This window comes from Gymnoscopelus microlampas (genome assembly GCF_963454915.1).
Source record: "Gymnoscopelus microlampas genome assembly, chromosome: 10".
NCBI lineage: Eukaryota > Metazoa > Chordata > Actinopteri > Myctophiformes > Myctophidae > Gymnoscopelus > Gymnoscopelus microlampas.
The window spans coordinates 4,479,069-4,548,607 of NC_139947.1; the positions used below are offsets into that span (position 1 = coordinate 4,479,069).

General features: G+C 40.4%; 2 protein-coding genes across 5 annotated transcripts; one reads left to right on the forward strand and one right to left on the reverse strand.

The window, feature by feature from the left end:
* The first annotated feature begins 11,900 nt into the window (after window positions 1–11,900).
* LOC311054007 (uncharacterized protein) lies at window positions 11,901–40,074 on the forward strand. Of its 3 annotated transcripts, none has more exons than XM_084069854.1 (7): window positions 11,901–11,947; window positions 12,069–12,240; window positions 13,115–13,213; window positions 13,606–13,773; window positions 14,089–14,222; window positions 37,428–37,531; window positions 39,454–40,074. In XM_084069854.1, the coding sequence occupies exons 2-7, from the start codon at window positions 12,069–12,071 to the stop codon at window positions 39,623–39,625; spliced, it is 849 nt and encodes a 282-aa protein (XP_083925980.1). In that variant the 5' UTR covers window positions 11,901–11,947; the 3' UTR covers window positions 39,626–40,074. The 3 variants fall into 3 exon arrangements, with proteins under 3 accessions (XP_083925980.1, XP_083925982.1, XP_083925981.1); XM_084069856.1 differs by lacking the exons at window positions 37,428–37,531; window positions 39,454–40,074 and adding exons at window positions 14,387–14,490; window positions 14,726–14,981; XM_084069855.1 differs by lacking the exons at window positions 11,901–11,947; window positions 12,069–12,240; window positions 13,115–13,213; window positions 13,606–13,773; window positions 14,089–14,222 and adding exons at window positions 29,575–29,743; window positions 29,879–29,968; window positions 36,752–36,946; window positions 37,069–37,199.
* Window positions 40,075–45,674: 5,600 nt separating this feature from the next.
* LOC311053102 (complement receptor type 1) lies at window positions 45,675–59,981 on the reverse strand. Of its 2 annotated transcripts, XM_084068504.1 has the most exons (12): window positions 59,825–59,981; window positions 59,191–59,403; window positions 53,115–53,342; window positions 52,594–52,785; window positions 51,662–51,832; window positions 50,118–50,438; window positions 49,588–49,791; window positions 48,858–48,954; window positions 48,553–48,629; window positions 47,498–47,674; window positions 46,354–46,536; window positions 45,675–46,018 (listed from the first exon to the last, which is right to left on the reverse strand). In XM_084068504.1, the coding sequence occupies exons 1-12, from the start codon at window positions 59,877–59,879 to the stop codon at window positions 45,984–45,986; spliced, it is 1,953 nt and encodes a 650-aa protein (XP_083924630.1). In that variant the 5' UTR covers window positions 59,880–59,981; the 3' UTR covers window positions 45,675–45,983. The 2 variants fall into 2 exon arrangements, with proteins under 2 accessions (XP_083924630.1, XP_083924631.1); XM_084068505.1 differs by lacking the exon at window positions 51,662–51,832.
* Window positions 59,982–69,539: the final 9,558 nt, after the last annotated feature.

Below are 69,539 nucleotides of genomic sequence, written 5' to 3' on the forward strand. Positions count from 1 at the left end.
AAGATGTCAGAAAGTGGACCCAAGCCCGAAGTCTCCGCTAGGCCGAAGGCATGGTGGAGAGTATGTTTTCACTTTATCCGTCCGTGTGTGTGTGTGTGTGTCCGTCCTGTGAACACATAACATTGGTCAAGCTTCACGTGACATCACAATATGTACTATAAATAGGTAAGACAGAATTAATCAGGAACAGTTTTTCCACCTCGCCTGGCGGAGACCTGTGCTCCGAGGAGCACATTTTCTAGTTAAAAACGGGTTTGAACCAACTATTAATTTGAAAATAAACTGGCTTAATAGTTTTTCGGATATTTGTTTACTGGAGCGCTCTACTGCCAGAATAGACCGGTGGGATTTCTGAAATATGTGATTGTTAGAGGCATTTGGGGGTAAAAGTTGGGAACAAGGCCATTTTACATAATTCAAGGGTGCTGAATCAGAAAAACACTGTTCCCAAGCAAAATTCTTAGTGCTTATCCTCCTAATTTGCATATCAAAATGGCTGCCGATTTTGAAGTATTTCTTAAACAACTCTATAACAAAGCAAGCAAATCTGACAAATAAAGTGTATATATTTATGTTCTGAGGGTCATACAATGTGTGAAAGATATTTGTAATGTAATAAATGTAAATAAATGTAAATAAATGTAAATAAATGTAAATAATGTAAATAAATATGCAAATTAGAGGCCACCATTACATAAAATGATGTACCGTAGTACTCAAACGGTGCAAAAGGTGCATCCCCCTTATTTTGTTTCTAATTATCTGTATTTTTGCCGTCCTTAGGACATCTAAAATACATACTTTTTCCCCATGCTAAATGTTTAGTTTTTGACCTTCTAATCTGCATATCTGAATGGCTGCCAAATTGGCAAATTCGCACCTTTATCTTCAATAACTCTGTGGCCAGGCAAGCAAAATTGACAAATGAAGTGTCTATATACAGTTTCTACAATGTGAGTAAAGAATTTGTAAGTACTATAATATGATAATATAATAATATAATAATCAGCCTTCTCCGAAATATGCAAAATAGCGGCCCCCATAACAGATAACGGTTTAGTACTCTAAAGATACTGTATTGGCCATTGTTGAACGAAAGTCTAGACACTAGACCACATTCATACAAGGAGGTTGATCATCACTCCGTTGCTGACATGCACACATGGCTGTGCATCGTAACCCAGATTTCTGGCATTTGCAACGACGTGTTGTGCATTGCTTATGGCATGCACATGAAATCATTTCTATAGGCTATACTAGCATGGAACAGGTTGGACTAGGCTATTGTAGGTTGTACTAGGTTGTACCAGACTCTAATACTCTCTATTAGGCTTTACTAGTCCCTTGTCAGCCTTGTAGATACTCAGACCATAGGGACTAACCACTGTGTACACAGGCCATAGCTTGTGTGTGCACGAGCAATAGTTTTGCATGAACCTTTGTAGACCATAGTACAGATCTGCCTTGTACAGCCTAATATAGCCTAGTACAGCCTAGCAAAGCCTACTAGAGATTAAAAAAATCACACCCTGCGTGAAGGTAGCGGCGCCTTTGATACATTTTGTCATCGATATGTGTTTATAATGTGTTTATAGCCATGTGTCACGTGAAGCTTGACCAATCACTTTGTTGACGCACCTGACCAATCAGAACGTTGAAGCACACGGACAAAGTCAGGTATAGAGTGGCTAGCACCACTAAAAAGCCTATTAGAGACCAGTAGAGTCTAGTACAGTACAGCCTAGTACATCCAAGACTAGTCCAGCCTTTTGGGAGAACAGACTAGGGGAGGGTGGAATAGGCTATACTAGCATAGAACAGGCTGGACTACGCTAGACTAGGTTGTACTAGGCTGTACTAGACTCTAATAGGCTCTATTAGGCTGTACTAGGCTCTTGTCCGCCCTGTAGATCGATGATGAACATTTGTAGGCCAAAGTAAAGTACTGCCTTCTATAGCCTAATAGAGCCCAGTAAAGCCTAGCAAAGGCTGCTAGAGCTGAAAGCAGACTATTAGAGCCCAGCAGAGACTAGTACAGTAAAACCTAGTACACCCAGGTCTAGCCTAGTCCAGCCTGATGGGAGAACATAATAGGGGAGGGGGTACCAGGCTATGCAAGGACTGATAAGGCTGGACTAGGATAGATGAGGCTGTACTAGGCTGTACTAGACTCTAATAGGCTATATTAGGCTGTACTATGCTCTTGTCAGCCCTGCAGATCCTCAACCCATAGGGGCTAACCACTGTGTACACGGGCAATAGCTTGTGTGTGCACGAGAAATAGTTTTGCATGAACCTTTGTAGACCATAGTACAGATCTGCCTTGCACAGCCTAATAGAGCCTAGTACAGCCTACTAGAGCTTAAAACAGCTTATAGACCAGTAGAGTCTAGTATAGTACAACCTAGTACACCCATGACTAGTCCAGCCTTTTGGGAGAACAGAATAGGGGAGGGGGTACAAGGCTATGCTAGGACTGATAAGGCTGGACTAGGATAGATTAGGCGGTACTAGGCTGTACTAGACTATAATAGGCTCTATTAGGCTGTGCTAGGCTCTTGTCAGCCCTGTAGATACTCAGACCATTGGGACTAACCACTGTGTACACGGGCAATAGCTTGTGTGTGCACGAGCAATAGTTTTGCATGAACCTTTGTAGACCATAGTACAGATCTGCCTTGTACAGCCTAATATATAGCCTGGAATTTAAAACAGACTATTAGAGACCAGTAGAGTCTACAACAGTAAAGCCTAGTACACCCAGGTCTAGCCTAGTCCAGCCTTTTGATGGAACAGACTAGGGGACGGCGATATAGGCTATACTAGCATGGAACATACTGGACTAGTTAAGACTAGGTTGTACTAGGCTCTATTAGGTTGTACTAGGCTGTGCTAGTCCCTTGTCAGCCCTGTAGATACTCAGACCATTGGGATTAACCACTGTGTACACGGGCAATAGTTTGTGTGTGCACCACCAATAGTTTTGCATGAGCGAAGCCTAGCGAAGCCTGCTAGAGCTGAAAACAGACTATTAGAGCCCAGCAGAGTCTAGTACAGTAAAGCCTAGTACACCCAGGTCTAGCCTAGTCCTAGGACTAGGCAGTAATAGTCTGGACTAGGCTGTACTAGGCAAGGCCCATCGGGGGTGGGGGGGGGGGACACAAGCCTGTATGGCAACCAACTGAAAAGTTAGGCTACATAGCTTAAACAATTTCAGCCTTTCCCTGTTGGCCGTCTAAGTGCATCTAGGAAGTTTCATAGGTTTTCGATGCTGGGAATTGGAGTTATGGCTGTTTAAAGCCCAGCCAATAGGAACACAGAGGGGCTTAATACATTTCAGCTAGTCCCTGTTGGCCGTCTAAGTGTACCTATAGCCATCCCCATCCCACTCTATATAGTTGTGTTGAAAGTAGTTTGTGTTCAGTTATCAGTACCAGTTCTGTGGCTGGGGGTGAGTTATACATGGGGGCAATTTATTTTTTGGTCATCAGGGGCCAAATGTACCAGGATTTTTTACATGATCTAAATATGTATTTTAGATGTCTTAAGGATGGTAAAAATACAGATAAGTAGAAATAAAATAAAATAAGGGGGATGCGGATGGATCACTTTAAGTACGAAACCGTTTTCTGTAATAGTGGCCTCTAATTTGCATATTTATTTACATTATTTACATTTATTTACATATATTACATTATAAATACCTTCCACACATTGTCTGACCCTCAGAATATAAATATATACACTTTATTTGTCAGATTTGATTGCTTTGTTATAGAGTTATTTAAGAAATACTTCAACATCGGCAGCCATTTTGATATGCAAATTAGGAGGTTAAGCACTAAGAATTTTGCTTGGGAACAGTGTTTTTCTGATTCAGCACCCTTGAATTATGTAAAATGGCCTTGTTCCCAATTTTTACCCCCAAATGCCTCTAACCTCCTTATAGGAGGCCTTTTTTCTGAAATCCCACCGGTCTAAAACCGAGGGAGAGCGAGTGCATTCTCCGGCAGCGGCAGCAGCCGCGGCATCGCCGGTAACTGCCGACTACGGCCACGGCAGTGCTTCCTCTGCTGCGGCAGGCCGCGGCAGTGTTTCCTCTGCCGCGGCAGTGGCTCCTATTCCGCGGGACCTCCGCACGCCACCCCGCCCCCCCCCACGGCTCCGACCGGCAGAGAACCCGCCCCACCCACCCCCACCCACCCCCCACATGTCCGCCCCTCCCACGCCACCCACCACCACCCGGTTGTGTTGTGAGCTTGTAGATCGGCTATTACCAAATAGCTTACACCTAATAATGTATAAATAAATAATCAAAATATACTTATAGCAGATGTACAGGCTCACATGTTGTGAGCTTGTAGATCGGCTGTTTTCAAAAAGCCTCTGTAGGCCTATATAAAAGTAAAAGTACTAACATTGCGTCAGCTTGTTGATCGGCTATTTTCAAATAGCCTACGCCTAATAATGTATAAATAAATAATCAAAATATACTTATAGCAGATGTACAGGCTCATATGTTGGGAGCTTGTAGATCGGCTGTTTTCAAAAAGCCTCTGTATAGGCCTATATAAAAGTAAAAGTACTAACATCGTGTCAGCTTGTAGATCCACTATTTTCAAATAGCCTACGCCTAATAATGTATAAATAAATAATCAAAAATATACTTATAGCAGATGTACAGGCTCATATGTTGTGAGCTTGTAGATCGGCTATAAGACCAGCAGGTGTCGGCAGCTCCGGTGCTCTCCGGTAGCTGCCGCGGTGGGACCGGCAGCTGCCGGTGAGACCGGCAGGTGTCGGCAGCTCCGGTGCTCTCCGGTAGCTGCCGCGGTGAGACCGGCAGCTGCCGGTAAGTCTGCCGGTAAGACCGGCAGCTCCGGTGCGCTCTGGCAGCTGCTGCGGCTCCAGATGGCGCTTGCCGACAACGGCCGCCACCGGGGCACCTATAGTTCGAATTAACTATTACATTTATGAATTGGACTCTGCATTGACAATGTAGTGGTTTCGTATTGTAATGTATCCTGAATCTTGCGTTCAATTCTGTCTTTATTATTATCATCATCATCATCATCATCATTATATAGCCTACTGACAGACAGTGAATGATTGGACTCAGGCCTATATATAGCTCTTATATCGGTCGTAAGTCATATTCAGATAATGTCCTCATAAACAAATGCAAAGTGTAAATTAATCTGGGTAACACTTTACTTAAAGGTCGGGTCTAAAACAAGGGCGTATTCTCATTGGGGCCAACAAGGCCATGGCCCGGCCTGTAAACCCCTACTCCTAAAAAATCAACATAACATTAGCATCCCCTCACCCTATTCTATATGTAGCCAACCACAGAAAGTCTCCTTTGTTTTCAAATCGGGCTTATTTGCATTCGGACGAATTATTAAAGGGCAAGACCACTTTGGTAGAGGTTTGGGTTGTGTAGTTACCTTGCCATGATGTAACTTCAAAGGTGGGCAAGAATTAAAAAAGAATTGCTCCATTGATTAGAAATTGATAATTCAAAATATGCTCCTCATTGACTTACATTGTACGGTAAAACTGCTCTCAAAGTCACTCTTTTAGCACAAAAACGAACGCAAACAAAGTTGATTCAGACAATATAGAACATCACCAAACCCAACGGTGCAGTTGCGCCAACAGACCTCTCTTATTTGAGCACAGTGTTATTAGAACTTCGCTGGGAAAGCGAACAAGAGTCAGGTGTGACAATGATTTACGCATCATTTTAAACCAGATTATAGACTGTCAACTTGGTGAGTTGAATGCCAGGTTCCAAGAAGACTCTTATGGTTTCATGACATCTGCTAGTGTGTTCCTAACAAGTCCCCATGCTGATGTAACTGAAATGGTAAAAACTCTCAATGTCTCTGGCAGTGTTTTTAGTGTAACAGTTAAAGAACAGCAGCTTCATTCATTTTGTTGTAAATACACTTTTGAAAATAAAAAAACATACACTGATTATACTTGCATACTTGGTTTAAGAATCTGGCCCGGTCAACGTTAGAACCCACCATACGCTACTGGTCTAAAATGCATTACAATCATGTTTATAGTGCATTATAATGTGGATTATTATAATAGGCATTATAACACTCATTATAAATGTTTATAATTATGCATAACAACTTATAACAACGTTTATAACGTATTATAAGTGCTGGACATAATGCAATATTATGCTCAATAGAACAAGCATTATAACTACCATAACTTAGTTATTTATAAAATATCTATATGCATACTTATATGCATACTTATAAACGTTTATAACGAGTGTTATGAAGCATCATAAGTCTGTATGTCTGCCTAAGTCTGTCTGATCTTTTGAAATAAAAAGTGTGCTCTGAAAGAAAAGGTGGGGAAACACTGATTTAAGCCAAACGTCCTCTCAGGCTATGGTATCACTTCACATCACATTGATTTATTGGTTGAATATGGGTTGGCAACTGCAACAAAGAGGGAAATGTGCATCAGTTGGTTCAATAATCTAAACATGTTTAGTAAACAGCACCCCTCCCTGTATTGCTGGAATTGAATACACAGGACAACAATGGAAACAAGCCCTAAGGGCTTTCTGTGCTATCCTTCTAGCACCATTGTATAATGTACCACTGTACTATAAGTAAACTGTTAATAAAGTATTCAATCAATAAATCCCCCTGATCTGACAACAGTGATCTAGTTGTCGGCAAGCGCCATCTGGAGCCGCAGCAGCTGCCAGAGCGCACCGGAGCTGCCGGCACCTGCCGGCACCTGCCGGTCTTACCGGCAGACTTACCGGCAGCTGCCGGTCTTACCGGCAGACTTACCGGCAGCTGCCGGTCTCACCGCGGCAGCTACCGGAGAGCACCGGAGCTGCCGGCACCTGCCGGTCTTACCGGCAGACTTACCGGCAGCTGCCGGTCTCACCACGGCAGCTACCGGAGAGCACCGGAGCTGCCGGCACCTGCCGGTCTCACCGCGGCAGCTACCGGAGAGCACCGGAGCTGCCGGCACCTGCCGGTCTTACCGGCAGACTTACCGGCAGCTGCCGGTCTCACCACGGCAGCTACCGGAGAGCACCGGAGCTGCCGGCACCTGCCGGTCTCACCGCGGCAGCTACCGGAGAGCACCGGAGCTGCCGACACCTGCCGGTCTCACCGGCAGCTGCCGGTCTCACCGCGGCAGCTACCGGAGAGCACCGGAGCTGCCGACACCTGCTGGTCTTATAGCCGATCTACAAGTTCACAACATGTGAGCCTGTACATCTGCTATAAGTATATTTTGATTATTTATTTATACATTATTAGGCGTAGGCTATTTGAAAATAGCCGATCTACTTTTACTTTTATATAGGCCTACAGAGGCTATTTGAAAACAGCCGATCTACAAGCTCCCAACATGTGAGCCTGTACATCTGCTATAAGTATATTTTGATTATTTATTTATACATTATTAGGCGTAGGTTATTTGAAGGCACAATGCCAGAAAAGTATTCCACCAAACATGACGCGCAAGGCGGGGCTGCTGTTAGTTGGGTTCAGCACCAAGGACAGCGCCGTATAGGCCTATATATATATATATAGAGAGAGAGAGAGAGAGAGAGAGAGAGAGAGAGAGAGAGAGAGAGAGAGAGAGAGAGAGAGAGAGAGAGAGAGAGAGAGAGAGAGAGAGACCCTGCTCGGGAGATTAATTTATACTTTGCATTTGTTTATGAGGACATTATCTGAATATGACTTACGACCGATATAAGAGCTATATATAGGCCTATAGCTTATAAGAGCAAAGAGCTGAGTCCAATCATTCACTGTCTGTCAGTAGGCTATATAATGATGATGATGATGATGATGATAATAAAGACAGAATTGAACACAAGATTCAGGATACATTACAATACGAAACCACTACATTGTCAATGCAGAGTCCAATTCATAAATGTAATAGTTAATTCGAACTATAGGTGCCCCGGTGGCGGCCGTTGTCGGCAAGCGCCATCTGGAGCCGCAGCAGCTGCCAGAGCGCACCGGAGCTGCCGGCACCTGCCGGTCTTACCGGCAGACTTACCGGCAGCTGCCGGTCTCACCGCGGCAGCTACCGGAGAGCACCGGAGCTGCCGACACCTGCTGGTCTTATAGCCGATCTACAAGCTCACAACATATGAGCCTGTACATCTGCTATAAGTATATTTTTGATTATTTATTTATACATTATTAGGCGTAGGCTATTTGAAAATAGCCGATCTACAAGCTGACACAATGTTAGTACTTTTACTTTTATATAGGCCTATACAGAGGCTTTTTGAAAACAGCCGATCTACAAGCTCCCAACATATGAGCCTGTACATCTGCTATTTATTTATACATTATTAGGTGTAGGCTATTTGGAAATAGCCGATCTACAAGCTCACAACAAGGCCTACAGAGGCTATTTGAAAACAGCCGATCTACAAGCTCACAACACAACCGGGTGGTGGTGGGTGGCGTGGGAGGGGCGGGTTCTCTGCCGGTCGGAGCCGTGGGGGGGGGGGGGCGGGGTGGCGTGCGGAGGTCCCGCGGAATAGGAGCCACTGCCGCGGCAGAGGAAACACTGCCGCGGAGGTCCCGCGGAATAGGAGCCACTGCCGCGGCAGAGGAAACACTGTTGAGGATAACACGGTATTGTTTTTTTACGATTATAATGTTATTATTTTTATGATTTCTGTATGACTTGTTTGTAAACAGGGCACCACTGCAAGTGAGATGTCGCTCTCAATATGTTTTCTCTCTTTAAATAAAGGTGAATTAAAAATATTTTGCAGGGAGCCACACATCTCTCTTCAGTGATTCATGGATGAATGATAAGAGTGTTCCTATACAAGGTGTTACACATAAGAGTGTTCCTATAGAAAGTGTTACAGATTGTTCCTATACATTTGATTTAATAATAAAGAAACCTGAATAGAAACTCTATTTACTGCTCAGTGATCCAATCCTGTGTAGAGCCTGCCTACTGTATCCGGAAATATTTACACACATAAGTAAGCACGCACAAAGGCCGTTTCCGTGTCCGGTCTAAACTGGATTTGCAACCTGTAACGTGAACTGATCGTGATAGTTGCGGGCGAATGCGCAGTTGCGTACCACAGTGAACCAAACCTCTTTGTGGAGTAAATATTAAATAAACACAGACAAACAGCATACGTTGATACAAACACACTGGAACGATTCAGAAGCACTTTATAAAAAACTAACACTTATGTTGATTTAGTACATGTGTTTTATTGGTGGACATGCACTCATGGCAGGTTATAATATGGGCTTTTGACAGTATTGCTTTCCCCTCCCCTCTTCTTCCCGGTACGGCGTACCGGTGCTGAATGTGCGAGGGTCGCTTCACTGAATGGACTCTGTGCGATGGTGATTGGCTGTGTGTCCGTGACGGACGATGAGCCGGCAGTGGCAGCCCACGTATCTGTTGTTTTGCTTTTGCATAACTAGATATAGTTGCTCTCTCTCTCTCTCTCTCTCTCTCTCTCTCTCTCTCTCTCTCTCTCTCTCTCTCTCTCTCTCTCTCTCTCTCTCTCTCTCTCTCTCTCTCTCTCGGAAATCAAATGTGTTGCATCACACAGGTTAGTGACATCACAGTTTTGAGACAGACTGGTTGCATATTATTGGTTTTATTTCATTTAAAGGGACTTCATACCTTTGCTAAGACACATTCAGAAGAACATGTATATGTGTCACTGTATTTGTCACATGTATTCATATGAACTTCTGAATTAGGTTCTCAAAGTGGGGTCCAGGAAACCCCTGGGGGTTCACAATCATTTTAATCACTTATATGTTGGCTATTCAAAAAAAGCAGATCTACAAGCTCACAGCGTGTCACTTTGTGTCACGCTGTGAGCTTGTAGATCTGCTATCTGGGAAAAACTGTGAAAATGTGTGCAAATCTTTAAATATATATATATATTTTAAAGCAAATCATTTTTTAACTCAAATCTTTGCCTCCGGGGGTCCCTGGCACAAAATATATTTGAGAACGGAGGAATTGTGGGGGTCCTTGACTTGAAACCACTGATGTAGAGAGTTTAACCCATTGATACCGGGAACGCATCTGTGTGTGTGTAACCACTTTTATTCTCTTCCTCCTCCCAGATGTTCTTACATCAGTGTAAAAAACATTGGCTTCACCTTAGATGCCAATTTCAAATTCTATAAATAGGTTATAGCACCGTGGTCAGAACCAGCTGTTTCCAGATGTGGATATTGGCTGAGGCCTGTCTCTCTCCCAGAGATCTAGAGAGGGTTATACATGTCTTCTTTCTATACTCCACTATTGGAACTCCCTGTACGTTGGCATAGATCAGTGGGTGCTTAGGCGCTTGCAGCTCATACAGAACGCCGCTGCCCGCCTCCTTACCGGCACAAAGAGACGGGGGCATGTCTGACCTTCTTTGTCAGGTCTGTCACAGCATACACGTCCTCAGACATTCTACCGTAGCTCATTTTACAGTCATCGTACAGCTTTTTTTGGAAAACAGAAGTCACAAAAGAGGAAGATTAACGATAAATGAGAATTGTGAAGTAATTGCGCCAATCACTTCCCATCAACCTCTTGATTGGTAAATTACGTGACGCTCTCTCTATCCTTGTTTTGAGGAGGTTCGAGATAAAAAGTACTCAGATATTTTACTTAAGTAAAAGTATCAATACTGCTATGTAGAAATGCTTCATTACAAGTAAAAGTCCGGAATTCAAAATTTACTTGAGTAAAAGTGCAAAAGTATTGGTATCAAAATGTACTTAATACAGTACATTCGTGCCAGAGTTTTATCAAAAAAGTGACGTTGAGTGCCAGATATCTCACCGTTTGTAACGCTACGCTGTTTACAGCTGCAGACTCCACGACGAGCACACGATTGTAAACAATATATGCGTGCACGATGGTGGATGGTCCTGGCTAACGCCTGGAACAATAACATCTCTCACGCGAGTCACCATGGCGACAACCCACAGAGCCTAGTCCCTCCACGTGCCAAAGCCTCCCCGAGTCCCGGCAGAGTAGTTCCGGAGAAGCGGACTGAGTGGCCCTGTCTTTCCCTAAGAGGACTGACCGTGGGTAGCTACTGGGATGTAAGTCGGGGCTTGATCAAACCCGGCTGGGTCACCTGGGCGAGGGTGTATGTTTTTGCGAAACCGGAAACACCCTATGACCCCAGGCTATAACACTGATGATACGTCCCAGGTGCATCCATGCGATGTTTTCTTTATAGCCTCTGAGATGCAGTGGAGTAGGAGTAGAAGTAAAAGAAAATTGGAAATACTCCAGTAAAGTAAAATATACCTCAAAATTGAACTTAAGTACAGTACTTGAGTACACGTAGGCCTATAGTTACTTTACACCACTGGCTAAAGACCTGAGCTTTTGCTGCAGCAGCCCGCAGGCTATGGAACAGCATGCCCTTTCACAGTTTTTCTACAGCTATTTTTGAATATCTGAAGTATAAAAAAGTATAATGTATAAGTAATGAAGTATAACAAATATAGTGTTCAAGTGGTTCAACTGTTCCTCCTTTTTGCTGGGGACCCCCTGGAACCCCTCAAGGACCCCTGGGGGTCCCCAAGCCCCACTTTGAGAACCAGTGCTCTACATACTGTAGGAGGTCATAGGAGGTCAGTGACCACTTCTTGAGAAGTTTGTCACTTCTTCAATTCTGACGTACATCCTGTGGTAAAGAACTTATTAACCAATAGGCTCTTTACTACAGGATGTACGTCAGAATTGAAAAAGTGACAAACTTTTCAAGAAGTGCCACACATGTGGTCAGCTGACCTGCAGTACGTATGTTTTTGTGCCTCATGAATATTCATACGTGTACACAGTATAAATGTGGACACAACTACAGACTAGAACAGACAGCAGCTCAGAGAACACCAATTTAGTTTGACACAGCTATTGGACAAAAGTGAGTAACATGATTGTATCATTATTTTGAAAAATATTCTTAAATAATACAATTATTAACATAACTTGAAGTAATTAACTTGAGTTTCTTTTTTTTTGGGGGGGGGGGGTCGTTCCTTAAGATGTCTACGGACATTTCTGGCAAGCCAGCCAGAACAAAGAGAGAGACGGACGATGGACGGGTCCATGAGGTGAATGAAGAGGAGGATGAACATGACTACGTTAATGAAAGACCACGCCGTCTCAGACGCTCCGGCTCACAGGAGACTCAACAGGAGACTCAACGAGATCTAGGTACACAGTAAAATACTTACTCTCTCTGCTCACAACATTACCGATTACATGATAGACATTAAAGAATATACAGTAGGATCCTTCATCAATGTACAGGGAGGTGTGTACTGATTACATCAGTGGTTCTCAAAGCTTTTCATGTCAAAGACCCCCACATTAATATGCATTTGGTTGTAGATTCCCATCTGAAAATATTGATTTATCTATACAAGATTTATGTTGTTGAAATGCTTTAAAAAGTATTCCAGAATGTTTTAATTTTTTCAAGATTTTTTGAAAATAGCCGATGTGCTATATTCACTTATTTTGCTGGTCGCCCCCGGGAACCCCATCAAGGACCACTGGCGGTCCCCGGACCCCACTTTGAGAACCACTGCATTTTTGAGAAAGCCACAATTACATGTTGTAAATTGAAGACATGTTCATTCAACCACGTTATTGTACATCAGACATATAAACCTTTCTGCAGAAATGACCTATATAATATTATTCACTCTGTGTTGTTTGAAATGAAACATGGAAGCTGACAGTAGTGGAAAAAGTACTGAAATGTTTTACTTAAGTAAAAATATCAATACTGCAATGTAGAAGTACTCGGTTACAAGTTAAAGTCCGGATTTCAAAATGTACTTGAGTAAAAGTACAAAAGTATTGGTATCAAAATGTACCTAAAGAACCAAAAGAGTAGTGGAGTAAAAGTACAATGTTTTCCTCTGAGATGTAGTGGAGTAGAAGTAAGAGTAGACAATTGGAAATACTCCAGTAAAGTAAAAAATACCTCAAAATTGAACTTAAGTACAGTACTTAGTTACTTTACACCACTGAAGCTGATCATATTAAAGTTATAAAGTGTATTGTACTAATTATCCTGCAGTTATCCAGAGAGCCATCGTCAGAGCGTGCGCAGTTTGCCTTACGCTGCTGTTTCTCCTAATGGCAGTGAGAACCGTTGACAAGGCCATGGACTGTGACTGTGAGTATCAGGAGGTCTAATTCAGGCTCTTATAACAGTTACAACTGTGTTTATCTTCAGCGTTTGGTCTTCTGTTTGCAGGATAAATATTAAATTGTGTATTACTATTGATATTGGGTAAATAGAGGAAGAAAATCTGTGGAAACTCAGTGCTGGTGTATGACAACTATCATATAACAACAATGTAAAAAAAAAACTCTTAGGATCCCAGTGCAATTTAGCAGTTATATCTCAACATAATTAATAATGCCCTACAGTACTTGATCACTGTCTGCACTGTGCTTCACGCCAGTTCACAAGTTTCCCCAAAATAGTTATTGTCAAATAAAGATTTACTATCAGAACAAAGTTGTATGTTAAGCTCATCAGTTTGTTGATTCTTCGTCTTGCAGATATGACTGAAGACGAAGACCAGTTGCAGATCAGCTTTGAGCAGTTAGAGATCAGTCATAGCAACCTGACTGTAGAAAACGTCCAGTTGCAGATCAGATTTGAGCAGTTAAAGATCAGATATAAGAACGTTACTGAAGAACGAGATGCCCTGAAGAGGAAGTTGTGTGGTTAGTGGAACATCACTGTTTTTCTACATTGTTATATCATTGTTTGTCATTAATCTGAGCTACACGCGCGCGCACACACACACGCACGCACGCACGCACGCACGCACGCACGCACGCACACACACACACACACACACACACACACACACAAAACACACACACACACACACACACACACACACACACACACACACACACACACACACACACACACACACACACACACACACACACACACACACACACACACACACACACACACACACACACACACCAAATGGATTATCTCAACTAACATGATTTTATTGTTGTTAGAACCCCATGGCTTTACATTTGCTGGTGGTCTGTGTTACTACCTCTCTACTGAGACGAAAGACTGGGAGCAGAGCAGACAATGGTGTATCGACAAGCAATCAGACCTGATGGTCATAAAGAGCAAAGAAAAACAGGTATAAAGTGTGCGTGCGTGCGTGCGTGCGTGCGTGCGTGCGTGTGTGCGTGCGTGCGTGCGCCACATATTCCACTTCAGAAACTTGGAGAAACAAATCTATTCATGGAGAAACAAATCTATGGTATAGTTTGTACTTCAATAACAAAAAGCTTTTCTATCCAGGACTTTGTTGTCAGTTTAAAGCAGATTGTGTGGCTGGGCCTGACTGACAGAGACCAGGAAGGAGTCTGGAAATGGGTGGATGGAACAAACCTGACCACACCAACGTAAGACTTATCCTCTTGTTTATTTCAACAAACATTTAAGCACACTTCACATATTTACTCTTTTTCTGCATTTTTCTAAATGGTGTTAAATACTTTAATAATATGATAACGTAGCACACACTGTCACTGAGACAATGTTGTCTATTTCACTATCCAGATGTTTAATGTAATGATTAGAAACCAAAATATTTAGAGTGAAAAAAACATTGTTGTAAAGTTATTCCTACTTCTTCAGGTTCTGGTACCCTGGTGAGCCTAATGACCCTGATGGTAACGAAGACTGTGCTGAGACATATCCTAACGGATGGAATGACAGATCATGTGGTTATGCAACTCGGTTTTTTATCTGTGAACGAGTTATCTAGTGAAAACATCACTTTCACAATGTATTAGCTTGTGTGTTGGTACAACTACATGATGACAGTTTGTCTATTTGATTTGGTTTGTCTGCCTTGCAATTCTACCCAATATACACTGTATGCATTAAATTACAATATATTCATCTTTTCATTATTAAGTTAAGAGAAGCACATACTGTATAATGGGAATATCATTCATCTAAAAGCCATCTGTTGCATTTTAATAACATGTTCATATTAATAAAGTGTTTTGGAACTGGGTTTGGTCCAAATCAGTCTGTTAAAACAGTGAGCATTGACACACACAACAGTAAAAGAATACATGACCTCAAATGATTGATCGCAGTGCAATTTAGCAGTTATATCTCAAAATAATTAATGCCCTACAGTACTTGATCATACTACAGCGTCACAATAAAGCATCAAAAGTAGCAGATCCACAAGCTTGAAACGCAAAGCAATGCGACCGTTTTGAGCTTGTAGATCTGCTACTTTTGATATTTTTTCGTTTGAATCCTGTAAAGTAACAGTTTTGAACATATGAGGTTTCCACCCGACAGAGATGATATTTAACAGCCTGATCATCATCATCCCTTCAATGGTTTTAAATGGCCATATGAAAGTCTATTCTACATGTGTGTTCATTGGAGCACCGAGACAAGCCTGCATCGCTGACAGGAATGGAACCCTGGTCTCTGAAGAGTACTGTACCTCACTATCTGATGTTATGGTGCAATTTGGTGGTCAAAAGGTCAAGGATCCTGAGGTCATCCTTATTAGCAATAGTGGGAAAATTACTAAAATTTTTTACTAAGTAAAAGTATCAATACTGCAATGTAGAAATACTCTGTTACAAGTAAAAGTCCAGAATTCAAAATTGACTTGAGTAAATGAACAAAAGTATTGGTATCAAAATGTACTTAAAAGTATATAAATGTATATTTCAAATGGCCGAAATGTATATGTATATAATGTATAGGGGTGAAGTGGGTAATGTATCTTCTTTAATAATAATCAAAATCTAACAAAGTAACTAAAGTTTTCAAATAATTGTAATGGAGTAAAAGTGAAATATTTGTATCCGAGATGTAGTGGAGAAGTTGAAGTAAAAGTATTGAAAATTGGAAATACTCCATTAAAGTAAGCATGCCTCAACATTGTACTTAAGTACAGTACTTGAGTAAATGTACTTAGTTACTTTACACCACTGATTGTGACTGACATCTACTCGATTAAATAGGCCAGAAGTGTTTCAGTAATAATCTTTATTATTTTTATATATCATAATAACACATATGATGGCTGTCTGTCTGTCTGTCTGTGTCTGTCTGTCTGTCTGTCTGTCTGTCTGTCTGTCTGTCTGTCTGGCTGTGTCTGTCTCTCTCTCTCTCTCTCTCTCTCTCTCTCTCTCTCTCTCTCTCTCTCTCTCTCTCTCTCTGTGTGTGTGTGTGTGTGTGTGTGTGTGTGTGTGTGTGTGTGTGTGTGTGTGTGTGTGTGTGTGTGTGTGTGTGTGTGTGTGTGTGTGTGTGTGTGTGTGTGTGTGTGTGTGTGTGTGTGTGTGTGTGTGTGTGTGTGTTTGAGTGAGTGAGTGAGGTCAAATCTACACTAGTTGTTGAGGGAGGTGGAGAGAACTTTTCATTCTCTTCCTCCTCCCAGATGTTCTTTACATCAGTGTAAAAAACATTGGCGTCACCTTAGATTCCAATTTCAAATTCTATAAACAGGTTATAGCACCGTGGTCAGAACCAGCTGTTTGGTTAATGTCCTAAGGCCTATCTCTCTCCCCATAGATCTAGAGAGGGTTCTACATGCCTTCATCTCTTCTAGACTCCACTATTGGAACTCCCTGTACGTTGGTATAGATCAGTCGTTGCTTAGGTGCCTGCAGCTCATCCAGAACGCCGCTGCTCGCCTCCATACCGGCACAAAGAGGCGGGATAACATAACTGGCCTCGCCACATTGGCTCCCCGTGCGCTTTAGAATCGATTTGAAGCTTTTGATGTTTTTTTTTTTAAGTTAAAAAGGGTCTGGCTCCCCCTTCCTTGCAGATCTTATACTAGATCAAGGGTCTTCAACCTTTTCAGGCCAAGGACCCCTTAGCTGAGACAGAGATGAAGCGGGGACCCCCTCTACATATTGTATAAAATTGTGTTTCAGATTAAACTTTTTTTTGTTTACGTGGTCTGCTCTCTTTTCCCTCTAAACCTATATCTCTTTGCCAAAAATAGCAGATCTACAAGCTCACAACGCCTCGCAGCGCGAGGCGTTGTGAGCTTGTAGATCGGCTATTTTTGGCTAAAGTTCTCCTCAGAAAAGGGATGCTAGGATTCAAGTGTTTAAGGTAAAAAAAAAAACACAAAGATTTGGCGGACCCCCTGTAGTAACTCTGAGGACCCCCTAGGGGTCCCGGACCCCCTTTTGGAGACCCCTGTACTAGATGATAACCCACCCAGAGCTCTAAGGTCAGTGACCAGTTGCTTGCGACTATCTTCTCTTCCCATTCTCCCCTGTCCTCCTCATTCTCTCCTCTCTCCTCCATCTCTACCTCCCTCTCTCCTTGGCCATGTCTGACCTTCTTCTTGGTCAGGTCTGGCACAGCGTACACGTCCTCAGACATTCTACCGTAGCTCATTTTACAACTAAGCCGTCGTGCAGCTTTTTATGGAAAACAGAAGTCACAAAAGAGGAAGATTAACGATGAATGAGAAAAGTGAAGTCGTTGAGCCTATCACTTCCCATCAACCTGTCATATTGGTAAATAACGTGACGCTCTCTCTATCCTTTACTGTTTTAAGGAGGTTAGAGATAATGGCAGTGGTGGAAAAAGTACTCAGATATTTTACTTAAATAAAAGTATCATTACTGCTATGTAGAAATAAAGTGAAAGTCCAGAATTTAAATTTGACTTGAGTAAAGGTACAAAAGTATTGGTACTCATTATGCAGGAGGTCCCATTTGAGAAGTTTTCAAATGTATAAAACTCTTTTGAAAATAGCAGATCTACAAGCTCACAACGCATCACGTTGTGAGCTTGTAGATCGGCCTTTTCAAATGGCCGAAGTATAGGTCTGAAGTGGTTTTATAATAATAATCAAAATCTAGTTATAACTAAAGTTTTCAAATAATTGTAGGGTAAAAGTACAATATTTGCCTCTGAGATGTAGTGGAGTATAAGTCTGAGTACAGAAAATTAGAAATACTCCAGTAAAGTAAAAATACCTCATAATTGTACTTAAGTACAGTACTTTATGCCACTGGGTTATGCAATGTTGACCAGCCCCCAAGCTGATATGCAAAGGTAACTTGCAGCAACAGCGTGCCACATGCTGTAATAACCACAAAGTTACACCATGTTTTGTTTCTTACGTAGATAAAGATAAGCAGAAGTTGCTGTCACAACAAACAGGGGAAGTGTAGCTGCAGGAAGACAGGGAGAGCCTGACAGACAGTTGCGATAGGCACCGCACTAATATGAATTATATGTAATAATATTTGTTAGTTACTTTACACCACTGGCTAAGAGGCGACAGAGCTTTTGCTGCAGCCGCCCCCATGCTATGGAACAGCCTGCTCTTTCACATTAGAGCTGCTCAGTTTATAAATATATATTTAAATCATTATTGAAGACATACTTCTTTTCTTTGGCCTTCGAGCACAGCTGAGACTAGCCAGCACTCTAGGACCTTAGACCTGTCCTAGCTCATTGCTACTGTTGTGTGCTGTTTATGTTTTTCTTTTAATTGCATTCCATTTTGTTTTCTACCTTGTACTGTACTTTATTGTGTTTTGTTTGTTGACCTTTTGTTTGTTAGTGTACAGTAGCACAGGGGTCAATTCAACTATAGACACAGGGAGCCAAAATTGTTAAATGAATTGAGGTCGGGGCCACAGGCCTATGTAAACAAAAAAAATAACCAAATCTTCATGGTTAACCGTTTAACCGGTAACTGTTAAGAAATCTGTAACCAAACGGTTAAATGGTTATTAATATTTATTGTCTCCGCCAGGACAAAAGGCCGCGAGAGTATTATGTTTTGCCCGTCCATCCGTCCTTTTTCATTTAATTGTTAGTGCAAATGCACTTTCCCCCCCAACCTAAAGTGGTGCCTGGAGGCAGATGCACAGCCACCACGTACGACTGCAATTCTGCCTTAAATTAAACACAGGGAAATAAAGTAACATGCGCACTTCAAGAAGTTGACAAGTTGACATTGACCTGAAGGCTGTGGGATTTCCTTTTCAAAATGTTGTTTCACAGAATAACACCATGTTTTGCAGTAAAACTGAAAAAAATCTGAATTCATATTTTTCTTGCACAACCGCACTATCGACTGTATTTTTTTTTAAAGCCAGTCAATAGGTGGTTTCAAAGAGGTATTAAGTAAATGCATTATCAATACAGCAATTCATTGACACTAAAACTATTACTTTTGAATACCTAAATATTTGAAGTGAGTACTCCAGTACTATTACTTGGAGATAATTAATATTTGACCCGGAGTATCTAGTGGCTCTAGACGTTATTTGGGGCGTGCTATAAAACCTCTCCTACAGTAATTCATAGCTGTGTTATGTACATGGTCCAGATGAAAAAGCTCAGAACACACACAAGTTTCAAATTATAACCACTTTTAGGCATTTGCTGTTGGTTTACATGGAATAAAAAAGCATATATAGGTATGAGACCAAATTATAATCTTTCATTGTACAGTCTCTTACCTCCTATAGTTACAACTTAATAAAGGGTTAGGGTTAGGGTCAGCATTAAAGGAGGAAATGGACTACAGTAACTCTCTGTTCAACAGCAGAACGGTAAACACCTCATGTTCTTTGACAGCAAAGCAACAGACAATATGCAAGCATAGTGCTACTGTATTCTGGAAGGAAAACAAGGAACCATTCATTAAAAACACTCTCAGACCTCTGCATAGGACCTCATAATAATCACTAGCTTTCCTTTCCAAGCCTCACTGTGTCAATCTTTTCCAGTGAAACTAGTAGAATGCGAAAAATAAATAAATAAATACATAAAATAAGATAAGATGAAATAAACAATAGTGTGAATGCTAAGTTGCATGGGATTCTGTTTTAGGTTATGTTTCACTTTGGACACAAGGGGGCAGCGTTCACCATTTGTTTGCTTATAGCCATGCAGGGTTTTTGCTGTAAATGCAAATTGAACTAATTCGATCCTGAGCAAATATCAGAGTACCTACAGGCTTAATGATTACGTACATTATTTATTTTGAGGACAATATCAACCTAAAAGTAGGCCTATAGAGTGTTGTTTGATTAATCTCTTGCTAATAACAGTAGAGGTCCTTGAAAATGACTATGACATGAAAAGTATTGGAGCACATCTTATTATTAATATAATGTATTAGGTCAAATGTTTTACGATCAGTGTGATTCAGTACATTCCTCTTTTACTTGTATCTTGAGGCTTGTTTAAGCTCACATTCAAACTGCCAAAAACTACTGTATATTGATGCTGTTATGCAGAAAACCAATTTCAAACATATTTAACTTAAAAGGATTTTGTTCATAAAATAATGCCCTACTTTGTGGTGTGACTGACATGGTTACACTGTTGTAAGGAAAATATTTGTTTTTGTAAAAAAAAAAAAAAAAATCACTTAAACATTATTTATTCATTTATTATGTTATCAATCATATTCAAGTGATTTCAGGGAGGGACAGAAACTAACTCCAGTCACTTTCAGTTCAGGGGTTCTCATTGTATTGTTGGTAGAAATGCCATGAATCACAATGTTATTGTATGACTTGGTAAACTGGGTTCAGTGTTGAATGTTTCATATTCAATGTGTTCTGGGCTTTGAAGAGACAATGCTGCACATTTTCAAAAATAGTAGAAATAGCAGATACACACACACACACACACACACACACACACACACACACACACACACACACACACACACACACACACACACACACACACACACACACACACACACACACACACACACACAATGAATTAATCAGATATAGGGCATCGCAGTTCCCGCCCACCTCCTGGTGCCACTGCAAAATACTCAATGCATTTTTCCCATTGACTTTTCCAAAAATATTTATATCAATTAATTTGAGCCTCGAATCAAGCTATCCAGGCTCCTGGTGAATCATGGCCATAAAACGTTTGATTCTGTGAAAAAAAAGAATGAAAACGGCAAAACAAAGGGTATTTATTAAATATAGTATATCATATAAATAAATATAAAATAAAAAAAAATCACAGAAAAAAATGTTTAATGGTCATGATTCACCAGGAGCCTGGATGGCTTGTTTCTAGGCTTAAATTAATTGATATAAATATTTTTGGAAAAGTCAATGGGAAAAATGCATTGAGTGTTTTGCAGTGGAACCCGGAAGTGGCCGCAACTGCGATGCCCTATTGGTCTTGTCCTCTCAGTCCTCAGACTGTTTTAACATCTACCGTATCTTCACATCCTGTATAAAACGTCATCTAAACATGGAGACAACTTTCACAGAGACAGAAACATTCTTCAAATCAGACTAAAACACTGTTAGAGGTTGCAGACAAGAAAAAAACAAGTCAGTGTAAATGAAGTAAAGTTAATGAAAACATAATGATTACCTGATGGTCTGAAACTCCTTTATATGAATTGAAACATAATTTTGTCATTTTGCCAGATAAGTCGTAAGCTTGTAGAAATTACAGAAGCTTTTCCCCCCTCTTTTGTTTTAACATGGCTTCATAAGTGTGTAACTGTTTGAAGGACTCCGAGGTTTCTACTGTATTTACAAAATGGGGTAAAAACATTGTTCATCACATTAAAATATGTTTTTATAATCAATTAACTGTTGACACACAATACCCTATTGACACATTGAGGAGGACGACATTACACCAGTGGTTCTCAAACTTTTCAGGCAGAGACTCCCCAAAATAATAATATTTGAACTGGGGACCCTCCAAAATAATCATATTTGAACTGGGGACCCCCTGAGAATAATCATATTTGAACTGGGGACCCCCTGAAAATAATCATATTTGAACTGGGGACCCTCCAAAATAATCGTATTTGAACTGGGGACCCCCTGAAAAGAATCATATTTGAACTGGGGACCCTCCAAAATAATCGTATTTGAACTGGGGACCCCCTGAAAAGAATCATATTTGAACTGGGGACCCTCCAAAATAATCGTATTCATGGGGACCCCCTGAAAAGAATCATATTTGACCTGGGGACCCTCCAAAATAATCGTATTTGAACTGGGGACCCCCTGAAAATAATTGTATTTGAACTGGGGACCCCCTGAAAAGAATCATATTTGAACTGGGGACCCTCCAAAATAATCATATTTGAACTGGGGACCCTCCAAAATATTCATATTTGAACTGGGGACCCTCCAAAATAATCATATTTGAACTGGGGACCAGCCACCCTGACAAGCACTTGGAATTGCAGGAGTTGAGGCATTACATTTAGTTTGACTTCATCAATATTGTGAAAACAGCAGATCTACAAGCTCACAGTGAGCTTGTAGATCGGCTGTTTTCACAAATTCTCTCTTTGTCAGGCCAATGTTTGACCATTTTCTATAGTATAGTTTGTTAATTACTTTTGACGCAGTAATGTCTCCTTTTATTTTTCATTTATTATTCAATAGGTCTTAAAAAGTCCTTAAATTGTCACTTTAGAAATGTACTGTACTCTGTATACATTATACATACACTATACATGTATGTACGGTATGTTTGTGCTTGTAGGTTTGTTTACTGTTGTGTGAGAAAACAATGTTGCACATTAAGCAAAATATCATTTGGGGACCTCCTGGGGGTCCCTACCCACAGTTTGAGAACCACTACATTCAGTATAACTAATCTACACTGACTGACAGAGGGCTCTGTAGTAATATCAACAAGAGAACAGGGCATACTGTATAATGATTGTCTGCAGCAGGCTTATTAAAGAAATGCAATGAGGGGAACACAATGGATTGATTGATCATGATGGTGTAGTATACTGTACACATCATTCTTACACATGCTTTATCTAGAAGAGACAATCTATCATCAAATGAAAAAAACAACACGTTTTCAACTGAATATCATCATCAGTATTCATGTCTACCATGTCTTACACAGCTCTGCTGTATCTCCATAGTTAAAAAGGAACATATATCCCTGGATAGAGAGGTTGTGTGAACGTGGTTTGAACTGTGTGTAGGAGGGTCATTGTGTCAGAAACACTGTAGAAGGACAGAGTACCTGCCTTGTGGTCCAGGTACACTCCCACTCTGGAGGAGAGAGGCCCTGACACTTTAGTGTCAACACTGTTGTGTCTGAACCAGTAGTTTTTACCATAGCACTGTAAACCCCTGGATTTATCATTGTCTCCAAAGTAGCTGTGCCTGTTATGCACAATAAAGTAAAAATCAAAAAGAGAAAATAAATACTATCAAACTTCCTGTCCGGAGTCAGAGGCAACTCAAGGGGTTGAACTTTGAACTCACTTTAGAGCTTTTATGTTGAGGATGGCCAGAAGTTCTGAGGTTCCCACTGCCTCGATGATTGGTGACGGTTGGCAGGACCCTCACCCTTGCCAGTGTCAACGCCAGGGTTCCTGCAAGGTGGACCGTTTCTCGAGTGCCATGCTGCTGCCCACTGATGTCACGATTCCACTGGTATCCAGCGTCGCAAGCCCCTACGAGTCTTTGTCTGAGTTGTCCCTGGGTCCAGCGACGACGAGACGCCGCCAGTCGACCGGGTGGTTTGTTCCCTGGGGTAATGTGCTGTATCTGTACTGGGCTGTGACAGTCGGATAACTTCCATTCGATTTATTGAGTAAAAACAGAGCACAGACAGCGTTCCATGGAGCCTCAGCTCCTACCGACAGCTTCACGGCCTCGGAGTGGCACAGTAAGGTTACATTGCAGTGTGTGTGTGTGTGTGTGTGTGTGTGTGTGCGTGTCTGTGTGTGTCTCTCTGTGTGTGTGTGTGTGTGTGTGTGTGTGTGTGTCTCTCTCTGTGCGTGCATGCGTGCGTGCGTGCGTGCGTGCGTCTGTCTGTCTGTCTGCTGTCTCTGTGTGTAAGTGTGTAAGTGTGTGTGTGTGTGTGTGTGTGTGTGTGTGTGCGTGTGTGCGTGTGTGTGTGTGTGTGTGCGTGCGTGCGTGCGTGCGTGCGTGCGTGCGTGCGTGCGTGCGTGCGTGCGTGCGTGCGTGCATATTTTTATTCACTTGGATTTCAGGAAGACACCAGATTTAGCTTTTGGTTCCCAACACATGTACTGTACTGTCAGGGTTCTGACACAAGATCTGATCCAATGCTGGTGAGATCTACTATCACCAGACAGTGGAAACCACCACTGCTTTTACATATCATTATAGTCTTATAATCAGAATAATGCAAATATAAGTACATCATTTAATACAAAAAAACTATAGAATAAGTCAATACTATGAATAAGAATTAAAGGCCAGATTCATTTTGAAAAAAAGTGTGAGACTTCTAAAATGCTGATGACAGCACTTGCAGTTTCATGTACTACATAAATACATATCTTTGACATTTCAGTTCCTATTTTTTCTTGGAAAACGTATTGTCAGATGCTTTGTGGTTTGTCAGAAAGCGTCTTCCAAGTTCCCTTTCTTCACCATCACTGTTGCTGGTGGGACAAAGATGTGACCAGTTCCTCTCTTCACACACGACTTAACTTTATGCATCTTTATGAAAAAAGACTTTCATGTTGCTGAGATTTCAGCCATCACTGTGCAGTTGTCCATTCTGCATGGACTTTGTACATGTCTTTTGTCTCTTAATGATCTCTTCCCAAACTCATTCTCAATCATGTTGTCTCATCTCATTAGCTGTGGTTTAACAGTAGTAATACCCTAGTACTAAACAGGTTACACACCTGGGGCTAGTTGCACCACCTCACACTAAGTTCAAACTTAGCCTAGTTATAGCTTAAATGGCTTTTAAAAAAGCCATTTAACCCATTTAGCCGGGAAAGCATCTGTGTCATTTATAGATTTCTTTAGGCTATTCAAAAATAGCAGACAGATATACAAGCTCATAGCGCGGCACCGAGTGCCGCGCTATGAGCTTGTAGATCTGCTTTTTTTTTTTTAAATGTGAACATTTGTGCAAATCCTTAAATATATATATTTTTAAAAATATATATATGTTCAAAGATTTGCACACATTTTCACCATCGATTTTTCAAAAAATAGCAGATCTACAAGCTCATAGTGCGGCACTCGGTGCCGCACTATGAGCTTGTATATCTGCTATTTTTGAATAGCCTAAAGAAATCTAAAATGACAGAGATGTGATTGAATGGGTTAAGCTATAACTAGGCTAAGTTTGAACTTAGTGTGAGGTGGTGCAACTGGCCCCTGGACCAAGATATGCTGCCAGGGTCATTCCTGCTGCACTGCACCTCTCCCCTGGTATGATTGGTTGGGGTTCACATTCAGACCAGCAAACCTGAGCATGATTGGACAATGATTTGGCTTGACTTTTGTCCAGAAAGTCCACTCTCAAGGTATATAGTCTTACTTTCTTAGCACTTTTTCATTTCTCAGAAAAGTGCCATTCATAAAAATAGTGAGAGTGCAGGCGGTTGAGAGGTCACAGAGGTGAGCGCCCCCCAAACCCTAAGTTAGTTCAGCTAGCTGAGATCGGTGAGATCTACTATCACCAGACAGTGGAAACCACCACTGCTTTTACATATCATTATAGTCTTATAATCAGAATAATGCAAATATAAGTACATCATTTAATACAAAAAAACTATAGAATAAGTCAATACTATGAATAAGAATTAAAGGCCAGATTCATTTTGAAAAAAAGTGTGAGACTTCTAAAATGCTGATGACAGCACTTGCAGTTTCATGTACTACATAAATACATATCTTTGACATTTCAGTTCCTATTTTTTCTTGGAAAACGTATTGTCAGATGCTTTGTGGTTTGTCAGAAAGCGTCTTCCAAGTTCCCTTTCTTCACCATCACTGTTGCTGGTGGGACAAAGATGTGACCAGTTCCTCTCTTCACACACGACTTAACTTTATGCATCTTTATGAAAAAAGACTTTCATGTTGCTGAGATTTCAGCCATCACTGTGCAGTTGTCCATTCTGCATGGACTTTGTACATGTCTTTTGTCTCTTAATGATCTCTTCCCAAACTCATTCTCAATCATGTTGTCTCATCTCATTAGCTGTGGTTTAACAGTAGTAATACCCTAGTACTAAACAGGTTACACACCTGGGGCTAGTTGCACCACCTCACACTAAGTTCAAACTTAGCCTAGTTATAGCTTAAATGGCTTTTAAAAAAGCCATTTAACCCATTTAGCCGGGAAAGCATCTGTGTCATTTATAGATTTCTTTAGGCTATTCAAAAATAGCAGACAGATATACAAGCTCATAGCGCGGCACCGAGTGCCGCGCTATGAGCTTGTAGATCTGCTTTTTTTTTTTTAAATGTGAACATTTGTGCAAATCCTTAAATATATATATTTTTAAAAATATATATATGTTCAAAGATTTGCACACATTTTCACCATCGATTTTTCAAAAAATAGCAGATCTACAAGCTCATAGTGCGGCACTCGGTGCCGCACTATGAGCTTGTATATCTGCTATTTTTGAATAGCCTAAAGAAATCTAAAATGACAGAGATGTGATTGAATGGGTTAAGCTATAACTAGGCTAAGTTTGAACTTAGTGTGAGGTGGTGCAACTGGCCCCTGGACCAAGATATGCTGCCAGGGTCATTCCTGCTGCACTGCACCTCTCCCCTGGTATGATTGGTTGGGGTTCACATTCAGACCAGCAAACCTGAGCATGATTGGACAATGATTTGGCTTGACTTTTGTCCAGAAAGTCCACTCTCAAGGTATATAGTCTTACTTTCTTAGCACTTTTTCATTTCTCAGAAAAGTGCCATTCATAAAAATAGTGAGAGTGCAGGCGGTTGAGAGGTCACAGAGGTGAGCGCCCCCCAAACCCTAAGTTAGTTCAGCTAGCTGTCCTCCCAAGAATGTCAGGTCCCTGCTGACATTATGTGACCCCACACCCCCACACCCCCCCCCCCCTTCCAAAAAAAAGAAGTGAAAAAGAGAAACAAGAAAAAGGAAAGAAAAAACACAGTAACTTCAGGGTAAGTGAAAAGTACCTCACAGTTGTACTTCCTCTTCATAGGAACACAGAAAAACAAGTCCTTGTGTAATCGGTCTATTCTAGGAAAACACTGTTTTTCTATTAAATTAGACATTTCTGTAGCCTTATTGACCAATAACATGTTGGACTACAGTATGTCCAGTATAGAGAACTTCAACTGTATATACTGGCTCATTGCTTTAAGTGTAGAAACTTGAAGGTTCCAATCTTCCTCTCTATCATCATCATCATCATAACCTTTATTTCAGCTCGGAGTACAGTTTAGGGGCAGGCCCTCATTTTCAATGTAGCCGAGATACAGAACACAGTAATCAACAGGAATAGACATTTACATACAGCAATAAATACATGAATCAGAATACAGAAAGAACTCAAAAACTAAAATAGTCAAAGAACTAGAACAGATATATCATAATCAAATAATGAAATAAAGCAGTTACAATCCTGAACAAAAATGTTAGAAAACATTTCCCTGAAACTACCTAAAGATGGAAGTGATTTGATTTTCAAGGACCTCTGGAGCTCATTCCAGGCATGGAGCACTGACAGAAAAAGCTGTCTTGCCTAACTCCGTCTGCGCAAAAGGAACCTTGAGCGTCAGGAGGTCACTCGACCGGGTCTGGTATGTAATAGGGTTCTGTACCAACATAGCATAAATATAAGGGGGGAGCATTCCTGATATGGCTTTAAAAATAAATAGATACCAGTGCTTATCACGCCTCTCAGTTAAAGAGGATAAGCCTGCATTCCCGTATATATCTATTGTCTCCACCAGGCCTTAAGGCATGGCCGAGACTATTTTGACATGTACCTTTAATGTTTGCCTGGTCTGTGATATCATATTTGCTGCAACAGATAAAACAGATAAAAGAATGTGTAAATATCAATGTTTAGTCCTCCACTATTTCACAGGAATTCAAGACCAGCTGAAGTAAACCCTGAGGAACCAACTGGGCTTCAAAACATCTATGAATAAGTGAGGTCTGGCAGACAGCACTGCATGCGAGTGCGGGGTGCTTGAGCAGACCAAATACATAATCACCACCTGTCCCCTGTATAGACCACCATCGGAGGCCAGCCTCTTTGATGTGGGACCTGAGATGAGGGTACGGCATTGTTTTAAAACCAGTGGCGTAAAGGAACTAAGTACATTTACTTAGTTCCTTTACTAAGTACATTTACTTTACTTGAGTATTTCTAATTTTCAGCACTTTTACTTCTACTCCACTACATCTCAGAGGAAAATATTGTACTTTTACTCCACTACAATTATTTGAAAACTTTAGTTACTAGTTACTTTGCAAATCTTTAAAATTATTAAAAAACATACATTAACCTCTTCAACCCTATATACATTTCGGCCATTTGAAAATAGGCGATCTACAAGCTCACAATGTGTCGTGATGCGATGCATTGTGTGCTTGTAGATCTGCTATTTTCAAAATGTTATACATTTGAAAACTTGTAGAAATGGGACATTCTGCATAATAATGAGTACTTTCTACTTTTGGTACTTTAAGTACATTTTGATGCCAATACTTTTGTACTTCTACTCAAGTCAATTTAGAATTCCGGACTTTTAACTTGTAACAGAGTATTTTTACATGGCAGTATTGATACTTTTTCTTTAAGTAAGAAACGTGAGTACTTTTTCCACCACTGTCTAAAACAATAGTGAGAGATGGATTGCTGAGGTGGAGCGCTAAATCTACCATCAGCCAGTAGATTTGCCAAAGTCATGCTACTCATATGCTGAGTTGGCAATGCCCAGGATAGATGCCAGGACCTTGTGGTCCAAAGGCAAGTGCTGACTACAGACTGAGCTACCCGGACACAAAAAACTAAAACGTTTAATAACATATAATAACAATAGTTCCTGTGTTAGGTCAAAGTTGTTTGTGCACTCATTTAGCAGCATTTAGAGTACATGTTACTGTTTGTGAGAAAGCTTTACAGATCTATGCTGTTCCTTTACATCACAGATATAATGTAAACTTGTAAAGAATATAACCTCTGTTATGGCCTAGCTCTAGACCACAACAAATAAAGGGGAAACTCTACATAGTTTTAACTGAGTTTTATTTGATTTACAAAACATAATAATGATAACAAAAGTGCAAACAATGAAGCAATAATGCAAACATAGGGGAAAACACAAATGCTCTCTGTGTGGCCATGCTCAGGTGTGGCCCAGGTGGAAGGAGAGAAAGAACAGTGGAAATGCAGGTATTTTATACTGTGGGAGACAGTGGCCAGGTGTCTCCTTCCCCCGGTGAACTCCACCTTCCAATCAGCACTGCAACAGAGAACAGTTGATAGAATATACCTGGCAAAGGCCCTAGGGGGCCGTCACACCTCTTCTCCAGACATCATTGACACCAGTGCAGTCAGTCTCTTCTGTCGTCATTTCATAAAACCTATGCATATGTATTTATTTCATAATTGTTTTTCTAAATGGGGCGGAACAAACCAAAATAAAAGAGGAAGAGAGGCACATGAATAAAAGAAAGACCGCTCTTCTCCTTAATTCAGAGCGTAGTGAGGAGGTGTAGTGACCATGTCAAATGCCTGCAAGAAGAATTGAATCACAAGGGTAGAAATGGCTGCAGATAACATTTATGATCACCTTGAGCTAGACGATGCAACCTGCGAAGATGCTGAGATCAGGACTAGGCCTACAGCTAAGGAGAGAGATCTACAGAATACACTGCAGTCTGGTAAGAGATGTTACTAAAACGAAATACCTTTTAGACGGACATTTTAAGATTTTTAACTAATCTCACTGACTCACTCCTGTGTGTGTGTGTGTGTGTGTGTGTGCGCGCGCGCGCGCGCGTGCGCGTGTCCTCCAGAGATAAGACGGCACAGGCGGATTGGAGTCAGAGTTGGATTGCTTTGTGCTGTTCTAACTCTCCTCAACATTGCTGTCCCACTCTATCTCTGTAAGTCAAGTTTAAGAAAGAAATAATTGTATTATATTTTGTTATGTATCTATGATGATCCAACATAATGTTTAATCCATAAAATGAATGGATTTGAAAGAGACTGTTGGATCTCCATAGACACAACATTATGTGCTGTCATGCCACGCCAGCTTTCATAGTTACGCCTGATTTATACTTGGTCGCGTGCCATGTTGTGCACCAAACATAACTGATATACAAGATCACAACGCATCACGCTGCGGCACGTTGTGAGCTTGTAGATCATGTAGATTCATGATTCAAATCAAAATAAACTCCACTCGATCCAAAAAAAAAAGAAGTTTTTGTAGGCAGTTGAAGCGACTGATCACCTAAATGCTGTATACCAGTCAACTTCATGGAAGTAAAGCCTACTCCTTGTCTAAATAGCTTGCAAATTACATATTTTATATCTGTTGCATTAGGATTTTACAGTGTGGGCTGAAAATATTTTAAACAATTACCAATGTTGTGGTGATCCTCAATTTGTGCTGATCCTCAATTTTGTGAGATAAATAAGTAGTAGTGTAAATAGTTAATGTTGGCAGGGAGTAATAAGTAAAGTAACATCATCATCAACATTACTTTTGAAAAGTGTATCAAGTTATATATCATTCATTTTTTTATCATTAACGAGCCCAACACTGATGTTTTTTTTTTATATACACTGGCATATATGACACCTCCTCATACATTATTATTATTATTATTTTAATTATTATTATTATTAGGGGGGCATGCACATAGTGGGTAGACACTAGGCACCCTATTGTGTTTGTTAGTTTTCTTCTAGATCTTCTTTTTTCTGTGGCTTTTATAATGCAAGGATGAGTGCTCATACTGTAGGTACGTAGGAGTAGTTTGAAGAGTCAGTCTGTGGTGGTGCTGTTCCACAACATGTGGTGCATAGGCTGACTGGGGTCTCCCAAGTTGGACTGGCTCGGCCCGGTGGTCGGTGGCCCATGGGGACCCCCAGGTGAATCATGGTTTTCATTATAGCTAATAATTACTTATAACTCAATTTATTATTATAAATTAATGAATAATTACATAACATTAAGTTCATAATGAATACTGTATGCATCATATATATATATATATACACACACACACACACACACACACACACACACACACACACACACACACACACACACACACACACACACACACACACATAAAACTTTTATTTTCTGCCCATATAATTCATGGCATACCTTGAATTGGTTTTAGTTTAAAACTAAGCTAAAAAACATTTCCTATACAAACATGTTTCCTACTTTAAGTTAAAATAAAATATGTGCGATGTGCGCGTGTCGTGCACGCACATGCACGTGACGTCATTAAAATACTGTTCCACCGGGAAAAAAATCACCAATACACCCCTGCCCGCGCCTTCAAATTTCCCCTCTGATTTGGAGAGCACAAAGAGAGACTCACGCGTGCACGCGGAATGTTTCAATTAATTCATTCTTATTAATATTAACATTAACATGCCCACATGGTTAATTGCGGGTTTTACAGATAGGCTACTGTACGTTCATGTAATGAATTAAAATCATTTGAGAAATCATAACAAAACAGACAGCCTGCCTGCTGCTGCTGGCTAGTGTTGCCAGAATTTGCGAGAGAAATAAGCAACCAGGTCTATGAAAACAAGCCCCAAAGAAGCAACTAGGGCCACATGAGCACTTTAAACCTGTACATACATTGGCTATTTGAAACTAGCAGATCTACAATCTTAAAGGAGTAGTTCACCCAAAAAATGGGGATGCGAGGAGCGTGTGGCAAGGGCTCCGAGAAATAACGGACTTCAGAGGGCGACCCAGAAGCACGGAGCCCCCCTCTACCTCCCTCCCAAATGAGCTGAACTCCTTCTTTGCACGGTTTGAGACAGACGGCACCAACACCAGTTACCAGACCACCGGAGCCTGCACCACCACAGGAGGTCAGCCCACTATCCATTTCGGAGGCTGATGTGCGTAAGGCCTTCATGCGGTTGAACACCCGTAAAGCGGCAGGCCCCGACGGCATACCAGGTCGTGTGCTCAAAGTCTGTGCACACCAGCTGGCTGGTGTGTTTACAGACATCTTCAACCTCTCCCTCTCCCAAGCTGAGGTTCCTGAAGGCTTCAAAAGATCCACCATAGTCCCAGTCCCCAAGCGTGCAAATACATCATGTCACAATGACTAGAGACCTGTTGCACTGACACCAATCGTCAGCAAGTGCTTTGAGAGGCTGGTAAGAGATTACATCTGCTCGGTACTGTCCGCTACGCTGGATCCATGGCAGTTTGCATACCGGAAAAATAGATCAACCGATGATGCAGTGGCCATGGCTCTCCACACCGCCCTCAATCACTTGGATGCGAGAGGGAGTAACAACAGGTACGTGCGGATGCTGTTCGTGGACTTCAGCTCAGCCTTCAATACAATTGTCCCTGCAAGACTAGACATGGTTACATGGCGGCTTTCCGACATGTCGCCTTTCCGACGTTAACGAACCCTATACCTAACCCTCACCCTAACCCTAACCGCACGCGGAAGCCACTAGTCGGAGTGGCGAGATGTCGGCGTGGAAGACTGTTACCACTAGACATGCAGTTGCAGTGGAGAGAGTCAGTGGGTTTAAATTCCTTGGCATACACATAGACGATGACCTTAAGTGGAACACTCACACCACTCATGTGGTGAAAAAGGCACAACAACGCCTGTACTGCTTACGGCGCCTGAAGAAGTTCAGGGTCAGCCCCCGTGTCCTGAGGTCCTTCAACAACTGCACCATCGAGAGCATCCTGACGGGTGGACTCATCGTATGGTACGGGAGCTGCACTGTCCTTCAACAGAAGGCACTACAGAGAGTAGTGCGGTCAGCCCAGTGTGTAGTCGGAGGTGAGCTTCCCTCCCTCCAGGGAATATACGAGAGGCGATGCGTGGCCAAGGCTGAACGGATTGTTGGGGACGTCCACCATCCCAGCCACAGCCTGTTCAGGCCAGCACTGCGGCCGCGGCCAGGCAAGCGGTATCTCAGCCTTGCTAGCCACACACAAAGACTATGGAGTACTTTCTTCTTGGCCACCATAAGACTTTTGAACACACACTGAACACTACATGGCCCGGACTATATGGCCATAAGTCTGTGGCTAATGTATTAGAGATCTATGACAATGCAGTTTGCACATGAGCTTTTTGCACTTAGTTTAGTTTAGATCTTTACATGTTTTATTAAGCAGCTTAGTTTCTAACATAACACTTGATTGAGTCTGAATGGGGATTACTGAGACTGTTGCTGCTGTGTTGGTTTTTAGCGCGCAATGAATTTCACGTGCCTTTTACTTGTAAATGGTATTGTTGACAATAAAGTTGAACCTTGAACCATGAAATTACTTATTTTCTATCAATTGCACACCCCATGAAGCCTTGAATCCATGGATTTATTTTTGTTTTTGTGGCATTCCTAAGCCAATAATTTGCTTCCCGTCTCCTACCGGCTAATGTATCCGGTAGGAGACACAAAGTAGATTATTTGTGTCTCCTACCGGATACACACCCGGTCATCAAATTATTGGCTTAGGAATGCCACAAAAACAAAAATGCATCAAGCTTCATGGGGTGCAATTGATAGAAAGTACGTTTTTTGGGTGAACTCCTCCTTTAAAGGAGAATTTTGGACTAAGTTTTTCTTACCTTTTCTATGATGTTATGATATCTTAGGATGAATGGTACAGTTGAACATTTTCATAACTCCCTCCCGGCTCCTTCCCAGCTTAAAACGTGCACGGATAGGCCTTGGGACAGAACACCGCTGTGGCGGACCCGGGATGGAGTTATGACATTTCTCTACAGTACCATTCATTCTAAGATATCATAACATCATAGAAATAATAATTCAAATAATTCAAAATAAATCTTGAAAAAAAGTGACAAATGTGGAATGTTTTTTTAACTCTTCACTGCCAGAGAATATACATTAATAAACTCACCCACTGCCAGCGTTTGTGTTTTTTAACGTTTTCAACTGGTCACAGACAATTTAGATCCATTATGATCCATCGTCGGACCATGTGTGTAAACACACAGTATCCAAGGCCGTCGCCCAGAGGAAAAAAATGTCACCCGTGAGGTGCCTTTCCTTGTCGCAGGCACGCTGAAAACAGCATCTACCGTCAAAAATTAAAGTCTTTCCCACCTCCCCAACTGGCCACAGAACATTTATATACATTATGATCGCTTGTCAGACCGTTGGTAAACACAAGGGGGATCACTTTTCATCGTCCAGAGAAAAAAATATGTAACCGGAGCTGTCCCTTCCTTTGTTAGACCATGTTGAAAATAGGAAGTCTCGTGAAATACAGTGGAAAACTAGACGCGTCGCAATTCTGGGAAATTACAAAGTGTGGTTGCGCCGACGCCGGTCGGGGGTCAGCGCCGCCGGGACTCGAGTGATACGCCGGGAGGAATACCCTCGGAGGCCGCGCGACGTGCGATTCCAATTCTGTGCCGATCGGATCCCGCGTTCGTGATACGTGCCGTTTCGATTTTAAGAAATAGGCCCTTCCCACTAAAGAAATAGGCCCCTCCCACAAATGTAACGGGCCAATTGTATTGTCACGTCACACCTGAGATCACTCGCGTTTCATTTTGAGAGAATTGATCCGCCCAAAAATCATGTTTTTGCATCGAACAGTTACGTTTTGCGCTTTCGTGGTGCCCCCTATGGATCAAAGTGGAAATGCTTTTGGGGATTCGTTGAGTAAACCACCCTCGACATGTGGACGAACGGTAAGGACTATCAAAATGCCGTTTGGATTTATCTATTGTATGGGCCCAGAGATCATGTGTACCGATTTTTGTGAAAGTTGGACAAAATATGTGGGAGGAGGAGCTAAAAGTGTGTTTTGAAGAAAATTCAAAATGGCGGAAAATCTATCCTGACACAAATGGGCGTTTTTATTTTACGACCAACGGTTCAAGAGTTATAGGCCAAAACGTAAAGTGGGCTGTTATAGCGCCACCATGAGGCCGATTGGTGTCATTATTTTTTAAATAATTTTGCACTAAATTATGAACCACCCCTCCAAGTCTTGTAACTCTAGCCCTTACTGTTTCTGAGAAAAAAATACTTGAATGGGAGTTTTTTCATTTTCCCATTAAAGTGGATGGGGAAATTTAATGCACTAATAAATCAATATCAATTAAACTATGTAACCAATCTCTTAGCAAAATGGATGCACACGATTCCCGGTGAAGCCGGTCATTTTGACATATGGCACAAAATTGGGAAAAATAAACTGTTGGAGGAGTAGCGCACCAAAATAAGTTTATCTAGAATAAAGAATAAAGTGTATAGAGTACTATCTGGTTGCCCTGTTAGGGCAACCACACTAAAAAGTTAACTCAAGATAGAGCCGTTTCCAGGAAACCAATAAACAGACAGAAATCTTCGGATGACGTTATTTCCGGATCCGGGTGAGTGGAAAGTGAACCTGATCACTCGGGTGACAGAGAAAAGCGCAATCTTTTATAAGACAATTAAAGAACGAAAACTTGTCCAAACTCGTCGTTGGCAGGGTGATCGAGCCCTGGCAGAATTCGACGCGTTAACATGTCCATGGCAGTCAAAGGGTTAAACTGGTACAGGGGTCCCTGGCACAAAATATTTACAAATGGGGGTCCTTGACGTGACAATTTTTGAGGACCACTAGTTTAAACAACATTTAGGAAGGAAGCCCAAATATTAAGCAACTACACTTTAGAAACAAGCCCCAAAAAAAACGCAATATTTACAAGCAACTTTACAGAAAAACAAGCCGGAAGTTGCTTATAATAAGCAGTCATGGCAACAGTGCTGCTGCTGCTTCTGCACGCCAGTGGTGTAAAGTAACTAAGTACATTTACTCCACTCAAAGTACTGACACTTAAGTACAATTTTTAGGTACTTTTGCTTTACAGAAGTACTTCCAATTTTCAATACTTTTACTTCTACTGAAGACAGGAATTAATGCAAATGCAAATTCATGATATATTAACAATATTATCATATTAGATTTAAGAATTAATTAAGCGTTAATTACGTGTATGAATTTGCCCCTATTTTGAGCAGGTGTTACCCTAAAATGTAATCTATATTAACAGTCCATTTTCTTTTAGCACCCCATCATGTGCTTTCCTTAGGTTCCACAAAGACACAGTGTAACTCCTTTGACCTTACATCTTCTTCAACACTCTCAGTGCCTGTAATGCTCTTTCTTGGCATAAAACCATATTGCTGTTCACTAATTGTCATTTCTCCCATTAGCATAGCTTCCACTACTCTTTCCCATACCTTCATGCTGTGGCTAGTGAGTTTTATTACCTCTATAGTTATACAACTATGTACATCAGCCTATGTCCTTTGATTGTGTTGAATAATCTTATTAGGAACTCCACTCCAGTCTCAATCCTACAGAGCACCATGCAGACCACTCTGTCTTTCTGGCTATGGTGCTGAAGCACTGTTACATGTTTGCTTCAGGTGGGGGCTCTAAAACCAATGCCTTGCTCAAGGTCACTAACAGGAGTTTCTCTCTAACATTTTGTTGTTTTGGTGTGTGAGGAAACCCAAGTGAGCAGTGGGAGAACGTACAAACTGCACACAGAAAGATCACAGTCAGGTGTTTCCATGATAGCTATTATTTACTCCTCCTGACAGATCTGCTAGCATGAAATATACTGTACTTTTTTTATTAGTAAATCTCCCATTTTTATATTGTTTTCATACAGATCAATCCTACAAAGTGGAGAGAGACCAACTAATGAACAATTACAACCAAGTACAGGCCAGGAACACCAACCTGACTGAAGACCGAGGACAGTTACAGACCAGTTTTAACCGACTTAAAACCAGTTTTGACCAGTTACAGACCAGATATAACAACTTGACTGGAGAGCGAGATGACATGAAGATGAGGCACTGTGGTGAGTGAGACATCACTGTTTTTTTATTACATGTTACATCATGTTGTTCATTCATTTGTCATTCATTTGAGGGAGAGAAGAAAAAAAAACAGTGTCCAACTGTATTGTTTTGTTGTTAAAAGCACCTGGATGGCAGAAGCTTGACAGAGGTTGTTATTACATCTCTACTGAGAGGAAAACCTGGGAGGAGAGCAGACAGTGGTGTAGAGACAGACAATCTGACCTGATTGTCATAAAGAGCAAGGCAAAACAGGTGTGTGTGTGTGTGTGTGTGTGTGTGTGTGTGTGTGTGTGTGTGTGTGTGTGTGTGTGTGTGTGTACGTGTGCGTGTGCGTGGGGAGGCATGCGTTAATCCGACAGACCTTTTCTCCGACTATGTGGCATCCGCGTGCGGTTCGTGCGCGCAAATGTGAGCACATTAGTACATTTTGTGGAGACACACATCTATTGTACATCAGTAACCAGCTGTTTTTCTGTGCAGGACTTTGTTGCCAGTTTCAACAAGAGAGTGTGGCTGGGTTTGACCGACAGAGACGAGGAAGGAATCTGGATGTGGGTAGATGGAACTCCACTGACCACACCAACGTAAGACTGATCATCTTCATTTTACCATCATTATTCTAAAGGGTATTGTGTTATCAATGTTATCATAAAATACAAATCTGCTACACTGTCACAAAGACAGACAAAAGACAAAATTAATGTTTTTTTACTGTGTTGCTGAAACTTGGCGAGGCAACAGGCTGACTTTAATCATTATGCTGAAATCCTGCGTCCCCCATGACTGCAAGGGGCTGCAAATGTTTGGCCATAAAGACCCCAATGTTTTAGTTATGAGTTTGATCTGTCTGATAATATCATCTGTTTGAAGACACTGTTTAAATGCTATGAGGTGTTCTTTCCTACCCGACTCTCTCCTCCTTGCTCTGTATTCAGACACTGGGAGTATTTCTGCATAAAATGGTAGCCTATATTGAAAGCAGGCTATTATAATCCATAAGGTGTTAGTTGGACGCTGATTGCAAACAGTTAACGTTTTATTCTCCATGCCTTGTCATTGTTGTCTCCCGTCATATAATACTCATTATATCAATATAGTAAGTGAATCCATAAAGTCTAATGATGGTGTTATTGCCGATCAAGCTCACAACGTGTCACATCGGGTGATTTAATTTAATGACAAACGTATGTGTGATAGTCAGGGGTGTATTGGTGATAATAACTGACTTCATGTTAACATCCCTACGACATGTAAATGTGAATAGGCTATACATACTGTAAGATAGGGTAATAAGCTAAGGCACAGTAGATCTTTATTATAAATGTGAACTAGATGATTAAATAATCTACTATTTATATGCAGTTACTAGCAAACAACTGGTAGCCCAACAACTGTTACATTGATCTGCTGCTTTTCAAAACATAATATCACTGCTCAGATTATTAAGTTTTGAAGTTTAATTAAATACAAAATAAATGAAATAACTCACATTAGTCACATATCGTCCTGCAGCACGTCTACCCCTTTAGTGCAGTGAGTTTCAACCCTTTTCATATCAAGGTCCATTATTTATTCAGCATTTTGAGCCACTATGAACCATTTGATGATATTTAGACTCTCAGACCCAAAACATAATAATAATATTTTGTTGTCGTTGGATAAGATTTTGTCCACAATTCCATCCATGATGTATTGATGTTGGTGCCATAGGAGAGATAACAGGCAAACGTTGATCAAAATAATAATTCTCCTACATTCTCTAATTGAGTAAGACTTCTTATACATTAAGTAATACAGATGTTTAACAATAATTTAACTCTTGAGAGTGTAACATTTTACACTCTCAAGAGTTAAAGATCTATAAGGGTCCATTTGGTTACCAACTCTCCATCATTTAGTTGGGGACCAGCTGGAACCCTCTCAAGGACCACTGGTTGAGAACCACTGCTCTAGTGCATCAGCAGTCCCAACAGTGCTATCTACTGGCTTGAAATAATCAAGATACAGGAAAACCCCTGCAGCCACGCGGCAGCCATAGACTTGAAAAATAAGGCAACAGCACAATGCTTCCTGTGGGTTAATTTGGTAACTAGCAATGTATTACTGTTCCTGAGTAATTATAACCAAAACTGGTCATGAGATCCAGGTGAACCACTCATTATTAGTGAAATATATACAAATAGGCTAATTACTTTTTTATTTTATTTTTATTTGCTATATCAGTACTTTGTGTGTACTAATTTCTACAGCCTTAAATACATTAAATACATTATAACTATTTATTCATTCATTTATCCCACACATTTTCCAAAGCGAAAAAAATAGACGATCTACAATCTTATACACATGCAACATGTTGTGAGCTTGTAGATCGGCTAATTTAGCAACAAATACCTTTGAAAACCACTGAATATAAAATGAGGAGATGATTAAAACACAAACGATTTAGAGTGAAAAAACGTCCTTGTAAAAGTATTGTATTAATTATATGTTCCTACTTCTACAGGTACTGGTTCCCTGGTCAGCCTCATTATGAAGGCAGTACGCTCCCTAATGCAGTAACAGACTGTGTTGAGTATTATGATGGGTCTATGTCTGGCGTTCCTAGCAGAGGATGGGACGACATGACGTGTTCTGTCTATACCAACTACTGGATCTGTGAAAGAGCTCTGCGCTGAAACCATCATGTTCACCATGTATCAGTTAGCCGGTGTGTTGGTACAGCTACATGATGGCTGTGTTTACATGTGATAGTTTGTGTGTTTGCTTTGGTTTGTCTGCCTATAGAATGTTAATAACATTAATCTAACAGCCATCTGTTACATTTTAACACCATGTTTCATGTAGATTAATATAATGTTTGTTCTGTTCTTAAAACAGTGCAAGAGAAGTTATGTATATTTCTCACCAGTTTTAAGCATTTTATTTCATTTTATTTGCCATTTAACTTCCTTATTGATTGATTATGTGCTTTAACCACTTAAGCCCTATTTTATACTTTGGCTATTGGAAAATAGCAGATCTACAAGCTCATCGCAATGTGTTGTGAGGTTGTAGATCTGCTACAGAACCACAATGAAAACAAGCCTCTAGGGATCTTTGTGTTATCCTTTTAGCATCATTGTAAAATCAGACCACTGATTTTTGCAAACTGTTAATAAAGTATTCAATAAATCAAATGCTATTTTTTTTATTTTAATTTAAAGCACTATCATGTTTTGTATTGAAGGTAATATACAAAGTTGTACAAGTTGCATTATTGTCTCCGCCATGCAGGCCGAAGGCATGGTGGAGAGTATGTTTTCGTTTGATTTTCGTTGGTTTCACCAAGCTAACATTGGTCAAGCTTCACGTGACACGTGACAATATGTTGAAAGGGTGTGCTTTGATTGGCTAGCGAGACGCATGACGAAATACATACCTATAAATAGATGAGTACTTCGAAACGTTGCGGTGCACGTTTCGAAGTGACATCAGTGCCATCAGCCAAGCTAACATTTAGTCAGGAGATATTAGCAGAAGAAGTTCCAATCTTGGAATAAATTCCTTACCAAAAATCCTGCTGCTGGCGGAGACTTGTGCTCAGGAACAGCACATTCCAGTATAAACTGAGATTACAGCTGAGATCACAGCTGCAACTAACTCTCATTACGCAAACTGAAGAAGCAGGAAATTATCGTCTGAAACCTCATGAAGAAGCAAAGGCGCAATGCCGACAGCAGAAAGCCAAAGCTAAGAAACAGAGACAAAGACCACTTGAATCCCTAAATGACAAAAAACAAAGACGAGCCACAAATGCTGACAACATGACACAGCAAAGATTGCTACATTCTCTGGAAGAAAAAGTACAAGAGTCTGTACAGAACATCGAAAGGAAAAGAAGGCACTGGTCACAGTATTCAATAGAAGAAGGACAACATCAACGAGCAGATTACACCAATAAGAAGAGATGCTACAGATCACCTAAAGAACAAGAAGACGTTCAAGCTGATGAAGCTGGTGCCGCATTCTTAAAGAAGATGTCAGAAAGTGGACCCAATTATGTCTGTTTCTCCTGTGAACGAATGCTCTACAGAGAAACAGTGGTAAAGTTAAAACCTGCAAAGTACACAGCAACAATAGATACTGTAAGTCTCCTGGACAAAGACCCAACTGCAATCAAGCAAAACAACACTTGGATCTGTCACACATGTCAACGCTCCATTAAAATGGGGAAACTCCCTCCACAGGCTTGGGCTAACAACTTATTACTGGATGCCATACCCCGAGAACTGCAAGATTTGCACCGTTAGAGGAAAGGTTGGTAAGTGAACGTATTGCCTTCATGAAACTTGTTGGCTTGCCAAGAGGCAGACAAAAGGCAATCCACGGTAATGCAGTCAATGTGCCATCTGACGTACACACTATCATCAAAGTTCCAATCTTGGAATAAATTCCAATATTTGCTGGCGGAGACTTGTGCTCCGAGGAGCACATTTTCTTGTTAGTATTATTATCATCATCATTATTATTATTGTTATGTCTGTAAAGCATTATAAACACATTCATGAGACAACTCTCTCATACAGTATGTTTATAATCATGCAAGACAACATATATCAATGTTTATAAAGTATAGGCCGTGGGCATATTGAACGTTATACATAAATACTATTCTCACGTTGAATTATTATTATTATTAACTCAACAGAAGTAACAGAATTAAAAACTGTTTGTACTCATTTGATCATTAATGTCTCTTATGATGAAGCTATGTTAACATGGAAATGATAGAAGTACTCTAGCACCACCTTGTGGAGACTAGATGAAACAAAGCGTCACCTTCCTAAACTAAGCCATTTTTTTGAGGAAAATTATATTTTTGCCTAAGTCAGCTCCTCATGACACTGTCCACCTCTGGTAAAATCGCCTATCTCCTAAATGAAAACTATGAAAAGGATCATGCTGTTCCCTCCCCTTTTAGTATAATGGCCTCTCCCTAGTGTGCCAAAATAGGCTTTTTTTCCCCGGCTTAACTCACATGACAAAAAAAATGGCCTAAGTCTGTAAATCAGTAAATAATTTGGCCTAAGTCAGGTTTAATCCTATTCAACCCTATTTAAATATCTTATGTTACATAACTGACAGAGAGTGTTATTTTTATGCTAATAGTCGTAATTTGTTATTAACGTTTTGGGTGAAATAATGTAGATTTGTTTTGGATTTTTATTTTTTCTGATGAACTTAAGAAAATGACTTTTAAGTTGTATTGGGTTGTGGCCTTGTCCATTTCTCCCTTTTCCCGTGCCTGTGGCTCCTGTACATGTCCTGTACTTGTCCTGTGCTTGTCCTGCGTTTGTCTCGTTTTGGTCTGTCCCTGTCTGTACCTGTCTTGTACTTGTCTGTGTCTCTCTCTCTTTTTCGTGTGGATGTCTATATTGTATTGAATGTTTTGCTTGCTATGTGTTATGTTTTGTTTAATGCATGTATGCATGATTATTGTTTGACTTGTCTCATTTATTTAGCTTTTTGTGAGTTTGTTTGTCTGACCGGGTTTTGTATTTATTTATTTATTTTATGTTGTATGTCTACATGTGTGTATGTGTATTATCAGTTTATTTTTCCTTTCCCTTTTTTGTCTTGGGTTTCCCTGTGTATGGCCTCTTGTGTGCTTTGGTGATCTCGCCTGTTTGTTTTACTTGAAAAAAATAGAAATAGAAAAAAATAATGACTTAGGCCATTAGTTTAGGAAGGTGATGAAAGGTTAGTCGAAGGTTTATTCAAACATCATCATAGTCAGAGGCATCATTTGCGCGTCTTAATCTATTAAGACCGGGGAAGCATCTGTGAGTCATTTTCAGTTTTCTTTGGCTATTCAAAAATAGCAGATCTAAAAGCTCATAGCGCGGCACCGAGAGATCTCAGAGGTTATTGTACTTTTACTCCACTACAATTATTTGAAAATTTTAGTTACTAGTTACTTTGTAGATTTTGATTATTATTACAAAACACACATTAACCACTTCAGCCCTATATACATTTCGGCCATTTGAAAATAGCAGATCTACAAGCTCACAATACGTTGCGATGCAACGCATTGGTGGAAAATGGTGTAGGCCTACTTTTTCCACCACTGCTTTTCAGATAATGTATCATTTAAGTAGTTTTGATATAATTATATAAAAGAGCAACTGATATTGTTGCAGATGTTTTGTACATTCTGAAGTTTGTCCCATATCTGTTGCTCTACCTTTAATGACTCTATACCAGACTCCCTCCTTTTTCTCTATCGTTGCTGTCCAAAACCGCTCCTTTTATTATTATTTTAATTTCAAAATAGTGAAAATAGCAGATCTACAAGCTCACAAAGCAACGCAATTCGTTGGGATTTGTAGATCTGCTATTTTCGCTGCTTTTGTGTGACACTCTTGTATGGTGAAGTACGGGCATCAATTGACAAAAAAAAGTTGAAATATGGAGATACAAGGTTTCTGCCCGACAGCAACGCTGTATAAACCATATCTCTTCACCAGAAATAGCAGATCTACAAGTTTGTGTTCTGAGCTCGAAGATATGCTATTTTCACCAAGTGTCTCTAGGTTCCATGTGTTTAATGTTATGTTGTGGAACAAATGCAAATTTGACTGACACACACACACACACACACACACACACACACACACAGTGGAATAGCGTGTGTGTATTATGACATTAAGGCGTGCATAACCACATTGTCCTCATATATAAGTTAACAATTCCATGCTATAATGGACCATAATATCTGTATATAAATGTAGCAGGGCTATGTTAAGCAATGACTACGCCACCCACACATATACGCCACCCACACATATAGGAGTGAGGGATCCTTTAAACACATTAACCATATACTGTGTATATATATATATAGATAGTTGTAACAGAGTATTTTTATATTGTGGTATTGCTTCTTTTACTTAAATAAAATATCTGAGTACTTCTTCCACCACTGCTGATCACCATGTGGTTTTGCTGTCTCACACCTTTCTTGTTGACAGGAAGCAAAACCACAAGTTGCCCTACATACGAGAGAGGACCTGGCATGCATCAAAATGGTGGCGACCAGTGCAGATTTTTTTTTATAAACATAATACATTTTATATAATATGCCCAGAAAGCTATGTCAAAGAACAGCATAAGGGCTACTGTTTCTACATCAAATAATGCATTTAATATCAGAGCATTAACATAAAAAATTAGCAATAGAAGAACGTTATTAGGCTACTTATGAACGATTCTGACAAGACAAAAAAAAAAAAAAAAAAAAATCAAATAGATATATATAAAAGCAAAACTCATTCAAGTATCAAAATACAGACAGCTAGATTCATATAGTTTCAATATTCTCATCATCATCATCACATTCGTCCCAGTTAAGTACCTCTACCCCCCCATGCTTAGCAATGTGCAAACGCCGGATGGGACCAGGATGGCTGAAGGTGCAAAACCGAAACCAATGAGCTGACAGTGTACCGTAGAGCAGCGGTTCTCAACCGTCCTGTTCGGCCCCCAAATAATTGGCAAAAAAAAAAAGATTTTCATGATAATATAACATTATTGTAAAAACAATAATGTAAAAAAAAAAAAAATCATGGTATGCTTTTGTTTTAAAAACATATTTTTTTCCTTCTTTTGATCGTGGAAACCGATAAATAGGAACTTAAGTTCTGTTGATCCAAGCCCAGAACGTGGCTCTGAAAATGGACCCAAGCCTTGAGAACCACTGCCCTTAGAGTTTTACCATACTGACCCCAACATGTACCATAATTATACAAGAGTTTATCATAATGACCAGACTATGTACCCATACACACATCATCAGCTGACTAAAAGAGTACCACTAAAGCCCGCTTTATACTTGGTCGTACAGCCCGAAGATAGCAGATCTACAAGCTAACTAGCCAACAAGCCAACTAGTAGTCCCAGAACTAGACGTTAGTAGGCTCTGTGCATGAAGGCCAATACAGGGGCCTTACAAGGTCGGAGTTTTTCTTTTTTTTGAAAGGAAGGTGATATAACCATAGAGTATATCAAAGATGGTAGATATAGAAAGATAGTCCATCTCAAGCATGTCCATCTCAAGCATGTCCATCTCAAGCATAGCCACTAGAGGCGAAATGGTTCCCAAATGCCATACAATGGCATACCAACGTCCTGTTAACTGTTGCTGGAGAAAGTTAACTGTCCCTCCCTAATAAAGTTGATTTGGTCCTGAGGAGTCTCTCTGAAAAAAGCCAGTTTAGAGTCAAAATGGGACACTTGACCCATGAATTTGATGCCCTCACAAGTATAGCAATAGAAGTGTGTGTGTGTGTGTGTGTGTGTGTGTGTGTGTGTGTGTGTGTGTGTGTGTGTGTGTGTGTGTGTGTGTGTGTGTGTGTGTGTGTGTGTGTGTGTATTCAGATGGATGGACTAGATATGATGCAGTACAGGACAGAGATCAGCAGAGGTCTCTACTAGCTCATCAGTCAGTCAGTCTCAGTGATTTAATAGTGTGAGTATAGACAGTAATTCATTAACAGGTAAACTCATGATGGGACAGATGACTGTATGGAGGGAGTTAAACAGGTTCACGCTCAACTTTGTACAGTTATAGGTGACTGTCGCTGTCATATTGTTGTCATGTTCTCCTCACAACTTGACCTACAACACAATTAAAAACTGTGAAAAATGGGTAAACAAATAAATAAACGTACTGTACTTCAGAAGTCTTTTCAATCATCCTTTAATTCGTTGATAGAAGTTTTACCTCATTTCAGTTTAGTACATATACGTTTAAGCTTCTTGTTTCACAATGTAGCTTATTTTTAGTGCTTCTCATTTTACAATGAGTTTCTTTTAAGTGCATTACAAAAGATAGAAAAAATATTTATGCAACACTGTTAAAAAGTTATTATTTTACACAGCATTGATGTGAAAGTCTTACTGTGAAATACTGTGAAATAACATTTGAATGTCCCCAGTTGAACATATCAAATATCTAAATTATTATGGATTTTTGGGAGGGTTTGAGTTGCTTCAGTAAGGGTACCGGTTGCGCACATTGCCACCCCCTGAAAAACAGAAACAAAATGTGTCAAAAATAAAAACATCAAGAACTGAGAAAATGTTAAGCTTTGTAATAAATAAGTTGTAATAAAGCTAGGGATGAAAGCTTGAATCCCCCATCATCCATATTCTGGAGGAGGGGGGGGGCATTAGCCAAAAATAGCAGATCTACAAGCTCACAACGCGTGTAGATCTGCCATCTTTGGTGAAGAGATTTAGTGTAGATGGAAAACAGTGGTCAAAGTACAGAGCCAACTTTAGAGCCAAATTAACTCTATTAACTTTGACTGCCAAACACGAGATTTCTAGTCATATTTTGCTATGGCAATGTTTTACTTACAGCTACACGTGGGAAGTTTAGGGCTCCATTGTCCATCGATACCACAGGAAACGGTGACGGAGCCCACCAACACGTACCCCCTGTCACAGCGAAATGACACGGCGTCTCTGTGCTTGTAGGGGGGTCTCAACGCCCCAGTCCTGGAGGAGTGGGGCACGTCGGGGAGGACGGGACAGGATATGTCTGTGAGGAGAGATTCAACAAGCAATCCTCAGTGTCGTTGTGGTCCCAACACGTCAACTTACGTCATCATACTGTAAGTAGAGGGCTGTCACGATTAGGAAATGTTTTTCTTGACGATTAAATGTCGCTCAAAAAAGTGTGATTAACGCTGGCTGTCGTTGAACATTATGAATAAAAAAAAAATATATATATTTCCGTTAGGCTTCGTAAACAGGTGCACAGGGCAGATAATAGGCTCTATGCACAGCAGCCATATTGTGAAGACATTCACAGGTGTTACCAATGATACTAATGAAGGCTCTGTTCCATTCTGGTCGGTGGGTCAAACAGAGTCAGGGTGCTGATATTGTGCATGTTGGCTCACTGGAAACACTCTGCTGCACCAGTGGGTCTAAAGTTGGGGTCCAGGGACCCTCATGGTTCCTTGAGGGGGTTCCAAATGTCCCCTTACGGGTGTGTAACTCTGAGAGTGTACAAATGGAACCAAACCGTATTCATTTGGGGGTCCATATGGTTCCATTTGTACACTCTCAGAGTTATGGGGTCATGGAAACCACTGTGCTACACTAAATGGAACAGAGCCTTCATTAGTATCATTGGTAACACCTGTGAAGGAAGTGATAATATGGCTGCTGTGCATAGAGCTTATTATGACAAATAACAACAAAAAAACTAAATAGTGAAAATAGCAGATATATAAGCTCAAAACGCGTCACGGTTTTGAGCTTGTCGATCTGCTATTTCCACAATTTTTATTATCTCAATCTCAAATAATAGTGATTATGCAAGTATGTAATAATTGTGACAGGCAATGACATGTATACACATTTGTATTCAATTTAAAAAGTATGTTTGAAATGTTCTCAACCAGGCCATGTGCTTGCATCTATGCGTCCATGATAATGCCTGGTTAAAATGGGATTTGACATGAAATCCATGCCAACATCATGTGGTGCCGTACCTTTGCATGTGGGGGGCGGGTCGCTCCAGGTCCCGTCCTTGGTGCACCAGAGCTGCTTGTTCCCGCTGAGCGTCCCCTTACGGCAGCGGTAGCTCACCACACTGCGGTACGTGTGCGGCTCGAACCCTCCCGACATCACTGCGTCCATCACCGCCGGCGGGTCTGGGCAGTGCACCACTGGAAGACACCAAAAGATTATTATATAGTTTAGCATGTTTCATTGATTTATTTGTAGTTTTTTTAAAAGGGATAGTTCACCCCCAAAATGTTTTTTTTTAAATATCGATTAGTCACCCCATGGATACTTGAATTCATGGATATTGTTTTGTATTTGTCGCATTCCTAAGCCAATAATTTGATGACAAGCGGTAGAAGACGCTTTGTGTTTCCTACTGGAACCGCTGCCTACCCGTCCGCTGGTCATCAAATTATTGGCTTAGAAATGCAACAAAAACTAAAAAATATCTAAGTCTCCATGGGGTGACTAATAGAAAAAGGTGGGGAAATGGTGAACTATCCCTTTAAGATATGCCTTTATCCATAGGGTATTAGTGAAGATGGACAGGAAACGGGGAGAGAGAGAGAGACATGCAGTAAAGATCGTCGGGAACGGGACTCGAACGAGCGATTCACTGTCAGGCTACACAACAGCCTACTGTAGGTGCCCGGACCGCAAGGCCAGCGGTCAAGGCCATTTGTAGTTTGAAACTAATGATGAACTAAACTAGCAAACAAAGTCAAAACAGTGTCAGTTTTTTGTTTATTGTAATGACTCAAAAAACATTTACAAAACATGTACAGTATTTACTGTACAGTTAAAACTGGCACGGCTAAATATGGAAGATACATTTAATATCCTCCTGAGATACTAGGACGAAGGACATGTTCTATGATTTTAGTTTGTTATTTTTATGTCTAACTTTTCTTCTTAAAATTCTATTTGATTATTTGTGTTAGTATTTATACTAACTACTATAGTATACACACATTGACAGTAGTTTGTGCATGAGCAGAAGGTAGTATCACTGATGACAACATGCTTTTAGATCACTGACCGTCACAGACCGGAACCCGGCCGTCCCAGAGTCCAGAACTCATGCAGCGCCTGGTTTTCTGGCCGACCATGTCATACCTGGCAACAACAAAGTACAAATGAGTGTTAACACTAGTTACTGATAAACCCATTATTAAGACCGGGAACGCATTTGTGTCATTTTAACATTTCTTCAGCTAGTCAAAAATAGCAGGTCTAAAAGCTCGTACCGCGGCCGGCACCGAGGGCCATGAGCTTGTAGATAATCGTGAACATTTTTGCAAATCTTTGAATATATATTATTGTTATAGTATATAATGTTCTTACCCTTCATCACAGACACCTGTAGCAGAGTCTCCAAACTCTGATCCAGTGTACATAAACTGACCGTTGGAGATTTCCCCAGCAGAGCCACATGACTTCCCTGTGGAAGGGAAAGAAATATCCTTTATTACACTGGTATGAAATAGCCTTCAATACACTGGCATGAAATATCCTTCATAGGCTCTATGCACAGCAGCCATATTATCACTTCCTTCACAGGTGATACCAATGATACTAATGAAGGCTCTGTTCCATTTAGTGTAGCACAGTGGTTTCCACGACCCCCATAACTCTGAGAGTGTACAAATGGAACCAAATGGACCCGTAACTCTCAGAGTTACACACCTGTAAGGGGCCATTTGGAAGCCCATGAGGGTCCCTGGACCCCAACTGTAGACCCACTTGTGTAGCAGAGTGTTTCCAGGGGGCCAACATGCACAATACCAGCACCCTGACTCTGTTTGACCAGAATGGAACAGAGCCTTCATTAGTATCATTGGTAACACCTGTGAATGTCTTCATAATATGGCTGCTATGAATAGAGCCTATTACACTGATATGAAATATCCTTCATTACACTGGTATGAAATATCCTTCATTACACTGATATGAAATATCCTTCGATACACTGGTATGACATGACAATACCAAAATGGCACACTATGAAAAGATGCTGCATGGTAAAAACCTTATACCCAAACACAGTAGTAATACAGTAAATAGTTATACTTACGTTCACATCTCAGTGTGAGTCTGGTCCATTTTCCCTCGACACAGTGGCGGTAGCTGCTGCCCCCTGATGGTACGTATCCCAACTCACACACGTAGCGCACTCTGGAGCCGGCAGGAAATGCAGTGGACTTCTGGGTAATGTAGTAATCGTGAAGGAGGATGTTGGGTTGGTTGTCGAGCCGCGGTGCATCACACTCACCTATAGCTAGAAATTAAAGACATCGCCAGCACTTACTGTCTGCTGTAAACTCATGTAAAGGTAGAGTAACAGATAAGGGATGGACTTCTGGTATTTAAATACTATACACAGCAATATCAGTTTCTTTTTTCTTATGAAAGGCATTTAAAAGTGCCGTTTCATTTTGGATATCCAGCCAAATCTCTCCTGCGAAAATCGCAGATCTACAAACTCACAACGTGTCGCAAAAGCTCAAGTTGTGAGCTTGTAAATCGGGCGATTTTTGCCTACCGCTTGCCCCAGAATAGGGACACTAGCGTTCAAGTGTTAAGGATGCAGCATCAAAGACACACCTGGTGGTTTGGGTGTAACAGACGGCGTGGGTTTAACAGTCGGTTTAACAGTCGGTTTTACAGACGTTGTGGGTTGAACAGTAGGTTTAACAGACGTTGTGGGTTGAACAGTCGGTTTAACAGGCAGCAGACACTTCGGAAGCCGAGGCTGCCACTGGCCTGCAGTACCACATGAGACCTGCGGTGGTGCGTCCAGCTGGAAGCCCTGTTTGCAGGTGACGGTCAGGGTCTCTCCCACCCTGTATGAAGCCTCTGGCCTGCCAGTGGACACACTGTTGTCCACAGCAGGGCTGGAGCAGGTCTTCTCCACCGGTTTAGCGTCTGACAATGGAAACATCAACAGAACAACCATTATACACACACTATGGAGGACAAAGTAGATGATGACCTGTTAAAAACGACATGCTTTTATTCATGTACATATGGTCAGTAAACACCGCTGGCATACATATGCACATCAATGTGACTCCACTACACATTCTCAGCCCCCCCCCCCCCCAGAGAAAAAAGCATTTAAAAACCTCAGACGCATATTAAAACCATTCACAAGGCAGAGCGATAGCCACGCCAGTGCCAAGAGCAGTGCAAGGCCCGCTTCTGCTGTTCCGAGTTGATTACCGATATGCAGTGGTGGAAAAAGTACTCAGATATTTTACTTAAGTAAAAGTATCAATTCTGCAATATAGAAATACTCCATTACAAGTAAAAGTAACGGAATTAAAAGTTTACTTGAGTAAAAGTGTAAAAGTAATGGAATTAAAAGTTTACTTGAGTAAAAGTACAAAAGTAGAAAGTACTCATTATGCAGAATGTCCAATTTTACACGTTTTCAAATGTATTAAAAAAAACGTTTAAAAATGGCAGATCTACAAGCTCACAATGCGATGCATTGTGAGCTTGTAGATAATAAACAGAAAACATGGATGTCTCATGGTTGTGCCAATGATTCAAAGTTAGGTGGTAAATGACACAGTCCAGGCCAGGAGGATCAAAATAATGTTTGTTGATCTTCCACATGGGGGGGGGGGGGGTAGGTAAGAGAGGGGGTTTTGGAGGACGGTTTTCAACCATTTTGATTTAGTCTGTCTAAAAAAAAAGTGACATTGATGAGTAGCACTCCTCTCTGAAAGTTGAACCACTTTCTGCTTGAAACGCTCAGGGCGCTCCGCCAAAAAAAACTCGCCAAGAACGCTGAAACGTGATGCTCGTGCGTCTTTAACATAGAAAAGCCAGGCGATGGCATCTCAAAAAGCGCTTTCTGTGGACACACCCTTAAACGTTGCAACACATTTTGAGCTTGTAGATCTGCTATTTTCAAAAGATTTGTATACATGTTGAACTTATGAAATGGGGCATTCCGCATAATAAGTATTTTAAGTATATTTTGATGCCAATACTTTTGTACTTTTACACAAGCACATTTTAATACCGGACTTTTACTTGTCAACAGATTATTTCTACACTGCAGTATTGATACTTTTACTTAAGTAAAACATTTGAGTACTTTTCCCACCACTGCGCAGTATAGATCAAGCTCTCCCTACCTGGCTGGCATTGAGGAATGTTGCTCCACTTCAGAGACTCTAAACATGTCACTGTGCCGGGCCCCTGGAGGTGATGCCCAGCATGGCATGTCACAGTGATTTCAGAATTCACCCTCTTCCATTCCTTGGAAAGCTTTCCATTTGGTACATTTAATTCAGGACACTTGAGCCCTACAAAAGAAAAGTTATAAAAAGACTTATTGCAAAACTAATTTGAAGCGTACTTTTTTTAACGGTGTACAATCCTTTATGCTGTACTGCTATACTTTCTGAAGAAATCAAAGTAACTACATTGGTCACCTGACTGATACCAGATGGTGAACATAAAAGCTTACAACTGCCTCAGACATGAAACAACACAACGTCCCTTTTCATTCTAAAGCGTAGCGTGCAGGAATTTCTTCTTTTCATTTGAGAAAGTGAAGTAAAATGCTGCCATCACACATTAGCTACTTTAGAAATACACATTATATTTTCACACCCAATACAAGAGAAAGATATACTGTGTGCATATAGCTTCTTCAAATAACTCCCATAATAGTCATTTACAAGATGTACAGTAAAGGCTAGATTTTGACAGATTCAACTCATTAAAGCATGAATGTGTATGTTGTGTCTGTGTACTGCAGAATTCCACATACTGCAAGTAAAACATGATGTAACATCGTCTAGGGCTGGGCAATTAACAATTTGTTGCACAATGAATGATGCAAAAATAGCTGATCTACATCGCTGATGCGTTGTGAAATTGTAGATCATCCATTTTCACCATTAATGAAAATCAATGATTTTATTTAAATCAATTTTCTCTTAGATCAATTATAAATAATCATTGGAGGCAAAAGTTGTGAAATAACGGTGGTGGTGAAATAATGGTGATATAGATTTTTTGAAGTCATATCGCCCGGCGCTAATCTGGTCTGTTCACTTACAAATGCACTTGGGAAGAGATGGAGACCATTTTCCATCCCATCCACAGGTAACCGTGTTGGATCCGTTCAGCGTACGACCGTCCGTACAGCCAGAGAAGGACAGCGAGTCTCCAGGCCTGTAAACAACATCTGATCCATGGATCTTTGTGGTCTTTAAGAACTGGTTTGGTCCTTTACATGTAACGTCTCCGACTAAGAACAAAGAGGGGGGGGGGGGGGGGGCAAGTAGTGGTGAATGTTTTGCCGCGTGCATTTTCAGAGCATGTTTATTTTAATAATCAAACAATCAATTAGATTGTTAGATCAACGGAATTAATATATACCTTAATCTCCGGTATTAGAATGAAAACAATTTTTTCCAAGTTTTACAGGAAACGAAAATGCCATGAAATTGTTTCTACATTCATCTTGTTTTGGGAATTATCTGGGGGCCCAATTGCATACACATCCTCACGGGGCCACACTACTGGTTGAGAATCACTGACTTATAGTAGCCTAGCCCAGAACCTATAAACACTGACCTGGAACCTTGGCCTCGTCGCCACTAGGGGGCTCTGGCAGACACTGTGGCAGCGGAGGCGTCCATGTGCCATCAGCACCACAGGTGGAGCTGTGGGCTCCGGTCTGAATGAATCCTGGGCTGCAGGTGAAGGTGACAGAGTCCCCCTCTCTGTACCCTGAAGACCCTGCGCTGCTCGGAACACCGTTGGACACCACAGGCTCAGAGCAGAGCTTCACTGCACCAACCTCTGTGATGGAAACACAAGGAGCACAATGTTAGTAGTTGAATGTTATACTGATATTATTCAAATAAAAACTGACTCTTGATTCGTTATGTTTGGGGCCTATGGATGGCGTTAAAATCTGATGACGTTAAAATCTGCCATTTTAACGTCACGTTCATACAGTATGTATTGAATGTTCATTGAGGTGCATGGTCTTATTAAGTAAACGCAGATGTGTTTTGCGCGTGTAGATCTATAAGATGTGTTCAACCCCCCCCACACACACTCCTAAAGTCTTGACAACCCCTGTGTCTTGCACCGAAAAGACTGTAGCAGATCTACAAGCTCACAACACATCTGCATTTACTTAACCCATTACAACCGAGAAAGCCTCCCTGTCATTTTAGGTTTTTGCCTTGGTGATTAAAAAAAAAATCACACCTGTGTGAAGGTAGCGGCGCCTTTGATACATTTTGTCATCAATAAGTGTTTATAATGTGTTTATAGCCACGTGTCACGTGAAGCTTGACCAATCACTTTGTTGACGTGTCTGACCAATCAGAACGTTGACGCAAAAGCCAGGTATAGAGGGCTAATATCCGCTCTATACCTAAAGGTATAGAGCGGCTAGCGCCGCTAAAAATAGCAGATGTACAAGCTCACAGTTCTGCCATTTTAATGGGTCTTAATGGGTCGAGTGAATTACTCTGCAGAGCAGTGGTGTAAAGTGACTAAGTACATTTACTCAAGTACTGTACTTAAGTACAATTTTGAGGTAGTTTTACTTTACTGGAGTATTTCCAATTTTCAGTACTTTTACTCCACTTACATCTCATAGGCAAATGTTGTACTTATACTCCACCACAAATACTTGAAAACTTTAGTTACTTTGTAGATTTCATAACATACATTACCCACTTCAGCCTATACATTTCGGCCATTTGAAAATAGCAGATCTACAAGCTCACAACACATTGTGAGCTTGTAGATCTGCCAGTTTCAAAAGATTAGTCTACCTTTTACACATTTGAAAACGTGTGCAATGGGACAGTCTGCATAATGAGTACTTTAAGTACATTTTGAAACCAATACTTTTGTTCTTTTACTCAAGTAAATTTCGAAGTCTGCACAATTTTTTGTATTTCTACATTGCAAGCATTGATACTTTTACTTAAGTAACAAATGTGAGTAGTTTTTCCACCACTGTGGAACAGTAGGGAGACCACCTCCAACCACTGCACATGTATATGTAATACTGTCAAAGTGTATTAACATACTCTGTACGATACAGATTGCTTACTGTCAAAACGTTAGCGGGCATCTTTTAAAATAAAACAGTATTGCATCGTTGCATCGACCTCCTTTTAAACAACAGATTGCTTAAATCAGAATGCAGCTTGACGCGGTGCATCGTTCAGCAGCATTACATCATAAACATTTCCACTCAAAGAAAACATTCACACCCAGTTCTACTATGTTTATCTTTGTTTACTTGGAATCACTGCCAGTCTTGTGTAATGAGACTAGCAGTACAACCCACTGCCTACTGTACCATGCACTCATACATATCTATCTATTCTACACCCTAACCCTGTGGTCAGGCACTGTCTGTACTCGCCTTTCACACTCAATGACAGACCTCAGTTAAATAGCACTCTGTCTGCTGTTTCATGTGTTGCAGTTAGATGATTCCTGGTGTAGTCTAGTGTTAATGACAGTGGTGGAAAGTAACTAAGTACATTTACTTTAGTTATTTTAATTAAGTACAATTTTGAGGTATTTTCACTTTACTGGAGTATCTCCAATTGTCTATACTTTTACTCCATCAAAAATAGATAGAGGCAAATAGAGGCGTTCAGAGGCGATTATTTGAACACTTTTGTAAGTTTAGTTACTAGTTACTCTTAATAAATAAATTATATTATAAAACAGACATTAACCACTTTAGCCCTATTTAATACATAGGCTATTTGAAAATAGCCGATCTACACACTCGCTGTGAGCTTGTAGATCTGCTATTTTCAAATATTTTAGTATTTAAGTACATTTTGATGCCATTAATTACTTTTGTACATTTTGTGCACAGGCCTTTTCAGAATATTTTTATACTGTGGTATTGCTACTTTTCCTTAAGTAAAATATCTGAGCACTTCTTCCACCACTGGTTAATTACAAGGACAGAGCCTTATCAAATAACAGGCTGCTCAGCCTTCAAGAGTCACAATATCCTGATTTAGATGACTCATAATAAATAGGATTAAAAATGACTCATCCTTCAAGAGTCACAATACATTAACCACTTATATACTTTGTATATAGACGATCTCACGCTTACACGTGTTGTGAGCTTGTAGATCTGTTATTTTCAACCACACGCGAGTTCTCTAAACAAAAGCAAAAAGTGGGAAACTATTATCAGTCAAGATGAAACTAGGGTGAGATGAAGTCAAACCATTTATTTGTTTCACAATGCGCTGCAAAACAACCACAAGACATCATCATCAAGCCCACTAAAGTCAACAGGTTTGCCACAGGTATCTCAGACGCCTATGGCAAAAACTTTATCCACCTTCATAATTATTCCCCTTAACCACTTAAGCCCAATTAAAACAAATATATAAGAAAAACACGTTGTGCCTGGTTATACATCTGCTTTTTTGTGCCATTTTTCTATTTGAACTCCAACATAGCCGCGGGAAGACCTTTTAGGTTAGGGGTGCGGTATGTGCACGCATGCGCGCGCAGACCCCCACCCCAGCGGACCCCCCCCCCCCCCCCCCGCGGACCCACCCGCTTTATTTCGGTTTTAGGGTTAGGATTAGGTTAGAGTTCTGTTATTTAATTCTTATTTTACCAATTTATTATCCAAAAAAAAAAAAAACCTTTTTGATGGGGGGGGAATAGGAATACCAGGTTGATAGTGGTCAAGATCCTGAATCATATTTATGAAGAAGTGTCAAGTTTCAGGTTGATGTTCCTTCTACATTTGCAGAAGCCACAAAGACTTGAATCATAACCACCCACACCTTTTATTAAAGCCCATTATACCAGCACTATTCCAGTTCCAGTGTCGAGACTGGTCTTGACGTGTGTTCTCTAAAATCCTGATCTAGCCACAGACCTCGGTCTGACATAACAAGCCAACAAAATTAAATTTGCTTACGGATAAACGTGATATACTGCTCATAAAAAAAGTTGGTATTTTACAGCTCTTGTGAAGAGAGAGAGAGAGAAATGGAGATAGAGATAGAGATATATTCACAGGAAATATTCACACATCCACTTAACTCGGTTTTAGGTGCGTTGTATCAAATTCATGATGGCACTATAACAGGCCGGTAAAAATGTAGGCCTACAGTCATACTAGGGGTTGGACTTGGGAGATACCAGTTGCATAAATAAATACAATTGAGGTTCAGTCTATTCTGATTAGACTTGTCTCAATTCAAGAATAAGAGACATTATTCTCAAGAGAAGGATATGCTTAGTTGAAGTTGATGAAACAAAAGCATGTGAACTGGGCACTGACTGAGCTCAGTCAGGAGAAAGCTGGGCACCAGAGTGGGCACTTGAAAAGACCGGGCACTTAAAATGAAGTGGGCACAGGGCAAGCACACACACATTTTTTTCTTTAAAAAATGAAATTGAGGGGAGAAGTCTTTGCAAAACCATCTCAAAATCGTTATAAGCCTTTTTTGTTATAGAGAAATACAACTCAAGTATATCAGTGAACTAGGCACTAATACAAAGTGGGCGTTAATATTGGCCCACATAGGTCATGAGTTTAATAAGTCTACTGTATAATATATGAATTGTAATTATTTTTACTGTGACTGATCATGTGATTTTCCATATATATATATACACAGTATATATATATATAGAGTTGTGATATAATTTTACTGTTACGAATTGACTCTGTTAGTCCACACACACACACACATTAATATATATATATATATATACACATACATACATACATACATACATACATACATACATACATACATACATACACACACACACACACACACACACACACACACACACACACACACACACACACACACACACACACACACACACACACACACACACACACACACACACACACACACACACACACACACACACACACACACACACACACACACACACACACACACACACACACACACACACACACACACATTTTGGCATTTATTTTGATTGCAATTATGACTACTATTATTATTATCACCATTATATGCTTTATCATATCCATCATGTAAAGCCTCGACCACATTGCCGATTATGATCTGAAAAATAATTAATACAAAAAAATATATAGTGCCCAGTTTTCCCCTACAAAAGCCCACCCCCCTCGGTGAAAGTCTAAAAATGCTTGACATTTAGTAGCTAGAATATCTGGTTCTTAATGACCAGTAAGCCTACTACTGATAGTAAAATGTGATCAGACTATCTGGTTCTTAATGACCAGTAAGCCTACTACTGATAGTAAAATGTGATCAGACTAGACTGTAAACATCTGATTTTGATCATTTCTTAGGAACAGGTTTTTGCTGAGAAATGTCCCTTTAAAAAGGACCCTTGGCTTGTGCACCGTGCACGTCATCATCCAAACACACATCCAGTCTAAATTTAACCCAATTCCATTGTCTCATCTATCATCATCAGGGTTGCCATGCGCTCATTATACGCGACTGGGAGGTAGTTATTCACTTCTCTCACAAGCTCACAACGCGTCGCATCCACAGTATGGTCGTATCGCAATGTGTTGTGAGCTTCACGCCCCATGGAGACATGGACTTTCTGCACTATGCCCCTCAGATACTCCAAACGTGTACAAATTGAAAATAAGGTGCTTACCCCCAAGCCCCAAATGTTAACTAATTTTACGCGGTAGTAGTTTAATGTAACAATCCATATATTTCAATAAAGAAGTGTCTTAATCCCGTCTGTGGCCGAACGCCATTTTTTCACCCTCGTTTACTTCCCGTTTACATTTAGTGTAATTCCGGGTTTTACCGGATGCGCCCCCTTACTACCGCCCATTGGGAACTTCCGACAGAATCGGCCACAGACGGCATTAAAACACTTCTTTATTGAAATATATGGATTATTACATTAAACTACTACCCCGTAGAAGTAGTTAACATTTGGGGCTTTGGGATAAGCACCTTTATTTTCAATTTGTACACGTTTGGAGTATCTGAGGGGCATAGTGCAGAAAGGCCATGTCTCCATGGGGCGTGAACCCTACAACTCTCGTAGATTGAAAACGTCAGAATCATAAAAACGTCTACGAGAGTTGTATACTACAGATAGACCTGGGTAGGCTGTGGTATTTACCATTTTCTGCCAGCGGCACCGTTGTAGGCTCTACTGCGTGCGGAGCAGCCTATTTAGGTTCAACCAGAGGGTTCAACAGGCTCTGACCACTTCAGTCAACAACAAAACGGATTTTTTTTTTCACTTCCACCACAGAACTTTATACTAGTAATACGCCACTGTTTCCCAAACACTCGGTCGGGACCCATTTGTGGGTCGCGGACACATCTTTATGGGTCACGAGTAAATAGCCCTTTTTTTCCCTCCTTATTATTTTTTGGATATTTTTTTTTTTTAAATGCAAACATGTCCATGAATTAAAAACAAATAATGTGTTTTCAATAATTTAATGAATAAATAAAACAAAATCTAAGAAATGCCAAGTAGAAAACAAATGATTAAGAAGTAGTGCAGGACCCTGGCTTGGGTCCTGCATGCATGGGGAGACGTCACATTTCTCTTTTGGGTCTCGACTCTGGATCTAAAAAGCTTGGAAACCAGTGGTCTCTAGGCTATATAGTACTGACAAAGTCTCACTTACTTTCACATGTTAGTGATATAGGTGTCCATTTTCCAGACATACAAGCAGCAACAGGGTTTCCTCCAGTTCTAGTGAATCCCTCCTTGCATACGTAAAATACTTTCTCTGTAGGAGCGTATTTCTGTCTTATGACGCTGGAGCTATGCATCTTGGTGTTCATGATGAAGATCTCTGGAGGTCCACAGTGCTTTGAACGCGTCTGAGCCATCTGAGCTGTGGATGGAAAGATGCAGGGATTATTAGGCTACATTAGTCCTGGAACATGACAGTCACGGATGAACTTCAACCTGGTGTTTGCACAGTCTCTATTTTTGAAAATACGGAGAAAGTGGCCACCGATCGGATTAAAATCCTCTTTATTGAACAATTTGGAAGATACGTGTACTTCTGAGGGCCTGAACATAATTGTAACATCCATGGCCATGAGGTAAGCACTTTATATTTGAAATCTGAACGTTGATGTAGATGTACGGACCAAAAAGGGAGAAAGTGCAGGCACCACGTTGAAGTTCAGCCATGACTGTCATGACAAACGACCGTCGTATGATGATCCATGCATATGTCTATCAGATAAAACGGGAAAATATAGCTATAGTAAGCGACATTTGCAAAATGTTGGATCGTTTCCACTTACCCAAAGAATGCATCGTAAACGAGAGAAAAACGATGATCCATCGAATGTCCAACATGTTGTTCTGTTATCAAGTTGTTTGTGCGTAAAGAAGATACTGTTTATCCAGTCTAGACTGTTGTGACAGTTGCAGGGTGCTGGGCTTTAATACAGGAGGAGGAGGAGGTGGGATCAAGTGGATTACGCACCAGATTTAAATTCACACAGATTATGTATGATGACTAATCTCTACACACACCAGTGACAGTGATTTTTTTTTTAACCAATGGGTTTCCATGATGCGCTGTGACAGATATGACAGATACCAGTGGTGGAAAGTAACTAAGTACATGTACTCAGTTACTGTAGGGCCCACTTGAGTAAAAATTTGAGGCATTTTTTACTTTACTTGAGTATTTCCAATGTAATACTTTTAGCTACTTCTACTCCACTATACATCTCAGAGGCAAATATTCTACTTTCACTACACTACAATTATTTGAAAACTTTAGTTACTAGTTACTTTGTAGATTTTGATTACAAAACATACATTAACCACTAACACTTACAATGCTTTGCGATGAGACACGTACATTGTGAGCTTGTAGATCTGCTATTTTCAAAATATTTGAATACATTTGAAACTCGTGAAATGGGAAATTCTGCATAATGAGTACTTTTACTTTGGTACTTTAAGTATATTTTGATACCAATATTTTTGTACTTTTACTCAAGTACATTTTTGATTCCGGACTTTTACTTGTATCAGAGTATTTCTACATTGCAGTATTGATACTTTTACTTAAGTAAGAAATGTGAGTACTTTTTCCACACAGACAGATAGACAGACAGACAGAGAGACAGAGAGACAGACAGCTATTTTTGATGGATCAGCTGTCTGTGGTTCTTAAACGTTTTCATGTCAAGGACCCCCAAATTCATAGGCTATTTGGCTGCGAACCCCCATTTGAAAATATTTTTGTGCCAGGGACCCACATACAGGATTTGCGTTGTTGTTTTTTTTACCCCCAAGATTGAAAATAGCAGAGCTTACAACGCGTCATTGTCACAATGCGTTGTGAGCTTGTAGATCTGCTCTTTTCAAATATCCACTGTAAAGGTTTATATTGGTTAAACTGAAAAAAAATCCCCATTATATAAATATATATATTTATATACATATATACATACATACCTACATATATACATAAAGATATACATACATGTCTGTCTGTCTAACATGGCTTCACCAAAAATAGCTGATCTAAAGTAAAAGTAAAGAAAATTAATACCTTTGAATTTAGGAGGGAGTGGCAGGAGTGATGCGGAGGTGGGCTGGGCTGGGCTGGTTCACCAGGCAGGAGGGAGAGCATCACGCTGGGTGAGACCTCAGAGTGTCTAACCGGATGTACCGGAAGTACCGCCCAAGAAAGTTACCTTGATGCTGTGCAGATCTGTCTACTGTACGTTCCCCATGGAACCTGTGTTGTGATGGTCGAAAAAAAGACAGCTTCCGGGGGAAGTACTAGTCTGCACATACAAGGGAAGATCCCGCCCTAGAGGCATGTTACCAGGCTTTTGTCCTTGTGAGATGAGAAAGGCTTGGTAACTTGGACAGTGGTTCTCAAAGTAAATAGTAAATAGTAAATAGATGGTACATTTCTATAGCACCTTTTATCCAAAGTATAGTGCAATACATTCACACATTGATGGCAGAGGAAACCATGCAAGGCAGGCACAAACCTGCTCATCATCGGGAGCAATTGGGGGTTCACTTCAGTGTCTTGCTCAAGGACACTTCAACAGTAACATGGGGAGCCAGGAATTGAACCGGAAACCCCTTACGGGTTTCCATTTGTTTATATTTGTACAATATCAGAGGTATGGGGGTCCTTGAAATTAAAAACACGTTTGAGAAGCAGTGGGCTAGGAGAGCAGTGGTCTTAAAGGACAGATGATGGTTAGTGTGATGAATGGAAGGAGTGTCGACTGAGGGAGGCTGTGAGGTCACAGGGAGCAGGTGTGTCAAAATCAAAACTCTGCACGCATGAATAGTTTATGACTGTTTATTGGAATGATTATGTATATTTCTGTTTCACAAGTTAATGTATGGGTCTGGCTTTGATGATGTTCATTATTACTCTACACCAGGGGTCTTCAACGTTTTCAGACCAAGGACCCCCTAGCTGAGAGAGAAATGAAGCAGGGACCCCCACTATATTGTATACAATTGTTTCAGATAAAACTTTTTTTGTTTTTTACTTGATCTGGTCTTTTTTTCCCCTCTACACCTATACCTCTTTGCCAAAAATAGCCGATTTACAAGCTCACAACGCCTCACAGCGCGAGGCGTTGTGAGCTTGTAGATCTGCTATTGTTGGCTAAAGTTCTCCTAAAGAATAGGGATTCTATAGGGTTCAAGTCAAGTGGTTAATGTAAAAAATATATCCTATCACACAAAGATTTGGCGGCCCCCCTGTAGTAACTCTGAGGACCCCCTAGGGGTCCCGGACCCCCTGTTGAAGACCCCTGCTCTACACTATATATATATATATATATCATTGTTTGTACTTGATTGGGTTTTAGATTGGTGTTATTCTTTTTAGAAAATCCTCCTGTGTGGACAGGTGTTGAAAATTAGCACTCATACTGTAACACCTTAAACAATGCATCTGGTTCGTCCAATGTGATTGTGATGTCCATGTCAAATAAATAAACATAACATAACATAACATAACATAACATAAAGGACAGGGACAGGGAGGGACAGACACACACACTGGGAGAAACACTGGTACAAAGTACTTTCATTATGAACGTTGAAACCGTGTTCATTTTAAACATATCAGGCTATGCTTCATCATGAGTGTTGTGTTTCTCACTATTATTTAACCACTTAAACCCCATTATGGTTGAGAGGAGTCTATACTGGTGTCTATTCTGTTTTCTTTTACTGTGGGGAAAAGCTTTCGCTCGCTGAAAATAGCAGATCGACAAGCTCACAACGTGAGCAGCTCACAACGTGAGCTTGATCTACTAATTTCAGCGAAAGCTTACAACGTGAGCTTGATCTACTAATTTCAGCGAAAGCTTACCCCACAATAGGGATGCTGGGGTTAAAGTTAACCCCAAGTTAAAGTGGTTAAAGGGATAGTTCACCCCAAAAATTACTTTTCTTCTATCGATTAGTCACCCCATTTTTTAGTTTTTGTCGCATTCCTAAGCCAATAATTTGATGACCAGCGGACCAGTAGGCAGCGGTTCCGGTAGGAGACACAAAGGAGACTCTTTGTGTCTCCTACCAGAACCACTGCCGGTCATCATATTATTGACTTAGGAACGCGACAAAAAACAAAAAAATATCCATGAATTCAAGTCTCCATGGGGTGACCAATCAATAGGAAAAAAGTCATTTTAGGGGTGAACTATCCCTTTAAACAAAGCTACAATCCATACATTTCACATCCACTGTCTCTCTCTCTCCGGAGAGAAAGATGTCATTGCAACGATGTCCACGAGCAACGATAAAGATGGCAGTGCTTCTCGTGAGCCAATCCCGTGCGCTGTCTTCAAATAACTTTATTGCCATCATTTACCACTACCTGACACCAGAGTCTAAATGTCTCCATGGAAGAGCAGGGAGACCAACTCCAGTCGCCGCAGTTGTGTTAGTTATTAACACATTCCACCATATTGGTTCATTAAAATAAGTCCTGTATTGTCATTTTAATATATTGGCTTGGTGTCAAGTATTTCTGGTATTGTGAGTTTAGATTCATTACAAAGCGTCTCTGACTGTACGGTTTCCATACGTGTATCATGGACAGGATTAGAGGGTGTGGTGGAATTTATGAATGCACTTCATAGGAATTATTGTGTTTCCTAATGGTGTTGAAATGCGGAGCAGGGGATTAAACCTGTCCGGTGTCTACAAAAGCAGTTTCACACGTCAGTCACGCTCAGTGGTGGAAGAGGTATACTCACATTTTTAATGTCTTAAGTAAAAGTACCAATACCACAATAAGCCTATAGAAATATTCTGTTACGAGTGAAAGTTCTGTATTCACATTTTACTTGAATAACAGTACAAAAGTGTTGACATCAAATTGTACTTAAAGTACCTAAAGTAAAAGTACTCATTGTCCAGAGAGTCCCATTTCAGGTTTCAAAATGTAAGACAATCTTTTGAAAATATAAAATCTACAAAATCACAATGCCTGTTTGTCTTAATAATCAAAATCTGCAAAGTAACTAGTAACTAAAGCTGTCAAATAATTGAAGTGGAGTAAAACAATTGTTTTACCTCTGAGATGTAATGGAGTACAAAAGCTTGTAAAACAAAAATTGTAAAAAAAAAAAAAAAATACCTCAAGATTATACACACAGTACTTGAGTAAATGTAATTGGTTACTTTCCACCACACTATCAGAGCTTTGTGGTTGGCACAGAGTTGTTATGTAATTAGGTGATGCTGTCATGATGCCACCATGCCCATATATGAGTAATATAATCCACCCCCTATCTCCGTGGAATGGATTAGCAACCAGAGTTGCCAAATTTTGCGAGACAAATAAGCAACCAGGTGTATGAACACAAGCCCAAAAGAAATTACTATAGTCCACATGAGCACTTTAAACCTACATACATCAGATATTTGAAAATAGCCAATCTACTGAGCTTGTAGATCTGCTATTCCCCCCCCCCCATTTTTTTTTGGAAAAAAGTGACAAATGTGGAATATCTTTTAAACATTTTAACAAAAATGTTGTATGGGGGGTCCCTGGCACAAAACATTTTCAGATGGGGGTCTGTGGACAAATACATAATTTTGGGGGGGTCCTTGACTTGAAAATGTTTTAGAATGTTTGGTTTAAACAACATTACACGCACTGACTTCTTTTGCACCTTGATCCCATGTATAATGCACTGACCTTTTTTTGTCTTTTATTGTGCTTTTCTTTTTTTCTCTAAGCACCATAACGTCCATAAGTATATAATGCACGGTATACATTGCTGCTATGCTCAGGCACCTTCGTCATATTTTTTTATCTCAGGTACTAGTGTAAATATGTAGATAACTTGTTTGGCCTTTTTGTTATTCTCTTGTTTGATCTCCCTTCCCACTTGTCCCCCCCCCAAACAAAAATAAGCAGCTACACTTTAGAAACAAGCCCCAAAAAAACCCTGCAAACACCAATATTTTCAAGCAACTTTAATGAAAAACAAGCCCAACGTCGCTTAGATTAAGCGGACATGGCAACCAGCTGATTAGAACTAACAAATAAAATGTTCTTCCCTGAAGATTATCTCTGCTTTGGTTTGTTTTGGGATATGATGGGGACATTCTGTCCAGACGCGCACGCAAGGACCCTGATGTCTTGTTGACGTTGTTGTCGGCCTGATTTACTCTTAGAAAACAAACTTATCCATTCAAAACCCCATATGGGTGACCGGAGTCCCTCAGGGCTCAATACTAGCGTAGTTTCTGTTTTCTGTTATTGAGGGGAAAGCTTTCGCAGAAAACAGCAGATCGACAAGCTCAACAATCATTTACAGTACATTCCCCTTTTAATTATAATTATTATTATAAGATAACATCTGGGAGACGATGACATTGCATGTATTCTAGAGATCTTTAACCATGCATGACATTACTGTATTCACTTATTAACTAGCATTATTATTAGCACAATTGTCAACTTGAAATGATTTGAAAACTACAGGTGGAATAATCGTGGAAGTGCATTATATTGTCTTTGTGTCCCGAGGTGTTTTATTATTATTGTTGATTGATTGCCTCAGACTTTTGTCATGTACTGTGAGCTTTGCCCATTGAGTCTACGCCTACATAAATAAACTTGACGTGACTTGACTTACTTGACCTGATGAACTGAAAGAATGTTTTCTTATCATGCTGTCAAGTCGTGGAATTTTCCTCATCCAGGAGCTTAAAAAACAACTCAAACAAAACACAGAAGATTGGAAGTAAAAGTTATACTTGGTATGACTATGTAGGCATTTGTCATAACATATTGTATTTGAAATTTGTTGTTCAAATATTTGTCAGTGTACTGCTATGTCGTTTTAAAAACAAGAATATACAAAGGTGATCTGAAATGAGGAATCTACAAGGATTCTACAGATCTACAAGCTCAAAACGCTTAAACTCTATATACTTTGTTGACTGGTGTCCCCCAGGGGTGTATACTAGGCTGCCTACTTTTTTCCCTCTGTACCAAATGTGTTTTATTTATTATTCTCTTTTTAGTGGAATGTGGATTTTAAACAGGAAGGCCAGTCATCTCAAACTCTTTGGTTACACAGGATGACAAGCATACAAACACAGTTCTGTCAGGAGACACCAGTTTAACCGTTTATTGCATTATGGAGATGGCAGTAGTTTGACATGGAGCTGGGGCGCTCCCTTCTGCAGCAATAGCACATTAGCATCAGAATACACAGAAATGTAATACCATGCATAGCCTAACCCAGTGGTTCTCAAACTTTTCAGGCCGTGACCCCCCCCAAAATAATCATATTGAACTGGGGACCCCCAACCCTGACAAGCACTTGGAATTGTAGGAGTTGAGGCATTACATTTTGCTTGACTCAGTTCCACAGATAAAAAAAATTGAAAATAGGCCCGGACGGCTGGCGTAGCGGTCCGGGCACCTAGGCTGCTAATTCAGCCTGACAGCTTGTTGCGGGTTCCGTTCGAAACCCCGATCCTGACGACCTTTGCTGCCCGTCACTCCCCGTCTCTCTCTCCCCATCTCCTGTCAGTCTACTGTATGCTATCAAATTAAGGCAAATAAATATCTTGCTTAATCACCTGGGACCAACCCCCCCCCCCAAATCATTTGGGGACCCACAGTTTGAGAACCACTGGCATAGCCAAACACCCCACGTTGTGAGCATGGCATACTGTATCTGTAAGACAGTCTAAATTAAGCGTAAGAGTGTCCTGCCAGAACTAAGACAATATTTTAAGTCAAATTATTTGACTTTTTGTTGCCAATAAACTAAGAAACATTAAGTATGATTTCAAAACACCAAAACATTTACATTTATTACACCATGTAGATAGAGTACAATAATATTAGAGTTAAAGACATACCAGCATACTGATATTCATTCGGTTCAGTTTGCAACATAATATTGTATCGTTGCTGTCAGGCGGAAACGAGCTAACTCCATTTTTGAGCTTTTCCATTTTTTTTTCATGAATCAGTGCTATTGAACACCCTTTACGTGGTTTCTGCCCGACAGCAGAGATATACAGTACACGCACATACATACCTTCAGTGTTCTTATTGCTTGTTACAGCCTTGTGTAAATAATGCAACATGAAGGCACTTCTGAAAATAAGATAATTTAAGCAGTGTTGTTTGAGGTACAAGTAGGTATGACTGACGTTAACACACCTACAGTACAGTACCTCTAACAACAATACTTAAAACAACAACAATTATGACATGTGGATGCCTGCAAGCGTCTCTTATTTTTGAATAGCCAACTAAACAATCTAAAATGCTTTCCCGGTTTGAATGGGTTAAGTTTACCACACATATATGTGCCACGTTACCAGTAGCTATAACACATTTTCCATTCTTTCATCTTCATCTTTGAAGACAACAACAACAATAATAAAGAACAAAAAAAGACAAATATAACTTCCTATATATATATAAAAATCACAGTTTAAATTAAATAAGTGTGTAATTCAGCCTCATTGAAAATAGTCATGATGTTTTTAATGGGATGAATTAAAACTGGCCATCAATGACAAAAATAAAACTAGAAAATGTGCTCCTCGGAGCACAGGTCTCCGCCAGTACTGTCTTGTCCTGTCTTACCTCACTTCAAAAGATATAAATGATCTTTTGAAGTGACACACCTATTTATAGGCCTCTATTTCATCATGTGTCTCACTAGCCAATCAAAGCACACCCTTTCAACATATTGTCACGTGTCACGTGAAGCTTGACCAATCTTGGTGGACACACGGAAGGACAAGAACGAAAACATAGTCTCCTGGCGGAGACAAAGGGTCACATTTAGCACAAGGGCACAATAGATCTATACACAGCAGCCATATTGGATCGAAATTGGGCCTCTTCCTTACTTCCATCACATGTCTTACCAAGTACTAATGAAGGCTCTGTTTCATTTAGTGTAGCACAGTGGTTCTCAAACCTTTTAATTTCAAGGACCCCCATAACTCACAGTGTACAAATGGACCCTTACGGGTCCATTTGGTTCCATTTGTACACTCTCAGAGTTACACACCCGTAAGTGGCCATTTGGAACCCCCTCAAGGAACCATGAGGGTCCCTGGACCACACTTTGAGACCCACTGGTGTAGCAGAGTGTTTCCAGTGAGCCAACATGTACACCATCAACACCATGACTCTGTTTGACCAGAATGGAACAGAGCCTTCATTAGTGTCATTGGTAGCACCTGTGAAGGAAGTAAGGAAGAGACCCGATTTCTTTCCAATATGGCTGCCGTGCATAGAGCCTGTAAACACATTACCCGCCAAAGACGCAGATCTGCGTTCTATTTAATTAATCACTTGCCCACCAAGAACGCAGATCTGCGTTCTATTATCACATTTTTGATAAACAACACTCCTAACTCAGTTTATTTTTTTTTGGATTGAAAACGACCTGTTTTCAAAGGGCCATAGCCCCAAAATGGCTGCTCACAGTTGGAATGTTATTGTCCCAGTGGATACACGGATCCCTCCGCCTAGCCACGGGGATTTTTCTATAAATTTTTGTACACAACGTGGCAATTACGCTGGCAAGGGGATAAAAAAACAATGTTTAATATCAAGGCGGGTAATGTGTTAATCACATTTTACTGTTCTTTGTTTCCTGATTATATTTTTTAAAACAATATGATGTAATTCAACCAGACTATCAAGTGTACAATATATTTTAAAATAGTCCCAACACAGTAACATAAAAGAAGTAGGATTTGGGGATTTCTTTAAGAGACATAACTGCATTTAAAAGGCAAGTTTCAATAGGCAGTGTACACAATTCACAATCACCAACACATTCTACATTTAATATAGTCTATAGCATTGAGATATAAATATATATATATATATATATATATATATATAATGGCTGGGTTTTTCTATCTCATTATGTTATCATCAGACATCAATCACCGCCTCTTTGATATCCAGCCATGCAAGTAAACTATTCAATAACCCTGAAATTCATCGCTGATTTAAGACTGCTGTGCAAAGGCATTCCGCTTAGATATATACATGTTACTCTACGTTGCATAAAGCTTAGATATTATATGTATAAGTGCACAAACAAAGCTTAGATATATGTATACGTAGTGTGTGCACGCTACGCTAGATTTACTTTACAACAATAAAAACATCATAGGAACCAAATGGATGTTTCCAGATCTGTAACACTGAGAGTGTATTAAAAACTGGCCAATTGTACACTCTGAGTGGATGGATAGATGATATGCTCTATTCACAGCAGCCATATTATGAAGACATTCACAGGTGTTACCAATGATACTAATGAAGGCTCTGTTCCATTCTGGTCAAACAGAGTCAGGGTGCTGATATTGTGCATGTTGGCCCACTGGAAACACCAGTGGGTCTACAGTTGGGGTCCAGGGACCCTCATGGGCTTCCAAATGCCCCCTTACGGGTGTGTAACTCTGAGAGTGTACAAATGGAACCAAATGGACCCGTAACCA

Excerpts from the sequence above, each read along its gene's own strand:
- LOC311053102 (XM_084068504.1), bottom strand. The coding sequence starts at position 59,879 with ATGTTGGACATTCGATGGATCATCGTTTTTCTCTCGTTTACGATGCAT. Across the intron at positions 59,404-59,824 it reads GTTTACGATGCATTCTTTGG|CTCAGATGGCTCAGACGCGT; the intron begins GTAAGTGGAAAC and ends TTCCATCCACAG. Across the intron at positions 49,792-50,117 it reads TGTTACACCCAAACCACCAG|CTATAGGTGAGTGTGATGCA; the intron begins GTGTGTCTTTGA and ends TTTAATTTCTAG.
- LOC311054007 (XM_084069854.1), top strand. The coding sequence starts at position 12,069 with ATGTCTACGGACATTTCTGGCAAGCCAGCCAGAACAAAGAGAGAGACG. Across the intron at positions 13,214-13,605 it reads CAAGGCCATGGACTGTGACT|ATATGACTGAAGACGAAGAC; the intron begins GTGAGTATCAGG and ends TTCGTCTTGCAG. Across the intron at positions 14,223-37,427 it reads TAAAGAGCAAAGAAAAACAG|GACTTTGTTGCCAGTTTCAA; the intron begins GTATAAAGTGTG and ends TTTTCTGTGCAG.